This window comes from Medicago truncatula, chromosome 8 (genome assembly GCF_003473485.1).
Source record: "Medicago truncatula cultivar Jemalong A17 chromosome 8, MtrunA17r5.0-ANR, whole genome shotgun sequence".
NCBI lineage: Eukaryota > Viridiplantae > Streptophyta > Magnoliopsida > Fabales > Fabaceae > Medicago > Medicago truncatula.
In genome coordinates this window covers 45420855-45492943 of record NC_053049.1, presented here as the reverse complement: position 1 = coordinate 45492943, position 72089 = coordinate 45420855, and the positions used below count along the sequence as shown (strand labels likewise).

Sequence of the window (72089 nt, the reverse complement as noted above, 5' to 3'; positions counted from 1 at the left end):
GTCAGAAAAACAATTTTCTTTCTGAAATAAGAGGAAGGGCGTATAGTTGGGGACTTAGACCATCCACAATACTCCCTCCGTCCTAAATTATAAGCAAAAAAAAAAAAACTTATTTTCTTTGTCCCAAATTATAAGCAAAAAAGACCAACTTTTAGGAGCTTCTATGGTGCAGTCAGGAAACTGACTTTTTTGAAAAAATTAATTTTGATCTTAATGTTTAATTCATTTTTAAATTGTTGATTACTGGTTAATGATCAATAGTAATTCATCTAGTAATTTTTGCATTGTGGAATGTTACACTTAAAACAAGGTATGATAAAATTATATCAAGTTTAGTCTTGTTAATCTGATGAATTGATGATACTATGAGGTCTGAACTTTTGATGTCACTATACAAATAGTGGGGTGTTACTCACTACATTTTTATGCTAGTGTTAACTTCACCAAAAAAGTCATTTTCATAACTTCACCATAGAATTTTCCCAACTTTTATCATATTTAATTATGTTTTTTCAAAAAATTATCTTTTCCAAAGGAAAATTAAATGCAAAGTGCATTTAATTTGCTCACTTTTTCATTTTCTCTATAATCAACTACCAATGAAAATTGTTTTTACATCTTCCTATAAAACTTATTTCAAAGATAACACAAAAAACTATGTTACAAACTACTATGTTTTAGTTTTCTTAATAAATGTGCTTTTTTTTTGTTGCTTATAATATGGGACGGATGGAGTAGAGTTTCTCATTTTGGATATTTAAGTGTGTATACATTATTTATTTTATAATTTTTTTTTGATAAAAATAAACGATATTCATTCATTCAAATTGATAGAGTACATCAATACAATACAAATTCATTTACGCTAAAAAAAAAAGAGGATGAATCTATGAACAAACTCACAACATCCATGTTAATAGCATAAAACGGCAGGGTACCTATGCCTACAAATATGACTAATATGACTATATTCAACTCTCCAGAATCCTCATGTCTCTGGATCTGCGACGTTGACGACACCAAAGTCATTGACATTGATCGGATCTGCACTTGCTCAAAGCTAATCTTTCAACCTGAATCAAATAAACACCGCACTAAAACGGGAAATAAAAAACACACCGCACAAAGACGGGAAATCAAAACAAACAGAGTCGTTTAGAGACGACCAAATCACAAAAACAAACGAAAGAAAACAGAAAATATGTGAAATCACTTATTCAATTACGGTAGAAGGAAAAACAAATCGGAGGGGTGATTTTTGGGTCAAAATTGACCATAAATCACCCCTTCGACAAGAAGAAGAAGAAGAAGAAAGGGGTGACGGCTAGGGTTTGAGAAGGAGAGAAGGAGAGAAGAGAGAGTATTTTATAATTTTTTTTTAATGTTATTACTTAATATATAAGCACTCAATGTATCCAAACAAAATTATTAAATGGGTTTCATCACTAAATCTATAACATTATATATTTTAACAAAAAGTGAACCGAGACGATGCTTCCATAACCACAATTCTCTATTAGTATTCAACTTCTCCCTCCAGAATATGGTGTCTATTTAGCATGTTGCTGTATAAATGAAACACCCACAATTTTAGATGCCTTGAGAGCATGCGACAATTGCAATATAAAAAAGGGCTCGGATGAAATAGAGAGAAATTTCTTTTAAAAATGAAAATTTTAGTTCTTCATTATTTTGCTAATTGAGGTTAAATTCTATTTTTTGTCCCGTAAACTTAGTTCAATTATTAGAAACAATGCATAATATATAAAGGAGTTAGAGTTCGAACCTCAGACACCCCACTTTAAACAAGGTGTTTCGGCTACTATGGTACCGTTTGGCCAGGCTTTTTTTCGGTCTAAAAGCTACTTTAAAACAAAGTTAAAATAAAGCTCTTTAAGAAAAAGGCCAAAGCTGTTTGGTTTCTTTATTTTTTTTTAGTACTAAAGTTATTTTTGAGTTAAAAGCTGTTTGGCAAAATATTATACAAAACTTTGAATTTATTATTTTTTGGTGGTGTCTGGGGTTCGAACCCGGGACCTTGCATATATTTATGCATTGTCTATAAATAAAAAAACTTTGAATTCATTATGAATTAACATAATAAATAAAAAAATGTCTAAAATATTTTTTGGAGGGAAAAAATGTTTAAAATATAAAAGATATATTTTTACCAATACTATATTTACTCAATGACGTTTATTTTGTGTAACATGAATACAAATTTGTACAGTATCTTTTCCAATTATACTCTATAACAAATTTTGTTATAAGAATACCATATTTTTAGTGTTGGTCAAAAAGATAAGAATTTATATTATATAATATTATATTTGTTACATTGTTGGTGTCATTGAAAAAGATATGTTTAGTTTTTTTAATAAGAAAAAGATATGCATAGTTTCTTACAATACAAATGTGTAAATTATATATAAGTATAATTTTTTTAGGCAACTACACTTGTATTTTTAATTAAAATCAAAATTTTATAAAAATAATTATACGCATTACACAACACTAACAAAAATTATACGCATTAGCATAACAAAACAAAAAAACAGAAAGAAGAACATAAAGTATTACTCTAAACGCTAACGTGTGTGTATTTCCGTGGTTGAAGAAAGGGAATAAAAATATTCGGTGTCATTCATTGACAGCGTGAATACAAATATTTACGAGGTTGTGATGATCAAAAGATATTGAAATTAATATATAAGTGATAAAAAGATAATAAAATTCCTTAAAAAAATAGATAATAAACTTAAATGGAACCTCATTAAAAAATTAAATGAACCGGTTAAAAAAAAAAGGAAGAAAAAAACATATTGAAAAAATAAAACAAAAGGTTGCCGGCGGGAGTTGAAGAGATGTGCATGTGAAATAAATTGGGGAGAAATAGTTTTTTGAAGTAGCATTCAACAACTTTTGGTTAAAGCTCATTCCATTCAATTTTATGCATTCTAAAAAAAGTACTTTTTTTCGAAGGTACTTTATTGATATTGTGTTTGACCTAGCTTCTCCTTAAAAACTTAGAAAAGCTGGAAAAAAAAAGCCGGATCAAACGGTACCTATATATTCTTCTTCCAAACTATCAAGTCCCTTTATCATAATTGTGTGGTAGACGATATAATTATAAGCTGTGCTAGGTCCGCAAGACACAATCGTATAGAGACATTTCATCTATGGCTTATATCCATGATGGTTGTGGAGGCAGTACCCTTTTTATTTTCACCGCTAATCACTTGCTAGAAATGAAATGGGTAGGGCCAAATAACTCCATTGCTCCTCCTTTAAGCCATGCAATCATTTATCCTTTTCTATTCCTTCCGAAGGTCTCTTTATAAAATCATTGAAAAACATTACTACTTACAAAATTCTAGATTGCGATTCATTTAAGCAATATGTCACTTTCCCCCGTTTCCCATCAATTTGGTGGTTCATTCGATCATCCATCACCTCCTCTCTCTTTCACCACCCCCGGTAACACTCAATAACAGCAATAGTGATATAATACAAAACGTTTCAAATGCAACGCATTTCACACAGATATTATTACTAGGGTTTCAAATCGGCAAAATAGGACAATCTAGATTTTAATTTGAAATTTTATATTAATTAAAAATCAAAAGTTGTTGTAAGATTTGAACCGTCTAATTTTAATTGAACGGTTGTGAGATGCTACAGCCTACATGCACCTAATCCAAATTTGTGTTAATTATCCAATCATTTTCATGATAAACCATCTTCAAATTCATATATATGTACATCAAATCTCGATGTTGATGTCTCCGTGGAGAGAATCTATAAAATAAAAACAGTAGTAGATAGATTGAGATACTGAGAGTATGGAAGTTCATTTGTTTTAAAGAGCCAATGTCTTTGTAATAGCAACATGATCTTCTTAATTGAGTACTAAAACACGATATCATATTCATATGCCGCTTTTGGCAAAGCCGACAGTGTATAATATCATTTCTAAATTAATTTACTGCTTTGGTGACCCCACCAGCTGCCTTTTTCTCTTAAATATGAGGTAGATTAGTCACTTTAATTCCCGAAAAGAAAAGAAGTCGTCCTTTTAATCCATGAATGTAGATAAATTGCAAAATAGTCCCTGAATGTAGACTCTGTTAATCAATTTAGTCCATGAATGCAGACTTTATTTGTTACTTTTGTCTCTGAATGTAGACTTTGTTAGTCACTTTAGTCTCTGAAATTGACTAATTCCCCTAAATATTTTTGGTTACCCTTTTCTCTTAAATAAAACGACGTATTATTTTTTCTTTTATTTCATGTGTAAGAAATTATTTTTTATAAATAAGTTACTAATCCCTTCAAAAAATAAGTAAGGTACTAATGAAGTGGCTCCTCCTACGTATCCTAGAAATGGTTTTGGACTTTTGGTAATATTATTAGGTAGTGTAGATATATTATTTTTAGTTCAAATAGCATTAGGGTAAGTTATGTTAAGGGACAAGCTAGCAATGTTGCTCATATGTTAGAACATCTTATTTTTATGTTAGCTACTCGTTTTTTTTATTACACACTACCATGTATCTTGAATTTGGTTATTTGGTTATGAATGAAATGATATGAGTTGTTGTCAAAAAAAAATATTAGTCGGTTATGTCCTTTTTTTTAAATTATTTTGAAATCTAGAACATTCTTCACAAATTTCTTCAAATATGTCTGTTGAACCACTTTTGTTTGAAATAGATTCCCAACTTGTTATTTTGACATTCAAGTATCATGACATTGTTCCTTGGCAATTATAAGATCAAGTGGTTGAATTGTGCGGAGTTAACCAAAAAATAAACTGTATCATCTCTCATATTTACAAGGGGAAGAAAATTGATATGCATATAAAATTGTTTCTCTTGGCATGGAGAATCATGGTATTGTGTGGCGAGACAATATCCCCTCTAGTGTTATGAATTTATTTATCGATAATCTCTGGAAATGACAGTCAACCGGAGTCTGGAACCAGCAAATACTTAGGAGAGATGAAGCCCTATCTTCTCTCTTTAACTAGAGAGGTAGGTAAACCTGAGTTTAGAGCCACCTCGATTCGGAACACCCATTGAATCCTAAACTGACTTCGGAATAGGTTCAAGAGCTTCTCGATCGAAAACCTTTCCTATCTAGTGTCAGTTGATCCTTCAACGTCTGCGCCAACTAAATTGGAACATTTAGGACATTTTTGAAAAATGAAGAATGCTAACAAATATTTTTATGACATTTTTAAGGAACTAAACAAAATAATTTTTATCGAGAAAGTGGTATATTAACTACTTTGACAAGTATTTGTGTTATGTTTTCAAGAAATTTTGTTTTATGATTTCTTTAAACAATTTTCGTATGGCATTTGTTAACATGATCTTTAAAAAAATAACTTTGAAAAAGTAGGAAAATCACTTTTCACCTTTTAAGAAATAAACGTGATAGAAGTGTGGGTTTGTAGTTTTTTTTTTTTTTGAAGGAAGAAGTGTGGGTTTGTAGTTATAAGTGATACGTGATTAAATTGGACCTACAATTTCCAAGTAAACTTTTATATATGCATTTAATTATCAAAAGGTTAAAATATGTTTTTGGTCCTCGCAAATATGGTGAGTTTGGGTTTTGGTTTCTGGTAAAATAAAATTTTGAAATGCATCCCTGCAAAAAATTTTGTTTTTTGAAATAGTTATTGGGCCTACTTTCTTGATGATTTGTTTCATTTTTGAATATGTGGCAGATGTTGATTGTGTAAAGTTGGACATGTGGCGTTGACTTGGCGATTGTGTCATTTAACATATTTAAAAAACATTTAAAAAATGAAAATAATATTTATCTAAAATAAAAAAAACCAATTAATTTTAAATCTCTATCTTTAAAAGGGAAAAGTTCATCATCAACCTCTATCTTCTTCGAGCATTAATTCCTTCAAAAAACAAAAAATCTTCATCCATTAATCACAAGACATTCATCACCGAATTCATCTCAAATCCATTGTCAAATACAAGATATTATGGTTGTGTTTGGTAAAAAAAAACTATAAGCTAGCTGATAGCTGAAAAGCTAGCTTATAGCTGATGGCTTATAGCTGAAAAGTTAGCGGATTAAAATTAAAAGTGTTTGGTAAAATTAGCTGTTGAAGTGACTATAAATATAAAATGACATAAAAGGACATGCTTGTTTAATTTTTTTTAATATCATATATATAATTTTTATTACTTAACACATTTATTTTTAAATATTTAAATTATTTTCATCTCCAAAATAATAAATGTATTTATGAATTCAATCGAATTTTTTTATTTAACAATTTTTATTTTATTTTTATGAATTTTATTTAACTAAACTTGCTTCACTATTATAAATTTTATATAAAATTATATATTATATGAATTATGAGCAAAGTAAAAAAAAAAACAAAAAAGTGGACAAGAAAATTTAAAAAGCCATACATGGCAAACATGGTTAGTTTAAGAAGATGGTGGGTAGTTTTTTTTTTATTATTATAATAAAATAAAATAAAATTAAGAAAAGGTTAAAATGGAAAGAAAGTATAAAAAGCTACAAGCTATAAGCTAAAAAGCTACTTGGATTAGTTTCTTAAAAAACGCTATAAGCCAATGAGAAAAGCTTGTTACCAAACACATCTCATTTTATCAAAACAAGCTTATAAGCTAGTCCAACAAGCTATATGCTAACTTTTTTGGATGTGTTTGGTAAAAAGAAGCTATAAGCTAGCTGGTAGCTGATGGCTGATAGCGGATAGCTGAAAATTTAGCTTATTAAAATAAAAAGTGTTTGGTAAAATTAGTTGTTCAAGTGGCTGATAAATATAAAATGATGTAAAAGAACAATCTTTTTTTATAAATCATATATACAATTTTTATTAATTATTGTATTTCTTTTTAAATGTTTAAATTTATTTCAAAATATTATCATCTCCCAAATGATAAATGTATTTATAAATTCAATTGACATTTTTTATTTAACAAAACTTTCTTTTAATGAATTTTACTCAACTAAACTTTCTTCACACTTTATTGTAAATTTTTTATAAAATTATTTATTATTGAATTAAGAGTATGTAAAAAAGAAAGTGAACAAAAAAATTTGAAAAAGATTGTGGGTAGTTTTAATTTAAACGTGGGCAATTGAATAAGAATGTGGATAAGTTTTTTTAAATTAAATTAAATTAAACTATATTAATAAAAAGTTAAAATTGGAAGAAAATATAAAAAACTACCAGCTATAAGCTCAAAAACTATTTGAAATAGTTTTTTAAAAAAACACTATAAGCTCATGAGAAAAGTTTGTTACCAAACACATCACGTTTTCATCCAACAAACTTATAAGCTAATCCAAGGAGCTATAAGCTAGTTTTTTTGTTACCAAACGTTTTTACCAAACAATTCTATAAAAATGCTTATATGCTAATTTGCTGTGGAAGTTACAATTAAAGAAGATTCAACAAATTGTTTTGGAAACACTAACAGCAGCGCGTGAAAAAGAAAATTCCCAAAATCCATCTTCATCAAAAGGAAGTGAAATAAAATCTCCTCCACCTTATACACATTAACAGCAGCTTGAACACCATTATGTAAAAACTCAGATCTGCGGTAGTCATAACAACGTCGTCAGAGTCCAAAACAATAGTCATGGTATCCACAACAAATCAGTAAAATCAGTATAGTTCATCCAAACAATATTTAATCTTCTTAAATCAAATGATATCAGCAAACTCATATGATATCAGTAAACAAATCAAATAGTCAAGCGTCATCATCACCAAGTTCATCCCAAATTCATTATCACCCTGGTTCTTACTCCCTCATCGCCACCGTCACCACCACCCGCCGGCGACCTCACCACAGCCCTAATCCCCAAATTCAAATCCGATTGAAACCCAGAAATGAAGAAAACGCAGATCTACAAGAGACTCGGTGAGAGAAAACGCAGATCCGAGTCCAAACATGGCGAGATCGGATTAAAGAAGGAGAAACGGAAAAAAATGGGTTGAAGAGGAAGAAAGGGAAAAAATAAAACGTTTTTAATAGTGAAGCAGGAATCCTCTAAAAAAATAGTGAAGCAGGAAATGCTGGTCAAGAAGGATCTGATAATGTTGGAGGAATGGGTTGAAGAAGAAGAAGAAAAGAAAAAAAAAATGACGTTTTGCAAAAGATAAGGAAAAAAAAATGAAGTTCTAGTAAAAGAAGTGCAGGAACATTGTTCCCCTTCTCTTTATAGTTTTGAATTGAATTGAATTTAATTAAAATATAGTTTATTTAATTAAAATAAGGTTATCTATTTTTAAAAACTGAAAATGATTTTTCAAAATTAAAAAATAGTTTCTTACGTGACCACTAATGCACAGTCAGCGTACGCCACGTCGGCATTAGGATGATAGATGGACGTTTTAATGGGCCTAAGGACTATTTTAAAAAATAAATTTTTTTGCAGGAAATGATTTCAAAATTTTATTTTACCAGGAACCAAAATTCAAACTCGCTATATTTATAAGGACCAAAAACATATTTTAGCTTTATCAAAATTATAAATTATCAATGCAGCCCCAATTCCACTTTAAGTCACTAGTTGTCTGCTCTAGTGGTCCACTGGTTCGGGCAATATGAGTGCTGGTTTTATTAGAGTTGAAATTGTTGCATAGTGGTAACATCAACAATGATGATTGGTTTTGTAGTGTGAGTACATACAGAAGAGATCAAATTACATCTAAAGAATTGCATTAACAGTTACATTCAATAAATTTTCAGTTTAACGATTGATGTTGTATTAGCTCAAAATTTGATTTTCATGTTTTATTTAACCCATCTTTTTACCTTTTGACTTTCTAAGTTCTAACCAAACATGTTCAAATAAAGTATATCCAAAGGCCTTGCATTGGAGTATGCATGAAGAGAATTCAAAAAATACACTAATTGGGGGAGGTTTTAAAGAATTTTATCGAATTTTGAAGAAAGAAAAAATTAAACTCTTACTTTTATTTTTTTAAGGCTTAATGATGTGTTTCGTCCTTATAATTAGGCGTCATTTAAAAATTAGTCCCTGTAATCACTAATCCTGACAATTTACCCTAGCATTATTTAATCATTTAAAATTTCGTCCTTTGACCAACTTAATCACCGTCACGTCATCAAATTAGCAAAATGACATGAGAATGGACAAAAATACCTCGTCATCCATTCGTGAAATGACATTTTTACCCCTGTCTTCATCTTCTTCACATAATAAAGACGAGGGTATATTTGTCCATTCTCATGTCATTTTGTTAATTTGATAACTTGGTAGTGATTAAGTTGCTCAAATGACGAAATTTTAAATGATTAAACAATGCAAGGGTAAATTGTTAGGATTAGCGATTACAGAAACTAATTTTTAAATGACGCCTAATTGTAAGGACGAAACATATCATTAAACTTTTTTTAAAGAAGCTGTTACTTAATTTTACAAAACCATCAAAATAATATATATCCGTATTTTCGTTGCATTCCTTTGTAAAACACTACCAAAAACGGGAGAGTTTGTAACATGTTTCGGTTTTCTACCCTGCCCTCTAAAATCCTCTCATTCTTTTTCCATCGAACTCCCAAGCAAAGCATGTGAAGAGCTTTGACCCTTATATAAATCAAATTAGTTTGTTTCAATCTGATTTCTAGAAACCGATCTAGACATAAGAACAAAAATTTCATTTGGATGGTCATTGTGATACTTAAATACTCTAAATTCAATTATATAAAATAAATTATTTATATATGTTGAACTCGGAGGGAGTAGTTCAAATATGAATGTGACAGGTTTGTGGTACGTAGGGAAGGGCTTTTCTCTCTCGATTTGCTTTGATGTATGGGCGTGTGTTGGTGTTTGGCGGACTGTGTTTAGCCACTCGGGTGTCATTGGTGGTTGTTTGTTTGGGGTTCGGTGCAGCTTATACATGACATTTGTATTTTATTTTTTTCGTTTTTCCTGTCCGTCTTATGCTGGGAACCGTTTTTATAATATATGATGTTTCAAAATCAAACAACAAAAAGAACAGGAAAAAAATTGATATATAAAAGTAGCAAGGGTCTACACAAAAACAATAGAAGCCAAGAGGAGAGGGTGGTTACCCCTTAAGCAAACATACCAAAACCATTTCAAAAACCTAACTTTTTTGCTCTACAATATCAAAGACCATGCAAAGATTTATTTGGAGAAATACATTTGTTTATGAGATCCCAAATATACCAAATAACTGAGTGCCAAAAAAAGACACATTTTTCTACGTTACCCTTCGAATAATCCTCCCGGTCGTTCTCAGGAACAGATCCATATACTCATGTTGTCATAATAAGGATGCTGAATAATTGCAGACAGAGAGAAGGAGATCAGGTGCATGATATTCTCTCTCTCTCTCTCTCTCGATCTCTCCTTTTCTTTTCTGTCCCTCTTCTTTTTTTAATTAACTCTGAACTTTAGTGGTAAGTGAAGATTCTTTTCAAATGGTATATCTTTTAGATATATAGATGTTGTATTAGAGCACCTTCAATCTGATCATTTCTCTTGATTATTTTGTAGGTCTTATTGCGACACATCATCTTGAAGTAACTTATTTATTTTTAACTTCAATAGTAAATTCTAAAAAACTATATTGAGTCCCACAACTTTATCTCACATATTAATATTACATTCATATTTAATTTTATTACGACTTAAAATATTAATTTAATTATATTGAATTAAAATCAATACAAAAAAAAATAATGTAAAAAAAAAAAATCAATACCAAAAAAAAAAAATAGAACACAATAATTAAATATACAAAAATATATTTTTTTTTGAGGGAAGGTAAATACAAAAATGATACATATACACCTTTAATTTTCATACACTCATTTAACACTGTTTCATCAATACCTCTTTTTTCTTATCATATATCTAACCTATCACATCTCTAACATCATTATGTATCTCTATTTCTTTATCTCTCAAAGGGCTGTATAATAGATATTGGATCTCCATAATACCACCCACCATGATGTACGTAGAAAATGGTAGTGGATATACTAGTAATGAATACTAGCTATATTAGCTAGCTAGGTAGAGTTTTAGTTGATGAAGTGTCATTTTAGGGTTAGATGAAGGACTGGGTCCCTAACATATATGGACCCCATGATGATCAGGTTCTGAAATATATGTCGCCAACTAGGGCATGTAAAAGTCCCTCACTTTTATTTAAATAAAGGAAGGAAGAGAATAGAGAGAGAGACTTAACAACTATTGCACTTGCACATTAATTTGATATCCTCCAGGCAACTTTGGAATATACAAGAAGGCGACATAGCTATAGAAAGCATAAGCATGGGTCAGCATTCTTGCTGCAATCAACAGAAGGTTAAGAGAGGTCTTTGGTCCCCTGAAGAAGATGAAAAACTCATCACTTACATTACCACTCATGGCTATGGCTGTTGGAGTGAAGTTCCTGACAAAGCTGGTCAGTCTTCAAATCTTCTTTTTCATTCATAAACTAAATTAATTCTTATTTTAAAATTAGCAGATTCTCTTTCCACCTTGCTGATGATGATTAATAGTAGTAGATACATAATAGAACTGCAACTGCAACAATTATATTATATAAATTAAATTATGTGCTTTAATTAACCAACAGTTCCAAGTATTGTATTCATGATCATCATCTGAATTAATTTGATCTTGCCTTTGAAACAACCAGGGCTTCAAAGGTGTGGTAAGAGTTGTCGATTAAGATGGATAAATTATTTGAGACCTGATATTAGAAGAGGAAGGTTTACACCTGATGAGGAGAAGTTAATTATTAGCCTTCACAGTGTTGTTGGCAACAGGTATGATTTGTGGTTAATTTATTCAATATTACACTACCTCCTATTATATATGATTTTGATTTGTAATCACGATCACTTAATCATCAATGATCTTCCTTTATTGATTGCTTCCATTTTCTTTATTGTATTGATCAAACGAGAAATAACAGCTTAGAAAATACATTGAACTTTAATTAGGTCTTCAGGAGTAGTTTCTGTTTTGGCTAACTATATACAAAGCAAACCAAAGCTAGAGCTAGCACTAGCTAGCATATGTTTGGATTCGTGTTGGAATCAAATCTTGCATCACAATGCATGTGGAACGTAAAATTCCTGAAGCTACCAATATGAAGCTTCTGTGACTTCCTAATAATAAACCTGAACCAAACATATATGATTAATGTGATTATATAATAGGTTATATAGAAATCGGTGTAGTGGGTTAAATTAAGGCTATATATGAAGGAGCTATGAAAGTTCCAACTTCCAAACTTCTGTTTTAGATAGTAATTAAGCAAGCAGGCACTTGAATTTCTTTCAGTTGAAATCTTTGTTAAATTTGTGTTCCTAGCCTCACCTTCACACACATAAACCTCTTAATTACAAAGAGATTAGGTTTCTATGGCTTGACATAAAGCGTATATATATATATATATATATATATATTTGTACTTTTAATCTTACATTTTCTTTATTTGATTTGGGAATTGAAATGCAGATGGGCTCACATTGCAAGCCACTTACCTGGTAGAACAGACAATGAAATAAAGAATTACTGGAATTCTTGGATCAAAAAGAAAATAAGAAAGCATTCATCAAGCTCTAATTCAACCACCAATAATGTTACACAAAATGTTGTTCATCATTCCCACCTCAATTATAATTATTCTAATATAAAATTAGACCAGTTTGCCAACCAAGAGAATATAACAACAGCAAAACCACCAGAAACAACCTTGTTTTCTCCCACATGCCCTATTTTTATGTTTGAGCCTAGTGATTCACTTCATGGAACAACAACAGAAAGCAGTTGTAATCTGCAAACCGATCAATACTTCCAAGATTCTATAAATGGTTTGAGCTCTGAAACATGGAATCAAGTCCAGTCATCACTACCTCCTCCAATATCAACAACTTTTTCAATGGACACAATGAATTATCTACCACCTTTGATAGAGAATGTGGAAAACATGGATGAGGAAGGAGATCATAGAGGAGTACTAGAATGCTTGCAGGGTCACTGGGTAGAAGAAACACATCAACAGTGTCCTAATAACTTTCTTTTCTGGGACAATATTGTTCAAGGGCATGGACTTGGTGGGGAAGAACAACTGCCACCAAATTCATCAAATATGGGAACAAACAGTACTACACTTTCTCCTTTTCCTTCTTCTTCTTTTAGAGATAACAATTATTGATTGTGAAAACACTGTCCCTACACGTTTTCTCTTTTTCCCCTTCTTTTGACATTTCTAACTAGGAGAAATTTTTTATCATGGTCTATGCCAGGCTTTCTGAAACTTGCAGGGATTCTTCTTTTCCTTTTGAGGATGATCTTTTTCAATTTTCTCTGTCCCTTTTGATTGTTGTTTTGAATGTAAAGATTGTAAAAAAGTGAGTGAATTAAGATACATGTCATGTATAGCCATGCATGCGTGAAGATTATTGGTTGTGTTTCTGACCCTATAGAGGGAAAAAAATAATAAAGGTGATTGCTACTGGTAGGTACCAGAGTTTGATTTTGAAGATACTATATATATAAAGCATTTTCATCAATTGATCCACTATATATTTGAAAGTACGTGTGGTGGACTATGAATGATATTATTATGATGATAATAACGTATGGGTTTATTACATTTCCATGTCTTTTAATTTATAGCTTGTGATATTGAAGATGTATAAAGCATCTTTACTTTGATGCTAATTATGAAATATGAATGATAATAGTGTGTCTCCCTTTAAATTTCCATGTCTTATAAGTACACTACCAACCTGTCTTTGAAAATTGAAAAAGGACCAAAAAAGAAATAAAGAGAGAAAAAGCATTGACTTATCATCACATGGTTGTCCACAAATTACCAAGTCGCATAAACACCAAAAGCAAAACCAAGAAATAAAGAAGGGACATGTGTCAGGTAAACATTATCTAAAGGGAATCTAGGAAGCATACCATCAAAGATTAGTAGTTTACGGTGCCGTTTAATTTGGGAAAGGCTAGTTTTTTTCCACTATGGGAAATGTTTTTTTGATCGTTAGATCAAATGAGGAATACATTTTAATCATACTCTCTCATTGCTAGATTTTTCCACACTTTCTTCTACCATCATTCTCTCCTCCATGGTCACTCACCCACCACCAACACAAGGTCACTGAATTTGTCCAAGCTTTCATGGTAACTCTTCAATTATCCTTGAATTGCAAAAGAGGGTTAAATCACAAACAATAATTAAATTTATTTATTCTCTAAATCTAATAAATTTTCAATTCACTGACATGTAAATCTACAACAACACAAATTAAAAGTTAATTCAAAAAGAAGAAAAAAAACATAATGGCTTACAGTATTTCCTTTTACATTAAGAACACAACTTCAAAAGATCAATTATGAATCATGAACTAAAAATCTCAACAAAAAGAAAGGGCAAAAATTGAATATGGCAAAAATAAAGGGCATTTTTATGTTAGAGAACTTGTGAATTAACAAAGGAGAGAGGGAGAGATTTGGCAGCGGTCTCTCTGATTGTTGTTTTCTATACAGTCAGATTTCTGTTATTGTATTTCACCAGTGGTGATTTTACTGCACTATGATTTGGTAATGGTGGGTCAATTGTAGTCTGAGTTGAAGATAGTGAGGTGGAAGACAACAAAGTTGAAGAAGACAAAGTGTTTTGGTGGTGGTGGAAGATGATGTGGGAAAAATTTGATGTTGAGAGACCATGATAAAATTGTGTACCCTATTTAATCTAATGGTTAAAAACTAACTTTCCCATGGTGGGGAAAAACTAACCTTTCCCAAATTAAACGGCATCGTAGTTTACAGGTTGTTTAATTTTACTAGTAGAGACATTAGACTGTCAAGGTATTTTTGAAGATGATATTGGTGGCTTTCTTAAAAAACTTTTAACTTTTTTTTAGGAAGAATATAAAAATTTATAAGAACTGTGCTTGTATAAGTTGTTCGCTAACGTGTTGCTTAGTCGCTTTGGTACAAGGTTATGGATAATCCTCTAATTTTGTCTAAGTTCTATCCAAATTTAAATTTTCTCCCGCCATTTCTATCATGTTATTAGTGCTACAATAATCTCAACCATTCAGCTCACCTCTCTTTCTCTCTCCTTTGTTTTATTTTTCCTTTGTGAGTCGATCAACCATTGAATTAGGAAAAGGAGGGATGACTGAACAAAAAAAGATAAATAAATATCCAATTCCGTCATAACCATGCAGTTTCATTGAATAGAGGCAATTAGTTGGTGGGATGGTGTACGGAATTTTTTACATGACCAAAACAACTTTATGGGTGCGGTTTTTTTGTTTTTTTTAAAGGAGACATCAAAAAACCTTATGATTCAATAAATTGGGGTTTTTTTTTTTCTTTTTAGGAAGCGATATTGGATCCGAGCTTTTGTGTAAGATCCATAATTTTTTAGATAGAACTAGAGTTTTGTGCTGTTGTGTTGTTGAAGAAAATTATGACATACAATATTTTTAGGAGTGATTAATTTTAATTAGTGGTGAGACAATTTAAAATTAATTATATGAGCGTTAAAAGTATCAGATTTATAAGAGTGTTAATGGAAATTAGAATATTGTATTGTTAGCGACGTGTGCCTTTAACTGAGATTAAACCGAGTCAGATTTATTTTCATATTTTGTCCTTCCTTCCTATTGAAGCTCACGCCCGAGCCCTCACTCTCTCGATTTCATCTCGCTCAATTCCAAACAATTTAACTTGCTATCAAATCAAAACTCTCAAAAAATCCCACTCACCCATACACAATCTGTCACCAATAGAAAGGTATTTCTCTCCCTTTTTCCCTCTTTTTCTCGCGGCAAGAAAAAAATATCATATTTGTGATATTGGTGTTTAAAGAATATAAGCATAGTTTATTACAAATTAAAAGTCACAAATATTTATGCTTATAATTTTAAACAAAATTTCACAAAAAGTATGTTTGAAATTTCTAAGCTTTAGCGCCTTTCAAAAAAAAAAAATTATAAGCTTTATCACAATAAAAATAGAAAACAGACGACACATGACTACATGAGTGCTCTTCTAAATGACAATATTTAATAATAAAAAAACTTGTTAAAACCCATTAAAATAGAAACAACACCATATGAAAAGAAATTGACATTATTAAAATTGTCCATTTTAATCTTATTTGCCAAGAATATATTTGATCATATAGTACATGTCAATATTTATATCTTTTTATGTATTCGATTAAGCACAATAGAAAAAAACGGATATACAGACACTAAGATTTGAAAGGACCCGTCTATCCGCTAACGAATTATAATGAATTTATAACGAATATTTTAAAATTTTCAAATACTTTGTAAATTTATGAAATTTGAAAGGACCTAAAAATGTTAGCAAACATTTTATTTAAGTAGCTTTATGTAAGGGTGTTCAAAACCGAACTAATCCAATAGAAAAACCGCAAACCTAATCAAGTTAAACCGAAATCGCAAAAAATTGCATTTGGTTCAGATGTATTCAATTTTTTTTTAATCAACCGTATGGTTTTGTTTGGTTTGCAGTTTTTTTTAACAACCGAACCAAACCGCAACATGAAAAAAAAAACACTGATTAAACATGTGTCATCAAGACCAATACTCATAGAAACTCAATGGAAGCTTTTATAACATGACATGTTTTTTCTCTTGTTAGGTTTTTTCGCTGCTTTTTATTTTAAAAATGTATTTATGTGTTACTTGAATTTTTAGATAGTGATAAAATCTCAATCTTTTGTATTTCTTTCAAAATAAGATTACTTTTTGTCCACATTATTATTTTGTTATATGTAGCAGGGAACGTTGTTGAATGAAAATGAAATTGTAATGTTGGATAAAATTTTAAACATTGTTGGAAACATGGCTAAAAATATGTTGTGTTTTAGCCTTTTTAACTTGATGTTAATGTTGTAAACAAAACAAATTGTTGCCTCGAAAAAAAACCCGCACCAACCAATCCAACCTAAATCGCATTGGTTTGGTTTAGTTTATATTTTATTTTAAAAATCAACTGAACCAAACCACATTCTTTTTTATCCTGCGATTTGGATGTCTTTTAACCTTAAAACTAAATCAAACTGCATCGTGAACGCTCATAGCTTCATGTCTGTTTAAGTTAGATTTGAACAATATGTTCAAAATTACAGTTAAAAGCTCATAGTTTGTTTTCTTAATGTGCAAATGTACCGTGAATGAATGTAAAAGGTAAAAAATGTAAGTATAATATGAAATGAGATAATAACGATCAAATATAAACATGAAAAAGAAAGAATAAAATGATGTTGAGGAGACAACGAAGAAGATGTCGGTGGTGGAACCGTGGAAGATATAGTAATGAAAAAATTTGTGTGAATATGAAAAAGTCTTCAAGGGTTTTGAGATTTTTTTTTTTTGGTAGTCAGGCTTTGAATCCTAGACCTTGTATATTTATGTATTATCCATATAACTGAACTAAACTCATAAGGACAAAAGGTTTTGAGATTGTTGAGCGAATATGATTTTTTTTTTTTTAAATTAAAATGTTTCACAAAATCCACAGCACATGATAATTTATCAAAGTTTGTATATTTTTAATTCAAATATAATTTTTATAAGGTGTAAAATATTTCAATTAAATACCATCATATAATGTTGTCCTCTTAAAAAGGTATTTTTTTTAGGGGAAAAGGTCTAATTGATTACTACCGTAATTATTAATATTTTATGAAATATTTATTTAATACCACAATATTTCCATGTGGGTGAATCGGGTTTTTTAAATGATGAAAAATGTTAGTAGATTAATTGTTATGTTAGTATACTTTTTCTATTATGTTAGTATACTTTTTCTTTGCTATGACTTGAATATTGAACTTTTAAGCATCAACAATGATAATAAACTAAAATAAGTCTCATGTGTATAAATAATTTATTTATAATTACAATCTTTTTCAATAAAAGTACATATTAAAAGACTCAATGACACCAAACTAAAAACAGTTTCTAACCAAGTTTTATTAATATGCACTTTCATGCGTTCATTTAGAAAGTAATTAAAAAAAAATCGAAGAGAGCAACAATCACTTGAATTTTGAGATGGTGTGAGCAACTTTTATCTATTTTTTTCTTATTTTGATAGTGGAAGATGTCAGTTGTTGAAGAGAAAGAAATCCTAGTATAATTGCTGGTAACTGATAGATACCCATTTTTTTTATGAGAAATGATATTTGTACAATCAGTTTGTGATAACTTTTTGACAACCTTCTCTCTCATACTCATATTATACTCTTATTCTCTCTCTTATTTTTTCTCTCTCCATTGTTTTTGACCAATGAAAAGAGAGAGAAAAGAAGTTATCATAAGAGTTGTCTCAAATGGATGTTCAAATATCACTACTCTTTTTTTATTTAATGGAGATCCTTATTAAGTAAATGATTTCTCATTAAAGATGCTATAACTCATCAACTACTTAAAACTTACAACTCAGATTAGTTGAACTACTAAATTCCCTTAATTGTACAGATCAATCCCTCAAGTCAAATAAGACGACAACAGCTGGATTCGAACTTTTTTTTTTTTAGAGAAAGAAGCTTATAGCATTTCATTAATAATCAGATGTTCAATACAACGAGGTACATAAGAATAGGTAGTGGAGCTAGTTAATAATGTGGCAACCCCCGCTAACGTGTGAGCTACCTCATTCGCTTGTCTCCGGTTAAACTCTACCTTAGAGTTGGTGAAATGCAAATCGAAAAGACTTCTACAAGCGGAAATAATGAACCCGAATTCGGAGACATCCGGACGAGTCTTGTTAAAAGCATCCACTGTAGTTTTAGAGTCCAAGGCAAAATCAACATTATCAAATCTCATATCACTTAACCATTCCAGAGCATAATACAGGCCTAAAGCTTCCCCTACATGAACAGAATGCACAACCTGTAAAGGAATAGCCTTTGCGAGCACGAAGACACCCCCTTCATCGCGGATGCACATACCCAAACCTGTGATATTCAACTCTTTAGAAAAAGCGGCATCGATGTTACACTTAAATCTTCCTTGGTTAGGCCTCTGCCAAGTCAAGACGGACGAACCAAGAACAATACGCACAACTGCTGCATCTGGCAGCGCACTACGCATGTTCGTATCATAATTGGTGTTGTTGTTATTCGCTGCTGCACGAGAAGGACTGCTGCCAATAGCAGCTGCTGTCATGCAGCTGCTGCGGGCTGCAGCTGCCGAACTGATGCTGCTGCTATGTGCTTCCGCAGCAGGCAAATTAGCCATACACCAGTCCTCAACAAGATGAACAGCCCTGTCCACAACCTGCGCCACAGTTTCTGATACGCCTTGCCAAAGTTTCAGATTCCTGGATTTCCACATGCTCCACAAAAGGGCAGCAAAATGTTGGCTCGCGTCGCGTGAAAGGTCCTGCACCAAAAGGAAGATCACGTCTGCTGCACAATTAGAATTAACACAGGCCTGTTGTATCTTCTCCCACATTCCAGCTCTAATCCAAACTTGCACCGCAAAGGGACAGCCAAAGAAAACATGATGCACATCTTCGGGAGGACCATCACAAACAACACAACTCAGAGGACATTGAACTCCTTTATCCTGAAGACGAACACGGGTAGGAAAGCACCCTCTACACATACGCCAAATTAGATTTTTAACCTTAGGAGGAACTTTTAACCGCCAAACACCAGACCAATAACCAGCTCTCCGCAGATGAGTAGTGTCGATTAACTCCTCCACACACAGACGATAAGCACTTCTGACTGAATAAAGACCAGTCCTCTCTGCCTTCCAAATCAAGGCGTCAGCAGTCACTTGCTCAACCAATGAAGTTTGTAAAATAGAGGCAGCCGATGCATCATCAAACACCTGGTGAATGACCTCCGCGTTCCACGTCTTAGAATGATCGTGGATTAAGCTATCAACTCTAAGGTTCCTCAACATATGCGCATTGTCGATGTTACCATCAAGTTTAGTGCCATTACCTAACCACGGTTCATCAAGTATAGAGATGGAACTGCCTGACCCGATACACCAACGGGAACCTCCTCTAACAATAAACCGAGCTTTCAAGATACTGCGCCACGCGTAACTTGGATTATGACCCAAAGAAGCTGTCAGAAAAGTGTTATTAGGAAAATAACGTGCCTTAAAGATGCGGGAAACCAGAGTATGAGGTTCAGTCATGAGCTTCCATGCCTGTTTACCAAGCATAGCCAGATTGAACGCTGTAAGGTCTTTGAAGCCCATACCTCCATTTGTCTTGTGCATCGAGAGCTTCTCCCAAGATAACCAATGAATGCCTCGATTATTAGACCCACCATGACCCCACCAAAAAGCGTTCATCATTTTCTCAATAGTAGTAATGATATTCGGCGGCAGCATAAAGATACTCATAATATAAGACGGAATGGATTGCAAAACGGATTTTATCATAACCTCACGACCCGCTTTAGAGAGGCATTTGCTGCTCCAAGTATTGATTTTCTGCCACACGCGATCTTTAACATAAGAGAAAACAGCTGTGCGATTCCTGCCAATCATCGATGGTAAACCCAAATACTTGCCCGTACCTAACACAGCCCGAACGCCCATAATGTTAGTTATGGAGTGTTTCATGTTTTCAGGCACTTTTCGACTATAGAAAATCTCGGATTTCGGACTATTACAATTTAATTCAAGTGTTCTCCGATACAATATTTGTTTGCTAAAAAATTGTTTTAAAAAATATTTGGAAATGTTAATCCAATATTATTTGAGCCCAAAAATTGACATTGAGCCCATTCTACTTATATAGCCCATTATTATTCTAACCATTCATAAAACGAGAAATGCGTAACCCGAAAACACAACATTCTACTAGGGTTTCAACAGAGTAGCACGCGGCAGAGCTTTCCTCCTTCATTCGCCTCCACTCTACCTTCACCATGGTATGTATCCTTATTATTCTTCATTCAATGTTGTTTTCAATTGATAACATTTTCGTGCTTGTTAATTTGTTCAGATCATATCCGAGAAAAATCGCAAAGAGATCTGCAAGTACCTTTTCCAAGGTATATTTAACAACAAATCATAATCATTTTCATCTTGGTTTATACGTGTATGTGGTAGTTTATAATCTTAATCTTACTTTCGCTGTTTCTGAATTGTTGAATGCAGAGGGTGTATGCTACGCTAAGAAGGATTTCAATTTGGCAAAGCATCCAGAAATCGATGTTCCAAATTTGCAGGTGATTAAGCTTATGCAGAGCTTCAAATCAAGGGAATATGTTAGAGAAACCTTTGCTTGGATGAATTATTACTGGTTTCTCACAAATGATGGAATTGAGTTTCTCAGAACTTACTTGAATCTTCCTTCTGAGATTGTTCCTGCTACTTTGAAGAAACAAGCTAAGCCACCTGGTAGACCTTTTGGTGGTCCACAGGGTGATCGTCCTAGGTATTATCACTTGATTTGTGTTTTTTTTTATATTTTTTTTAGGGTTTTTGATGATTATGTGGATGGTTGTTAACTGGTTGATTTGTGTATAGGGGTCCACCCAGATTTGAAGGGGAGAGAAGATTTGGTGGTGACCGTGATGGGTACCGTGGAGGTCCTCGTGGTGAATTTGGAGGAGACAAGGGAGGTGCTCCTGCTGATTACAGACCCTCATTTGGGGTAAGCTAATTGTTTAACTCAATGTTGCATTTATTTGTGGCTGGTCTTAGTATCTTTGTTTACCGTCTAAATTATTTAATATGATGTTATTAGGTGTAGCTTATAGTTAATGTAATGTCTTGTGAAGCAGGCCATTCCGTTCCAGTTATATGATGCTCAATTGTGTCCTGGTGTCGGTGGGTAGTGTCAATGTTTGTGTCTTGTCCGATGTCCGTATCTGTGCTTAATAGCTAGCTTTAAATGTTATGTATTTCTAGTATGCCCAATTGCCTTTTTTCCGAATACTACAAGATTTCTGTTTTGTCTACTTGTTTAAAATTTCAAGTATGTTGATGAATAAAAGATTTCTGTTCTGTCTACTTGTTAAAAAAAATTCAATTATTGATTGACTTGTATTCACTGTGGAAAGTCATGAAATCTTGTCAGCTTGAAGTTTTGGGGTTCCCTGCAATTTAGGCTTGTTCTATATCAATTCTAAGTTGATTTTGACTGAACAGTATTGTGTACTTGATTACATGATTGTTGAATAAACACAGAGACATACTTTCACCAATGTAGTATTGTAGTTTACTTATTCTGGTGGATAAATACTTGTTGTTTTGATAACTAAGTAGTCGCCGTCATGTTCATAATTATAACTAGGTATTTGCATAGAAGAATTTTGCCAGAAATCTATTCTTGTATACAATTGTACTCACCTTTTTTGGGTATAGTCCCACCTTTTTTTGTTGAAGTTTTTCTGAATCGTCTGAGCTGTCTTGTTGTGCAGGGTCCTGGTGGAAGGCCTGGATTTGGTCGTGGATCTGGTGGTTTTGGGGCTCCTCCAACCAGCTCAGATGCTTAAAGTATAATGATTTCTACTTTAGTCTTCTGTTTAGCTTTTTTGAGCACAATTTTCTTGTAGTCGGAGTTGTTTAATCGACATGTGACACTACTCTAAATTTGTTTATCATTCAATGAAGATTTTGAATTTCTGAGTGTTTTGTTAACTTGCGGCTAATCATCTGGCTCTCAATCTCTCATTTTCTCGTATTCCTGATTTATTTGATCTGATGTGGTGACTGCCGCAGCTCAGATGCTTTACAATTATTCCTATGTGAAATTTAGACAGTAACTTAACTACAATTTTATCAATATCTGACTTATTTTAGTCTTGTATGTAATTAAAAAAAATCATTAATGTGTAAGCCTCGAGAAAAACCCTGGAACTTGCATTGGTCAGGTCAAATATACAATCTGGAAAATGTATGCAATCTCCCAACTTTTGTTCAGGGATAAGCAGTCCAGTATTACAATGTCACTTGTTATATGTTAGTTAACTATTGTGAATGTTTTTGTTTCAAATTTCTATCTATGTCCATTTATAGGAGAAATGAGGCAATGAGTTTGCATGTGCAAAATAAAAACTAAAACTAACATAATTAAATCAATTAACACATGTAAATTAACCACCATTTAAAACAAATACAATTAGTTCCTTCAAAAAAATACAATTATTAACATGTAAATTAACTACCGTTTATAAATTAGTAACATGTAAATTAAACCGTTTATAAATAAATACAAAATAGTAGTAAGACAAGTCATCTGTAATGCAATATGAGGGTACCAAAATACAGCAAGGACCTAATGGATGTTATAGGGACTGATGGAATGTATTTTACGTACTCGAAGGACTAATTAGTAACACGTGAGATGAATCATTTCAGTTTGACTAACGAGAGGAATATGTTAGAGTATAGACTGTTTTTTATGTTCATATAATTTTCTTTTTAAGTTCCAACAATTCCATTTTCGACATGCAAGTCAAGAGATAAGGATGTTGCAATCGTTGCCCATTAAATATGTCACTACAAACTCAAAACATAGACTTCCATTCTGCAGAAAGTAGTCATTCACTATTCTCATCCATCACATGCAGAAAGATTTGCGCTTTCATGTTCACTTTCCACCTTTCAAGTACACAAAAAACAACTTGTTGAGACAAATCCTGTACCATGAGTCGACGAAACCATGCACAGTCACACAAATATAAAAGCATTTCATATGAAAATGAGAGTTGAGTTGATTTGAAAATAGAGAAGAAAAAGAAAATCTCTTCAGAACTTTATATATAATGTGTAACACACACAGTACTTGTTCACAGAAAACCTGTACGAAATTCATGATCATGAGTTTGGAGGATGACTTTATAACTAATATCTTTCATATCATGTTCATTTTATCCATTAGTTTCTTTTTTCTTTTTCATGTCATAAAGTTCAATACGTGTTGAACTTTCAACCATGCCACTTGTTTCATTTCATATGCAATACGTGAATCCAGAATGGAACATGGTTAACTTATAGGTGAAACACCAACCTAAAAAGAGAAAGAAGAGCCTAAAAAGAGAAAGAAGAGTGGTTTCTAGAAATCTTAAGTGTTTGAACCATTATGGAATACAAAGCAAGCATCTCGTGATATATCCCAAAAAAGCAATTAATTTGATATTTTACTTTTAAAAATCACGTTACATTTTTAGCTTTTACAGGTAGAATTATCAATAGCCAAGTATTATGCTCATGATCTGGAAAACTCCATTTCAGGTTTGTTATTAAATTTTTTATTAAATCACACTTATCATACATTTGCTTCTCTTTCACTTTCTTGTCTTGTGTTTTGTTTCTCTCTCTGTATGTGTCAACCTTAGCTTCCAACAATACATTGTTCCAAGAACAAAGGTATCTTCCTATTTTTATGTACTAATTGTACGGCTTTACATTAAAATTTGCTATAAAGTCAATATATAGTATAGTTACTAGAAAGGGAAAATATTATATAGTTAAATAATAAACTGAATGCAGTGAAAAATAATGTTTGCTGTTTAAGCTTAGCTAATGAAAAATCTAACTCTGATTTTTCAATTCAACATTTGTTTTGTATTGGAAAGGTGAAGACCCTTTGTTCAATTTTTAACACCAAACATGGCCACAAAAGAGTCGAGCTCTTCTGCTGCTGCTGCTGCTGCTGCTGCTTCAGCTTCAGGGGACACTAAAATCAAAAGGGTTCTTACTCATGGTGGTAAATATGCACACTACAATGTGTATGGAAACTTGTTTGAGGTGTCTTCTAAGTATGTGCCACCCATTCGCCCTATTGGTAGAGGCGCTTATGGTATCGTTTGGTAAGTGTTCTTGTTTCTTTCTTTCATTAACTTCTGGTCTTGGCTTTTGGTTCAGCTAATTCATAGGACCAAATGAATGCATGAATTTGACGTTTTGTTTATTGTAAATGTTTTTACTGTCACTTGAACAATGGTTTTCTTTTTAGTGCTGCTGTTAATTCTGATACACATGAACAAGTTGCCATCAAGAAGATTGGTAATGCATTTGACAATATAATTGATGCTAAAAGGACTTTGAGAGAAATCAAGCTCCTTCGTCACATGGATCACCCAAATGTAAGTGTTCATCTCTTATTTATTTTCATATTTTACTACTTGCTCATCAAATTCGTATTTTTTTTTTTTTGAAGTTGAAGAAGAGGAAAATTATTATTAATTAACGTGGCAATAGTGGCCATTTTACAACGGTCGGATTTGAACTCCGCCCTTGAGGTTATAAGGTCAAACTCTTACCACTGAGCTGACACCTTATGGACATCAAGTTCGTATGTAAACTCTTAATATCTTTGGTAAATCATTCATGAGTGTATAAGGCTAAATTATATAACCTTGTTCTGGTCTGTGTACGTTTCAAGAGTCTTATCAGATTCTAGCATGAACACCACTTCATATGGTTTACAGTGAATTATGAAATCAGACATGAATTGGTTGTGGATTATCTAACTACATATAAGATACAAAAAAAATCTAACTAATACGTAGCTAAGTATTTATGGACTACAGTCTTTATCTTAACAATAGGTAACTGATGAGTCAGAAACTTTCTAATGTTCTATAGTTCAATTTCAATTTCAGTTTCTTATATTATATACTACATAAACATAAAACAGAATACAAAATAAATGAGCAGGTAACTAAATTTTAGAGTGTTGAGTGAGAAGCTAATTTCCATGCAATACAATTTTTTGCTTTGTTTAAAACTGTCACAGAAAATAAAGATCTTATGATGTATATATGTCAAAGGTAAGGGAAAGTTTTTTTACTTTTGTTCTTACCCATACAACTATCATGGAAGCGAAAAATATTTTCTCTTCATAGATATTTTCTCAATTGCTATTATCCTTCACCAGATCATTGCCATCAAGGATATCATACGACCCCCGAAAAAGGAGGCATTCAATGATGTATACATTGTCTATGAATTGATGGACACTGATCTCCATCATATAATTCATTCTGACCAACCACTTCGTGAAGAACATTGTCAGGTTTGCTTCTAGTGATATTGTTAGACTTTAATTTCATGTCAACTACGATTTTTTCAGAAGAAGTTTTGATTATAGCTTGTTTGGATAAACAACTTAATTAATTGCTTATAGCATAAGCGTTTATCAAATAAATGCTTATGTATAAATCATTTTTATGACAAAAGATAAAATATAGTCAAATTGTTTTCATATAAACTAGAACTTGTTTTCATAAGCTATCTAGGAGAGCTTGCGGAAATAAGCTGAAAACAACTTATAAACAAGTCAAGTCATAAGTTGTTTCCATACGCTCTCCCGGAAAGTCTCACATGCGCTTATGGCGGTAGATAAACTCAAACAAGTCAATTCAATCAGACTCTTTATTTGCTAACATAACATGGTCACACAAACTCCCCTCAAGAAATGTTGAGTTTTGATCTGTGCTTTTCAAATGAGTTGGCAATTAAGCATGAAATTAACATTTCATGAAACTTCTGCAGTACTTCTTATATCAGCTGTTACGTGGGTTGAAATATGTGCACTCAGCTAATGTTTTGCACCGTGATCTTAAGCCAAGTAATTTACTAGTGAACGCAAACTGTGACCTTAAAATTGGCGACTTCGGTTTGGCAAGGACAACATCTGAAACAGATTTCATGACTGAGTATGTTGTCACAAGATGGTACAGAGCCCCAGAATTGCTCCTCAATTGTTCTGAGTACACTTCTGCAATCGATGTTTGGTCTGTTGGTTGCATATTTGGTGAAATTATGACCAGAGAGCCCTTGTTTCCTGGCAAAGACTATGTTCATCAACTAAGGCTTATCACAGAGGTATGGTTTTCATGTTTTCCCTTATAACTCATGTTCATCTGAAGCATTGCTAAGTTTCTAACTGATATATTATTGCATTTGAAGCTATGATAACTCCCTTTGAAATGATATCAGGTTCCATCTTGAATGTTGTTAATGAATGCATATATAAGTTATTATTATAGATTGGTTATAAATTGATGGCCGCAAGTTGTGTGACATTTTGTTTTTCCTTTTGCATAAAAGTTAATAGGTTCACCTGATGATGCGAGCCTTGGATTTCTCCGAAGTGACAATGCTAGAAGATATTTTAGACAGTTTCAACAGTACCGGAAGCAAAAATTCTCGTCCAGGTTCCCAAACATGTTACCTGAGGCACTTGATCTGTTAGAAAAGATGCTTATCTTTGACCCAAACAAACGCATTACAGGTACTTATTATTTTTGTAGAGGAGATTTATAGCCAACACTCTCATTTGCTTCAATATAATCATATTGCCGTCGTATTTTCATTGATTTGCAGTTGATGAGGCACTGTGTCACCCATATCTTTCATCACTTCACAACACCAATGAGGAGCCAGTTTGTCCTAGGCCTTTCTCTTTTGATTTTGATCAACCTACATGCACTGAAGACAATATCAAGGAGATCATTTGGAAGGAATCTGTGAAGTTCAATCCAGATCCACTTTGTCAGTAATCCTTTACTTATTTTGTATGAATGTAACAAGACGAACCTCTATTGCATGTCCATCGTTCAGATGCTTCACTAAGGACAGATATTTTCTTCCTTTGTAATCTAATCTTAAAACCAACTCCGATATGGAAAGAAAATTCTCTTGAAGAATAGGTAAAAGTCGGATGTTACACGCATTTATACAAGTAATAAAAAAGCTGTTGTATTGTTCTGAAGTTTGCTTTAGGAGGACTAGGGTGTCATGACTCAATAGCAAAGCAAATATGATAGCAAATTGTTAGCCTGTCATAGACATGGAGCTTCTTTCATAAATACCTGATAATTATCTTTAAATTTCGTTTTTATGTTTCAATTATGTATTTGGCAACATTTGTTACGCGTGTAACATGCCTTCCTTCACCTATGGTGATCAGTGGCCTTTCTTGCTTCATGGCTAAATTTGTTTAAGTGATATGTTTAGCACTATAGAGTAGGGTTAACAGTAAATTTGTAACATGTCTGCTTGATGAAACTACATGCATTTTGAATGCAGCATTCAATTTTACTTATATATGTATTTTTTCAAGGTTAACACTCAAAATCAATGAATTTCACAAGCAGATGCTTAAACACGTATTCATTGTTGACTTAGAGTGTGCTTGAAACCACATATGCTTTGCACAATCTCGCATCCCAAGGCACGAAAATACATAAGATACAATGTTCAGCTTCTATTCTACCGCACAGCATATTGTTATGAGTGTAAACAAACAGTTACTATTGTTTTCATTGTTGGGGTTTCCCTTTGTTAAAGAGTTTTTATAATTGTCCAATAGGTTAATGACTTAAACACAAAAGTACAAAGTTTACAAACAGTTTTTGAAAGTATTACAATGTTTAGATTGTTCACTTGAACAGAGCCATTTCTTCTGTACTATCAAAAATTCCTTCTATAAGTACACGTTTGAACCTGTACATCATCAATGGGCAAATTGTCTTCTGGGAAGGCGCATGGCCCAATTTTCTCAACTCCTTGGTCTGGCAACAGGCCACATGGCGCAGGAGTCACACCACTTGAAACCCCAGCAATATAGGTGCAATTCCATGGAAGTTTTTTAGCCTTCTTTGCTAATCCAATGGTTACATTAGATATGCAGATTCCAGTAAATGGTGCATTAGATATACCCTCCAACTTTGCTGCCATAGTCACATTTTCAGCAACCATATCGCGATAATTAATATTCTGAACCACAGGAATTGCATTAGGATCATAGTTGTTATCAGCGTGAGAACCATAATCTCCTGTCATCCAAAATGCCCATTTCATGGTTTTCATAGTCATTCTTCTAACATATATGTCCTTGACATATCCTCCTCTTCCAACAGCAGTTTTGATCCTAACTCCTGATTCCGAATTGATCGCCACAATGTCCTCGGCCCTGACGTCTTGAATCCCACCAGACATTTCGCTCCCTAAAGCAATCACAGCACTGGTTGGAGAAATACAAGTGAGTCTTCTTATTACCAGCTGCTTAGTTGGCATTCCATAAGCTATACCATACTCATCCCAACCACTCTTCACGGCCACACAGTCGTCCCCAGACACTATATAACAGTCCTCAATTCGCGTGTTCGTACAAGAGTCTGCGTCAAAACCATGAAAATGTATTCAGTACTAGACTACACATTGTAACATCTTAAAAAAAAAATATATATTAAAATATTTACTAACATACCAGGGTTGATCCCATCTGTATTTGGTGAATTCACAGGAGCAAGAATTGTGATGCCTTGAACAATAATGTTGCTGCATTCAATTTCTTTATGTTAAAATACTTAGAACAATATAGTAGATTGATAATAGACATTGCAAAGAGAAAAAGATGAACCTGCTGTAAACAGGATGGACATTCCAGGATGGAGAATTAACCAAAGTAAGATTGGATATCTGTATATTATCCGAGTACATGATTTCAATCAGGTAAGGCCTAGTATAAGTGAGCTTCCCCTTGTGAAACTTTTGCCACCACAGTTCACCTTGTCCATCTAGTGTGCCATTGTTCCCTATTTGAATTCAATAATCAATAGAAGCAAATATTAGTTGGACTGGTTTATATTTTAATTCCAAAAGCATAACAGGATTGTACAAGCTCGATCTTCAATCAGCGACATCCTAAGACTTATTTAGACTAATTAAATGGGTTCCAAATATTACCTGTTATGACAACATCAGTGAGGTTGGTTCCAAAAATTAGACTGCTATACCTTCCACCCTGAGTGTCCCTCCCTCTACCATAAGACGGCAAGGGATCAATCACCGGCCATTCACTTTCATCCTAACAAAACACAAACATAGTATTGAAATACTTTAATTACATATGGTGAAGAGTTACGTTACATTTTCATATTCATATTGACAGGAAAAAGTTAGTTAAGCTATTATCAAACCTGAGAACCAAGAATGACAGCATCTTTGTGTAGGAATAAAGTGAAATGACTGGTGAGATTGAAGCTACCAGTCAACCATCTTCCTGGTGGAACATATAGTTGAGAACCACCATTTGATGAGTACTGACTCAAATGATCTATGGCTGACTGAAAAGCTTTTGTGTTCAAAGTATTTCCATCGCCGGCCGCTCCAAATTCTGTCACTGAGGCACTGTAAGCTCTGCAGCTCACAGCACAATACTCAAAATAGTAGTCCTCAACCGGTGTTTTGCGGCTCTCAACTATAGACAAGCTTGGCAAAGCAACCAACAAAGGTAGTAATAACAATAACACATCCATAGGAAAGAAAGATGAGAATGAAACAATGCTGTTTTGGTACCTGAGTTTCTTTGGAGAGAGTTGAGCTATTGATATGTGTACTTAGAGATGTGTATTGTGTATATATATTGGTATGTGTGTGTATTGGTAGTGACTATTGTGCATTATTTTTTGCTTTCTTTTTTGCTCTCCTCATTCCACCCACCCAACCACAAATCATATTTCTTATTCTGTCATGTGATAACATTAACAGGAATGTGATAAAGTTGCGGCCTGCAAATTTAGTTCTATCAAGTTTCTTTGCATTTAATTGGCAAAGAATGGATAGAATTTACTGAATCAAAATAATTGCATTTTAGTTGGAATTTGTTAAGTTGGTTTAGTCTAAGCATCTAAGGTCAAAAATGCATTTAAACATTAGATTCTAGTCCTTTTTTATAGCTTAAATTATCTAGGGGGGAAACTTACAATTACTAAAATTAGAACTAGGAAGGTAAAAAAATTAAATGCTTGCATAATTGACTTCCCTAAAGTAATTTCATTATGTGAAAAAATAATACATGTATTAGGTAATTTTGTGGAGGTTGGCATGCTAGTTGTCTAATGTTCATATAAAAAAATTAATGAATTGGCATGTGGAGTTTGAAAATATGCTATGAACTGAACAAAGTCTAAAATGTATCTATGCAAGACCATTTTGCACTTTTCGGTTCCACCTTCTTTTGCCTTCCATTTTCTAGCCATATTTTTTTCTCCTTAATGTGTGGTTCTCTTCCCTAGTCACCCACTTACATTCATGGATAGATATCAATCAAGCATGTACCTTTGAAGTTTATAGTGGTTCACTATCTGTTCTATTTTAAGCTCTAGTAGAGAATAAAGATAGTGGTATGGGCATACTATATTGTATAGTGCATTAATTTGGTGCCTAATCTTCCACTTATACATGCACAACTTGTGTTTTTTACATGATATTAGTGGGCATGACCTCACAATTTGGATTCCACACATTATGTGTGATGTATCAATCCATCTTGGTCATTTGATTTCAAATTAATAATATAAATTAATTAAAAGTGAGTTGATTAAGACGCAACGGGAATCGATTGATTTTAAATTAATGGCTGAGATCAATTAGTAAGTGCAAATACTTGCATTAATTAAAGCAGATAATCTATATCCATTACATGCAAAACCATCCACCATTAGTTCATTAGCATAGTTAGTTATCCTTAATTCCTTAATATTGAATTGAATTAAAGTAAAATGAGCACAAAGATTTTCACTAATGAGTTTTTCATGTGCTATGATTGCATAATTTTTAGTAGTTTCTCGTATCTGATTGATTATGGGTATGGCCAAGAGCACTCTTTGGATGGGTCCACATTGGTCACGGAATTTTGTTTCAACATGTATATGTGACATTGTGACCTACTAAAATACTATTTGCTCTTCTCCCGTGAATATTTGTAAGCATCTAAACAAGACACGAAGACACTCCCTCCCATGATCGATGCCATTGTCGATACTCTTCACGGACCAAACTTCATTTTCTTAAGAGAAAAATTAATCTCAATCATTTTCCATGTAAAATAGACCTGTGCATTCTCGTTATAAATTTCTCTTTTCGTATGATAAAAAAACACATTTAAACTTTTGTTTGCCTATGTTTTGTAAAGGTTTAATTACGCATGTAATTCCAAACAAAAATGGATTAATTTGATTTTAGTTACTGTAATAAAAAAATCTTGCAATTGTCACTTTCTTGTTCTAAAGAGTCTTAACGAAATATCAAATGTTAATCATTTACGATTTGAGTTGCACCCATGTTAGAATTTTTTCATTTAAAAAAGTTGAAGTGGCAAATTTTAGAGACGTGGTATGTGAAGCGACATACTTTATGCTATGAGGATAAATAAATCAAAAAATAGGCCAAAATCTACAAATTCAACCCAAAAACACATTCATGCCTTCAACCTAGAAAAAAGTAAACACAGCAAACTGCATTTCACTTCTGAATTGCGGCATAGAAACATGAAAAAGTCGATGAAAGCCGATCCCAGAACATTTGTTTCGACGTTTCTCGTTCCGGCTTGGAAAATGATATCCTCACCCTTGTCTATCACTTAAAAAACAAGTGGTAGATGTCCTGATTAAAAGTCGCCTCTTTGATTTCTCCTCGTAGTACTCAAGATCCTCAACATCTATCCCTATCTCCTTCCACCTCCTTCATCTCCATCTCCTAAACCCTACACATCTTTGTTAGCAATGTTGTGGACGACAATACATTAAAACTTTGTCACATCGGCTTTTTTCTGTAAAAAGTGAGCGGTTTCTCGAGCAAGAAAAACAAATAAGTTTAGAAGTAATATAAACTAGAAACATAATATGTCCAAAAATATGAGCTAATGAGCTATAAAAAAAATAAAATGAATAAGTGATATAAATAATTGGAAAAATAGATTTTTTAAGTTAACAGGACGCACCAATTTGAATGAGAATGTCTATCTAATATCTCAACACCCCCACCTAAAATAACATGTTAAACGGGTTAACCTGTTGAGCTCAACTTATTTTGCCAATAATAAATAAGTTACCTTGTCAAGTGTTAAAAAAATTAATATCCTTAAAAATACATCAACCCAATATTTTTAATCCTCTGGTTTTTGGAAGAAATGATTTTTGTACTGTCAAATTCAACAAGAAGTAAGTAAAGTTTGACCAATAATTATTTTAATTAAGATTCCAATTCAGGTTCTTCCATATCATTTACCCATTTTTTATTTATTTTGAGAGGATCCATATTGTATAAGAAAAAGTGTTATTAAATCTCTTATCAAGTTCATATCTTTTTTTTTTACAAAGTTTACATCCATTTGAGGAAAAACCGAAAAAGTGTTCTAATTTTTATTTTTTTTTGGAGGGAAATGTCACGTGATTTCTTGTTATTTTCATCCGGCTTTTATTCCGTTGTCTCTTAGTTAATTTAGCTTATTGTCCAGGCTATTCTTTCATTTTGAACTTAATCAACCAAATCAGATGTTGAATTTTTTTATAGAATTTATTATTCCATCCTAATTTGTTTCTCATACGTCCTTCACTTTTTCCATTTTACCCATGTTTGAATTATATAACCAAACATTTTTCTACAATATTTTGGATTATATAATCACAATCCGATAAAAACTATAAAAAAAAAAAAAAAAACACCTTCAAATTATCATGGTTCCACCAATTCTTGTTTCAAAACGATTTAGAAAACATAACCCGAAATAAATATAAACTATTCAGATTATATAATATGAACCGTGTCAAACCCCCCATCAGACCAGCTTCTAAGAGAACTTGTGGTCTATATGTTGACATATTCCATATTATATAATTCAGATGCATAAAATATATGTTCGTATTATATAATCCAAAATGTGTGGACACATAGAACATACATGTTTCACCATAAGGCACACATATTTGCATTTTTAGACCGAATTTGCAACACAAATCAAACCATATTATTGGCGCACATCAAAATTAAAACAAACCATATGATAATCATTAAAAGTCATGGCCATTGTATCCTAATTGTATAAATATTCAAATCAAAATATTCAGCGGTCATGGCCAAATGATACAAATTCAAACGTACTAACATAACAAATCATAAAAAGTCGTAAAAATAAAAAATACACAAATACAACTAGGTAGAAGCATGCCCACCCATATCACCCCTCCTTAGGCGATACATCATCCTACCATGAGCCTCGACAATTATCTGCTTCAAGCCCTGTTAGATTGGACCTCCCCGATCCACTTTATCATTGGTTAGTATTCCAATTGCTATGTCCCTAATGTGGTCTAACGGTGGGCCCATGTATACCTGTTGCATTTTCCTCTCTTCTCAACCTTAAGGGGGTATATAATTCAAACGAGGTAAAACTGAAATAAGAGAGGGTGCGTGAGTGGCTTGGAGGGTGGAAAAAGAAATCATTTTCTTTTTCTTATACTCTATATTTTTTTTAGTGGAAAGCACAAAGACCAAGTCACTTCTTAAACTTTTTTTTTATGTCTTCGACCAAAAAAAATTAATGACTATTACTTTTTTCACTCTATGAGATTCCCGCGAGCCCTATTATTCGGATTCTATAATTCAAACATCATTTCAGATTATGAAATCCGAAACCTCCCTATATTACAACTCAAAATCAGAAAACATTCCCTTTTCTATAGCTTCTATATTTGCTTTAAAACCTCTCTCCAACCACAAAATCCGAAAACTACATATTGGGTGAATCTTTGCAATTTTTTGTTCAAAATCATCACATTTCAAACTTCATCAAACATCAAAATCAAGGTTAGGTCACATTCCCTCTGCATGTAACTGTTTGGGTTCGATTTTTTTTCTTCTTCTGAAACTCTGAAGTTGTTCGGATTATACATCCGAATAAGATTGATGTTGTTCGAGTTTTATAATCTGAAATGTACAAGTGCTAGTTCCTGCCCTATTTTTCTGGAAGTGTCGTGGATTTTTGTTAATTGCCTGTATATTTGATTTTTGCATGTCACAGGTATGGATCACATCAGAAATCAAATACAAGAGATGCATGCTTCTTTAGGCGTGAGTGGATGGACATGAATGAAGCGAAGGGGATAGTGGGTTGAAAACATTATTTCACATTGACAACAAATTTCACATTTTTTTAGTATATGCAAAATAGTAGAAAAAATAGAGAATATTGACAAAATACATTACTTCACATTCACGACAAATTTGCATTTGCAATAACTAAAGATGTTTTTTTTTTCTTTTCATTTTTCACATTAGTAAGTAATTTATAATTTTTTGTTTTTGTTTTTGATATATGTAACAACGTTTATTTTTGTTTTTCCTACCACGTGAAAGTCACTTATTGTTTGCTAACATGACATTGACGATGTGACAATCGAGGTCCACGTGGTACCAAAAATGATGTGGTATGTCACGTCAACATGCAAAATTATCACTTAGATGTAAAGACGATGTGACAATCGAGGTCCACGTGGTATCAAATATGACGTGGCATGTCACGTCAACATGCAAAATTATCACTTAGATGTAAATCTACCACAAATTATATCCGAGACTAAAACAATGAAACTTTTAAATTATAGGAACAAAATCTACCACAAATAATTGGAAGAAGTAAAACCATCAATTGAAACCTAAATTACCCTTGGTATATTTGACTTAAACTCGCTAATGAAAAGTCCAAACCTTGGACTAGGGTCTTAATTTAAGAGCATCCTTTCAGAAAGGACAATACGGTGAGCCGGTTTTGTGGTTTGTGGATTTGTTCTATATCATGCTATATATGCACACCAAATGAACGGTTAATAAAATCAATAACAAATAGTTCAGAAAAGGGACGAAGAAAACCATTACAAAATATCGTTACAGTTCATAATGACAAATGGAGATTGCTTTTGTCTTTAAAAAATCTATGTGCATGAGAATATCAGATTCAACTTTTTTCTTTCTTTCTCATTGTGAAATTGCAACACTTATAGCACTTTGTTTATCTACCAATGTCGACAAATGAATTTGATGGCTCCATAACTTGAAATAAATTGAAAAGGAAATAGTTGAAATTGGTTTAGTGTTAGGATAAGATTGCCAACCAACAAACCCCGTGGGTCTACACGTTTTGGCTTAATAGTTTTTCATTTTTCATAATATATTTCAGCTTTCAGTACGGATTAATAATTCTAAGAGGAATAAACTCTATTTCAGCTTCAGGAAGAAGCTCAAATTGACATCAAATTAATGTCAATTATTTTTTGGATAATTGTCGTATATGATATAATTTACATTGTTTAGACTTGAATGCACGAGGAATTCTACAACACTACAACTACGATACACACAATCAAATACAGTAGTAATAATTTATTTGGTGAAGGAAATGATTTTCAAGTATTATTTCCTTAAAAAAATATATATATTATTTCCTATAATATAAGCCTCTAAATCGGTCGTAACTTTAATGAATTGTTTTTGGACATGCACATGGTCACAGTCAGACTGTGGACATATCAACTATATCCTGAAGATCCAATTTATGTCTTGGCAGGCACACACGAGGTAACCCAATAACATTACAAAATATACAACCCGGGACATGACGCAAGAGCTATGATAACACATGCCATTCAAAAAGGAAAATTGCTCATCACGGTCAATGAATTCTGGATTTTCATTTTCCACGGCAGATAACTGTTGAGGTTTTTCCCGGTAGTTAACTGCAGTTGATTTCAAATAAATTCGGCAGCTAATAGCCGAAGGGACATTTAAGTAATTTACATGTGTTTCTCAACCCTTTGAAATGTGTCAACAACAATTTTCTTCTCTTCTGAAAGAAGAATTTTGCTGTATGGTCCGTTACGTTAGTTGTGTCTAAAGAGGTTGACCACATGCTTTTGATTGAGTTGGTTAGGTTCCCTTTCCTCCAAAATATAGTATCGTACTTCAACTTCGTACATATTATACATAGCTATATACAAACATTTCTTGATCCTTAAGTTCTCTACTGTTTTTGAGTTTATTTATAGTATAAACAAGTTGGTGTGCTCGTGTCGCACTTGATTCTTTGAGCCCCACCAAACTGCAACTGGTAAATGAAATACATACCTACACATAAAATAAAATCAAAAGGACCATGACCATGTCCCATTAAACATTATTGTTCAATATAAAAATTGAAAAAATGTCTTAGTTAAGTTGACATTCTAATCTATATATGCAACAAAGTTGAACATTTAACCTAGTGATTATTTAGTTATTAAAGTAATCACTTTTTTAATTAATACTTGTTTACTTGTAAATCTGCTTTCAGTTTAGCCCACAGGGCTTACACCCGGTATTCAAATTGTATGGTAATCAAGTCATCTATATAAACTCATAGACCTCATGCTCCTGCTAAAGGTATAAACCAAGCATCAATTATTCATTTATTTAGCAAAATGAATACCACTACTGTCCATCATTTTGAATCTTCAGAAATTGCAAACTTGAACTGCAGGTTCAGATGCTCAAGATCAAGACCACTTCCGAAGAGAGGGCAGATAAAATCAAAGATAGTAGCCAATGTTTGTCATTCCATTGTCTCTGTTATTTACAGAGCTTCATCACTTGGCTTGCATTCTTCAACAAAAAACTAACTAGTCATTTTTGAAGCATGGCTGCATGAAGCATATATATTGTATATATCTATCTACTTTCATCTATATATTTTACATTATTCTTGTAACTTTCATCTACTTGTGCTAGCCTACTAGAGCATGAGATCTTTATTGGTTAATCATCAAATACCATGAGACCTAGCTTGATGACAATATTATTTAGTGAGTTACTCTGTGCGCTTCTACCATTGTACTAAGACAAACTTTCATATAACTTTTATTCAACGCATTTTATACTTTCTCTACCTATTTTAACCATCAAACGAGCCTTGAGCCATTGGAATCTACACAAGTATACAAGGAACACAAAATTTCCCATCAACTCAAGAGTGTCCAAGCTAAAAAATAATAATGATGCTAGTTTTCATAAAGCAAATCGCCACAAATGCTTACAAAACGTTTTTACTTAGAAGCATTTGCTTACAAGACGTTATTATAATAGTGTCCTGTCTTGTGAATTGAATTCAACGTAACGTCAAAATAGTCTAGGTTGCTCTAGCAAACAAACCAAATCCACCATCAAAATAAGTTTAGCAGTACTATAAACTCAGCATAATATGTTCAACAAAACGAGCTACAGAAAAAATAATGGAATAAGTAAAATAAATAACCCAAAAAATATATTTTTTAAATTAACCTGATAAGCCAACCTACCCTGCCCTTCATTGCTCCAATATTTCCGTGGGTTAAACGAGGCTGACAAACATGTGTGATTACCCCATCTTTTTTTTCATGTGGTGGCCAGGGTTTGAACCACGAACCTTGCATATTTTTATGCATACCAACTGAACTAAGCTCACGAGGACGTGTGATTACCGCATCTAAAATAATACTAGTAGATTACATTGATTAATCCGTTGAACTCAATTTATAGAGTCACCCGTTATAAAGTTATAAATAAGTCACCTTGTAAAAAGTTTGGAAGTGCGAAAAATTAGTTACTAGAAAACACATTATCAAATTTTTTTTGGTCTTAACCCTCCAATTTCCAAGAGCATGTGCGGCCTTGGGCATAGGTTTGGGGTGTGAACACCTAGGTCCAATGTTTCATACAGGAAGTGTATATAGAAAAACATGTTTATAAGAGGATTTGTATAATAAAATGAAACTATGGGGCCCAAACATGAACATAGTTTTCAGATCTATTGATATTGTTTTATATACACCCCCAATCAAGTGTTTTCATCGCTATTTACTACAAAGTGAGCGAAACAAAAACTTGGGAAATTTAGATCATGAAAATGAAGAAATTGATGACAATTCAAATATTTCTTTTTTTGGTAGTGACCGGGATTTGAACCTCGAACCTTGCATATTTTATGCATTGTCCAAACCAATCGAACTAAGCTCACGAGGACAATTCAAATGTTTCTAATGATGTGTAACATGTATCTAGTGTTGAAAATATTAATGATAATTATGAAAACGAATTCCTCATTTAGATATTTATGATCTAATAAATTGAAAGAATCTTGATAATAAATAAAATGATATTATAGTTTTTTTTGAATAAAATAATATTATAGTTTTTTTAATAAAAAAATATATTATAGTTGAAAAAGGCTAACTTTTTTTGGTAGTGTGAAAAAAGGCTACTAAATAAATGAAAAATATATTTATTTTTTATTATTTAACGTGAATTTTGTAGAGAATCTTATTACAAAAGAAGCGAAGAAGTACCAGATATAAAACAGTAATAGTCCTATAAGTCTTAGCTCAACTCATAAAAATGTTAAAATTGTTAGGCCGGACGTCGTGATCGGGGTTCGAACTCTGATACCGCCGCTTTATGTGTGTGAGCAGGGGCGGATGGTAGTACAAGGGAGGGGTAGCCCTTGCTACCCAAAAAAAAAATATTTTTCTGAGCGAGTAGGTATATTTTTATATTTAGCTACCCCTAATAATATATAATTAGCTACCCCAAGTTTAATTTTAGATGAAATAATTTTTTCTATCTTTATTTAATTTCCGGTCGAACTTCAAATTATTTGATAATGTTGTATAAGAATCGAAAGATTAACACCCAAAAGAGATAAATAATAAATAATAACAATATTTTGTTTATTTAACAAATAAAGTAATACAATTGTAGGTCCACACACTCTCAGCCCACCAGCACCACACACTTTATAGCTATGTTTGTATTGGTTTGATACTTCCCGTCTCAATAACAACAATAAAGAAACATTTTTCAACAATAAAAATGATCAAGACAATAGTCATAGACAAATTAAATGTACAATGAGTTTCTTGCAAATAAACTATTTATTTACATTTGAAAAGACTAAAATTTGTTAATTTTAATCCTTAATTTTTTGTTAGAGATTAAATTCAAGACTAAAAACAGTTTTCTTTTAAAAAAAAAAATTAAAAAACAAAGACAAAAATTGAATAATTTTTTTAACCCTAAATTATAATTTATAGGACTAAAAATATATTTTATTCTTAAATTTAATATGTTTGTTTTAAAAAAAAAAATCTTCTTTATAGTTGGCCCTTGCATAAATTTTTTGCGAGCTTCGCCGCTGTGTGTGAGATTACGATGGCTTTGCCATCTCATCTATCTACCAAGAAAAAAATTAAAACAAAAAAAGGATAAAACTTATACTTTTTTTTATCACTTTTGTATATATATATATTCTTTCTGTTTTTATTTTTTATTTCTATAATTTATTTTTATATCTCCCGTTTTTCTAAGGGTTTGTTTTTCTGCTTTATGTCCCCCATTTTCATCTTGGAAAATGCTATTTCTCTAGAAAAATAGCATCAAGAATTTTTCAAGACATAGTTAGCAAGTTTTAATTGCATGATTTAATTGTTAACTTCCTATTTTTCTACCACACCTCCTTGAATTTTCACAAATAGTGCATTGTGATTGACTGCTCTTTATTCTTGAAGAATTCTTGATGTTATTTTTTTAAAGATATAGCATTGCTCATTTATCTTACTCATCTCAATCAATTAGGAAATATTTTGTTTTTCTTGCATAATTTTTTTTCTCTTTTATTAGAAATGGAAACAAAAGCCGCCCCTACTCCAAATTTAACGGGGAAAAATCGATTTAACTGTATGCGGGGATAATATGAATTTTTAATAGGGGGGTCAGAGTTGAGGGATGCTTATACCCGCCCTCACTTATTGGAATTTACATTAATAAATTTAATAATCTTATTTCCATTTTCTGTAAAATAAATATTAAACTATTTTAGTATATTGTTATTATTTCGAAACATGTTAATCAAAATTATCTTTCTCTTTTGAATATGGTTTATTAGATTTTTTATTACTAATTTAATTATTATTTTTGGTTGCTATGGAAAAAATGAAAAACATGCATTTTTTTTTTGTTGAAAAATACAATTTTTCGCGTGTGGGGGTTGGGCGGGGTCAGGAACCCATTCCCATTGAAGGCGGGGTTGGGTGTTTAATTTTTACCTCCGATAAGGTTTGGGGACGGGGACGGGGGCGAGGGCAGTGATGGTTAGACCTGCCTCGTTGCCATGCCCACTTTTATTTATCCATTCTTAGTATAATTAAAATATTTTAAATTAGTCCCCATAAACTTAGCTCATTTGGTATAGAAATCTCATAATATATGTAAAAGACTGAGTTTGAAACTCGGACACTCCACTTATCTCCTTAAGATGTAAGTTTTTGGCCATATATTATTTTTTTAAAAAAAATTTGCAATTAATTTTTTTGAAAGGTATATACGAATTAATTTCTCTTTTTGCCAAAAATAAAAAAAAAATCTCTTTTTTTTAACTAATGATTCAATTTCTCATATGCCAAATTTCATAATTTTACATTCTAAATAAGATAAATGTATTTACAATTTTTTTAAGGGATATAAAATTTAATTTCTCATATGCTAAATGCAATAATTTTATAAGAAAAAGAAATCTTGCTTTATGCTTATTTTCAATATGATAGCATTTTATTACTTTTCTTTTCTCTCAATAAAATAGAAACTTATTATTTTTGTCTCATACAAAATATTCTCTTATTTATTGTCCTCTCTAATATTTCTAATTCAAAACCATAAACTAATCTACCTCAATTTATTAATTTTTTCTATAAAAAACAATCATGTATTTTATAAACTTATATAGGTAAAACCAAATTTGTTTTTACTTTTAAGTTTTGATGATTTAATTTCAAATATTATTTCTATTTATGGAGATATGACATAAATGAAATCAATTCAAATTTCATTTATTATTCAAACAAAGAGATAAGATAACGTTTTTTTTTTTTTTAAACAAGGAGATACATAACTCTAATAATTTTTTTAATATAATACATGCATTAAGTTTTTTAGTTCAAATTTTGAAAAGAAAACTGTCAGTTAACTATGAATTAAAAAACTTATAATTTAGCCAAAATAAATTAAACATGCTGAAATTAAACAATGCAAATGACAAACGAATAAAAAACTTATAATTTAGCCAAAATAAATTAAACATGCTGAAAGAGTAGTTATTGGAAAAGTGGAATAATAACAAGGGCCCACTCTAATCTTGGTCTCCATTCTCCAACTCTCAGCAGCTCCCATATGATATGATGAGTGATCCAAAATAATTTCATCTTAACAGTGAGCTGTCACTCAACTGAACCTCGGCTGGCGTTGTTAACCATTGTCTCCCCTTCAACACCAAAAACCCTTCCTTCTTTCTATTTCTCACCGCCTTTAATTATCTTACCCTACTACATTCATCTCTTCCAATCATTCTATTTCTATTACTAGATTGCAAGATCTGCTTCCTTCAAATTCTCCTCACCTCTTCAAAGCTTTTAACTTTTAAACCCCGATTTGATTTCTTTCTCTAACTTTACAACATTGTCTTTTTCTTTTCCCTACAAACATGAAAGATTCAGATAAACTAATCTGGACTCCTAAATCTGCCGTCGGCACCCCTCTTTCCAATGGAGGTGTAGTAACAACAACAACAACAACAACTACACAATCCAAAATCTCCCACAAGCTTCTCCTCTTACTCATCCTCTTCGTTTCAATTACCTACGTTGTCTACTCGCTCAAACTCGTTTCCACTTCACGCGCTTGCATAGACACTCCATTCTCCACCGACACACTCTCAACTCTTCCACTCATCAATGCAACCTCAACCACCTCCGCCATCCGCCTCGTTACTCAACAAACCACCACTGACAACAAAACGGTGCTCCGGCACGTTGTTTTCGGAATCGCGGCGTCGGCCAAGCTATGGGAGCAAAGAAAAAACTACATCAAGCTATGGTACAGAGCAAAGGAAATGCGTGGTGTAGTATGGCTAGACAACAAGGTTAAAACCCAAAAGAACGAAAGTCGGCTCCCGCCGGTGAGAATCTCCGGCGACACTTCAAAATTCGCTTATAAAAACAAACAAGGTCACCGTTCCGCAATCCGAATCTCACGAATCGTATCGGAAACACTCCGGCTCGGAATGAAAGATGTACGGTGGTTCGTCATGGGTGACGATGATACCGTCTTCGTCACCGAAAATTTGATTAGGATTCTAAGAAAATACGATCATAATCAATTTTATTACATTGGAAGTTTATCTGAAAGTCATTTGCAGAATATTTTCTTTTCCTATGGTATGGCTTATGGTGGTGGTGGATTTGCTATAAGCTATCCTTTGGCGAAAGCGCTTCACAAAATGCAGGATCGGTGTATTCAACGGTATCCAGGATTGTATGGCTCAGATGATAGAATGCATGCTTGTATGGCTGAACTCGGTGTTCCACTCACTAAAGAAACGGGGTTTCACCAGGTGAGTGATTTAACTCGGTGTTTTTTTGATTTGTGCTGTCAGTGTCTTATCATGAAACGTGGTTCACTTATTATTACACTGTCTGTTTATTTTGTGGACCCGTTTTGGTTCGGTGGGTGTGAAACTGCTTTTCTACTTTGCAATTTCTTTTCTGTTTTTAATAACTGTTTGCTAATAATAATGGTGATCATAATAATTCATTCATTCAAGTGAAAGCTGTTTTTTATGTTTGGTACGTTGCACTCATTGAGTGTAATGTGAGTGAGAGTTTAGTTTTGCTTTACCCCTAACGAATTGCCATATTTAGGCTCTGATTGGCAAAAGTAAGACACACATTTAAACTTATAGCTCGTATGGCTAAAAGAGACTTGTTTGATAACCGTTGTTTTCTCACGAGTTTATAACTTATTTGCATGAGCTTATACTGTTTTTTTTTTATAAGTTAATTCAAGTAGCCTTACAACTTAAAACTTATAGCTTATAATTTTTTATCACATTTATTGCAATCTTAATTGAAAAAAAAAATAATTCAATATTATACATTTTTTACGATATTTCATATTTATTAGCTACTTTTTTTTTTTACAAGTATTTATTAGCTACTTTATATTCTAATTTTACCGAACAATCAACAAAAAGTTTTGCAATCTTAATCCAAGCTATTAGCTCATCGGCCATAAGTTAGTTTATCAGCTACCTGCTTTTTTACCGGGATTTTAGAGTATGCTTCGTTCCAATTTTGAAGAGGACAAAATTGATTTTGAAGGTGGAGAATTAATTCTAACATATTTGGTTGCCTTCGAATAGAATTTATTTTGCCTTTAAAATTGATTCTACTTGAAGTTAGAATTTGTACATTTTGATTCTTTCAAAATCAAACTTCATCATCGCCGAACCAAAAAATACCTTTAATTTTTATTTTTATTTTTTATGATCATAATAGTAGTAGAATTGTTGAAGCTGTAAATTTTCATTTTACCTTACCGGTTTATTTTTGGTCTTCAAGTTTATATTATTTGTGTCGGTGGTGACTTATGGGCACTGTGCATTAAATTTTTGTTCTTCTGATATCGTGGTGGATACTGAACTCTAGCATTTAATTTGTGGACAGTGGAATTTAATCACTGCTATGGTTTGCGGGTATTTTAAGTTTCCTGGTAGTAGTATTTAAATTTAAATTTGATTTAATATTAATAAAATAACATGTTTAGAGTTTAGATTTAGACCATTTACATTTAGTTACACTACCAAAAAAAAAAAAAAAGACCATTTAGTTTAGAAAAGGTTGGTGGCCGAAAACTTGATGCTTCTGCCGTTTTAGTGTTAAAATTTGACTTAATGATTGAAAGAGCTCCATGTGGAATACATGGTTGTTGCCTGGTCCCTAAGATGAAAGTGAGGCAACTAGGCAAATTCATAAGGGCTTTTACCTTTTCTCCTGATTTCTTTGAAGAATAGAAATATTTGCTATAAAATCTCCTTGACCGTGCCTGGGTTATCTCCCAAGGAGATCTTTATGGTTTTTGTGGTGTGCACCTAGCCACACATGTTTACAAATTAAAAAGGAATATTAATTATTATAATTACATTATTCCAATTTTTTAAAAAACAGGAAATGAATTTTGTTTTAAATTTTTAATAATAATAATAATAATATTAAGGTTTTGTCGTTTATTTTAAAAGTATTTTCATTTTCTAAAATTTGTGTTCATTTTAAATTGCTATCAAGAAGATGGAAGATTTTTTGTAGTAAACAATTGTAATATAAAGAAAATGGAAGATAAACTAAGAAGAATGCATATACCAAAAAACAAAAAATGAAAACAGTGTTTTGACATTTTCAATATTTTTTAAATTGCTTGATTTGTTTTTGAAAATTGTAAAAGAAAATGGTGAGAGAAATATTGGATCTTTTTTTTTCGGTTACTATTGGATCTATATTCTCTTATGTTTATTTTTTATAGGAACAACAAAAAATTATTAATTATAATGAAACCAAACACAAGGTGAACATGGTTTAACTTATACGCTTAATCAGACTACACATATAAGCTTGAGCTTGAGCACATAAGATAGGCTCTCAAAGCATCAGACACAATGTTTCAAAACACCCCCACAACCCAAATTCGCTCCACCTGCAAGACTTCACTAGACAGAGCAATAGGATAGCTCCTAAACTCACCTCTACAGATCTGAGAAAACAAAACTAACACAGAAACACCACTAGCTCCAAGGATTTTAAGAACAAATTTGAAGACGACGAGCCGACCCCCCATACACCACCGGTCACGATCTTTATAACCGAGTCTTATGTTTATTAGTTGAAGTAAAAATGAAAATAGGAAACATGTACAGTAAACAGGCCTAAATATTTTTACCATTCTCAAAACTGTATTTTATTTTGATGAATAAATCAGAGTTGCCATGCTAATGCTAGACAAGGAATGCAGTGTTGTGCATTTTATTAACTTAATTTTATACTGAGATCCTCTGGTTTATTGGAACAGTATGATGTGTATGGGAACCTGCTCGGTCTTCTTGCATCGCATCCGGTGACTCCATTAGTGTCACTGCACCACCTTGACGTGGTTGAGCCAATCTTCCCCAATGTGACTCGCGTAGAAGCCCTCCAACGGTTGACAATACCAATGAAGCTTGACTCAGCAGGGCTCATGCAGCAATCCATCTGCTACGACAAATCAAAGCACTGGACTGTTTCTGTTTCATGGGGTTTTGCTGTTCAGATATTCCGTGGCGTGTTTTCACCCCGAGAGATGGAAATGCCTTCAAGAACGTTCTTGAATTGGTACAGAAGAGCAGATTACACTGCATATGCATTCAACACGCGTCCGGTTAGCCGAAATCCATGTCAGAAGCCTTTTGTATTTTACTTCTCAAAGGCAAAATACAATGATACAACAGAACAAACACTGACTGAATATGAAAGGCATCGTGTTCCTCACCCAGAATGCCGGTGGAAGATGGCCAATCCTTCTTCTGTTGACAGAGTGGAGGTATATAAGAAGCCAGATCCACATCTATGGGATAGAGTAAGTTATTGTCATAGTCTTCGTACACTTGCCACCCGATTTTGACTGCTTTTAATTTCAAGTTTTTACTTGAAAATTTTACTGGTTTGGTGGCACTGCTATAATTTGATTTTGGTTTTTGCTTTGGTATATATTTTACAGGCTCCAAGGAGAAACTGTTGCAGAGTTATGAGGTCAAAGAAGAAAGGAACCATGGTGATAGATGTGGGTATGTGTAGGGAAAGTGAGGTAAGTGAAGCATAGTTTCATCATGTCACTGTCAAATGAAATATATTAGGGAGGTGGATCAATCTTATGCATTATCTTCTCTTGAAGCTCCATACCAAAATTCCTTTATTTATTCATTGGGTGGCTCACTCCCACGAAGTGAAATTTTGTAATTCTTTCCCAGGGTTCACTGAAAATAGGTGAGTTGAGGAAAAGTCCATGTACAAAGAAGTTTGTAGTTTTAAACAATTAGATTTATATTAGATGGGACAATAACAGAAGTTTACTTTGTATTATCGTTGAAGAGCCATGCTTATTAATATCATGTGCCAGTCTGCTATTTTTACATTCTTTAATTATGTTTTCAAACGGGAATAGCTCTTCTTATCAATTTGATAATGTTATAATTAATTTGCTTTTTGTATTATGTATTAACCCCAATGCAATGAGAAAAATGAAGATGAAAATCACAAAAATTCTCCTAACTCACAGTAATTAGGGACCGACTCATCAACTTGTCAACTTTTTTTTTTTTTTTTTTTTTTTTTATCAATGGGTTATACATCATTTAAAATGAAGCAACCAAACAGCTCATGTATCTGAATTTGTCTACTAAGCTTGTATTCTTCCACAAATTTATTTGCGGTTAATTTTTATTTTTTAAAGGGTTAATTAAGTTTTTGGTTCGTATAAATATCTGCAGTTTTGTTTTTAGTCTTTATAAAAATAAATCACACTTTTTAATCCCTACAAAATTTTCCGTTAGTGTTTTTAGTCCTTGTTAAATTAAAATTTGTTTAATTATACTTAAACTTTTATATTTTTTAATAATTTTTTACATACTTGTTTAAAATATTATAAAAGGTTCCGCCACAATAAATTAGCTCAAAATTTTATTTTTAGGTCCATATTTTTGTTAGTTTTATCTTGAATTTTTGGCGATTTAAAAATTTTATATTTAATTCATTACATGTTAAAAAATTCAAATTTTTTTATAAAAAATTCAATTTTTTTTATAAAAGAGATTATTATAATGTTCTTAACATGTCTCTTAAAAAATCCTTTAAAAATATAAAAGTTTAATTATAATTAAATAAATTTCAATTTAATAGGGACCAACACATACTTTTAGTCTTTGTAAAATTAAAATTTGCTTAATTGTGCTTAGACTTTTAAATTTGTAACATATTTTTCACATACTTACTTAGAATATTATACAAAGTTCCTCCGTAAAAAAGTAACTTAAAATGTTATTATTAGGTCCAAATTTTCATTAATATAATCTTCAAAATTTGGCTTTTAGAAAAATTCATATTTAATTCATTACATGTTAAAAAACTAAAAAAAATTAATAAAAGAGTGTCTTACGATGTTATGAACATGTATATAAAAAATCTTTCAAAAATTTAGAAGTTTAAGCATAATTAAACAAATTTAATTTAACAGGGACTAAAAACACAAATAGTAAATTTTTTAAGGACTAAAAAATGTGATTTATTTTTATAGGGACTAAAAACAAAACTGCAGATATTTATAGGAACCAAAAACTTAATTAACCATTTTTTAAATAACTGCAACATAGTATTTCTTATAACAATAAAATTGTTAAAAAAATGAAAAAATGTTATTAATTTTTCGTTTGACTATCGAGGCCGTCAACCCGCCATTAAGCCAAGCGGTGTGGAATTTTTGGATTCGATCATCTAAATTGACTCTGCCTATTTCGTCCTATTTTTGACGGGCTTTAAGTGAGGTGGATCTAAATGGAGCGGGTCAATCTGCTTCATCATCCCTAACTAAAAAGTCAAATATAATTTTTAAATTCTTTTAAACAAACCGCCCCTATGTCAGTTGGCTTTTCAGTAATATCCACTATATTTATATGAACTCGTCAATTGATTAGATTGAATCAATGTAGGAAATAAGATACATTAGACACGAATTTAGTTTGTTTTTATCATTAAAACACTATACTTTACCGTAGAATACAAAACTTAAAGTTAACACAATCTATCCTTTAATCTAAATAAGGGTTAAAGAAAAGCTTGACATGACAAACTTTTAAAGTAAGAATCATTAATCGGTTACTTTGACTCTGTTTGGTAAAAATAGCGGATAGCTGATAAGTTAGCTGATAGCTTTTAGCTGATAAGCTAGCTGGTAGCTTTTAGCTTATAAGCTGACTGAAGTGTTTGGTAAAAATAGCGGTTCAACTAGCTGATAAATGTAAAATGACATAAAAGGTATTCTTAATTCATAATAAAAATTATATCATTAATTTAAGTATTTGTAATTTTGTAAACTAATTTTTCTTTAAAAAAATACTTTAAATTTATTAATTTAATATATCCTATGTATTATAAATTAAATTAAATTTTATTCACTAAAATTTTATCTTATATTTATTATCATTTAAGTGTTTCTACTTTATAAAGAAAATAACATTTACCTCAAAAACAAAAAAAAAGGTAGCACTAATAGAGCAATACTAATAACAGAGAATAAAGAAAATAACACTTACCTCAAAAAAAAAAAAAAAAAAGTAACACTAATAGAATAATACTACCTCCGGTCCTATTTATAAGAGAAATTTAGGTCAACAAAAGTGAATGTATTTGAACTGAATTTTTAACTAGATACATCAACTTTAGTTGACCCAAAATTCTCTTATAAATAGGACCGGAGGGAGTAGTATTTTGTTCCATAAAAAAAAAAAAACTAAGGTATATATTTTTTCAAAAAAAAAAAAAGAAGACCAGCTGATATATATACAAAAATTGGAATAAAGGGATAGTAGTCTTTATTACGTAGCTTATTATAAAAATTATAATGGATAAAAATACAATTTAAATGAAATAATAAGGGTAAAATTGGAAGAAAAAGTGAGAAGCTATAAGCTCAAACGCTATTTGGAATAGCTTCTGAAAAATAGCTTATAAGCTCGTGAAATAAGCTATAAGCTCATGGTGAAAAAGTGTTACCAAACAGAGCTTTTTTTGTCAAACGAGTTTATAAGCTATAAGCTAAAAGCTCTTTTTTTGGTTTCCCAAACAGACCCTTTTTCTTATGGATGTAAACTAATTATTATTAACGACTTGAAAAATGAGAAAGCCAACACACAAATGACACGTCATTAATAAGAGTGACAAATCATCAAAATTAATGGGGACTAAAAAAACAAAAACAAAAATGTGTTATAGGGAGACAAAGGCTTTGTTTGGTTTGGGAATGAAAGTGAAAGGAAAGATAGAGATAGGAAAGATTCTGTAAGGAAAGAAAGTAAGTAGAAAATGAAGGGATTGTTATGGTTGTTTGGTATAAGAGAAAGTGAATTAGAAAGTGAAAGGAAAGAAAGATCTATATTTTTTAATTGACATAAATATCCCTGTATAGATATAGTAATGCATACATATATTATCATATAAAATATAAACACGTGTCCACATAATTCAACGGAAAAAAATTGTATGCTTAGTTGTGAGTATGCAATCGTAAGTCTAGTGCTACATAACAAAATAACAAAACAGTTAATTAGAAAAAGATAAAAACACACTTAACTAATAGCAAAAAAGAAAAACAATAAAAGTAAGGGTATTATTGACTTTTCAATCAAAATATTGATGTGCCTCAACCTTTCCGTCCATGTGAGGGGAAAGGATTTTGACATGGATCCCACCAGCTTCTTTCTTTCCATCACCTTTTTAGAAGGTTTCCAAACAATGAAAAGTGTTTCTTTCACTCACCTTTCTTTCCTCAACACTTTCTTTCCATTGAAACAAACATACCCTAAAATATTGATTTTTTCAGTTTTTGAACAAAAAAAAAAGAATATTTCAGTTGGGGTGCATTTAGACAGACATTTCCAATCCACCAATAGAGTCCCTTCCTTCCCATTCTCAATTCACAAAATTGAAAAGAAAAAAAAAAGTAATTAGGGTTTTATTTAGAGTAAATTACACTCTTCTCCCTTTAAAGATGCTTGAATTACACTCCCCTCCCCTCTTATGTTAAAATATACATTCCCCTCCCTTCAAATTTTTTTATACTTCCCTCCATATAAGATGCTTGAATTATAACTTTCTCCCTTAATAATTAAATATGCATTACACTTTAATCTATTTTAACATAAATAAATAAATAAATAATTCATTCTTTCAAAAAGAAAACATAAATAAATATTTTTATGATATTTTCTAATTCCGTACCACCATCAAGAAACATAAATTCGTTTCTTTATAATTTCAATGTCAATGATAATTAAATTTAAATATTTTTCTATTAATTTTATAATTTAGATTATAAAATTAACATTTAAATGGCCATATATTATTGTCCTGAGTAATTTTTCATATTTTAATTTTATTTTGAATTGTTTCGTATTTTGTAATTGGGTTCAAAACTATATGTTAATGAAATTGTGAATAAAAAAATAGCAAAAAATATTTATTCAAATTTTGGTTTTATTAAAGTAGACCGACAATACTATTTTTTTTCGAAATGTGTTAGATTATTATTTTTTTGCTAGATTATTAGAAATAAAAAAAATTATTGAGGGAGTAAAGTGTAGAATCTTAACATAAGAGGGGAGGGGGAATGTAATTCATGCTTCTCTTAGGGGAGGGGATTGAATTTTTTTTTAATATATTTTGAATAAGAGGGGAGGGGAATGTATATTTTAACATAAAAGGGGAGTAGAGTGTAATTCAAATATTTTAAGGAGAGGGGAGTGTAATTTACTCTTTTATCTATCTATCTATCTTGTACGAAAGATGGCGAAGAAGAGAGTGCATCTGCCTGAAGAAGTGATAACCGAAATCCTGCTGAGGTTGCCGGTGAAGTCTGTACTACGTTGCAGGCGTCTGTAAGTCATGGCTCTCTCTAATCTCTGATCCCTATTTGGCATCTTCACATTTTCAACTTGCTGCATCATCCACACATAGAATCATGTCGGTGAAAACTTATCTTTTCAAGAAAGCTTATGCTCATGAAGCTCTAGTTCATGGTATCTACAATAAAAATACATGGTATCTAGTTCAATTGACTTGGAGATTTTCTCATTGAGAGGTAATCAATGGGAACAAATTGAGTTTGATTCTGATTTGCCTTATAAGAATACTGCAAGCTCTAATGGTGGTCCCAGAGTTGGGTCGTTCTTGAATGGTTCTATTCATTGGCTGGTTTATGATGATAAGACTGAAATGGATGTTATTATTGCCTTTGATTTAAAGGAAATGACACTGTCAGAGACTGCTCTCCCAGATGGTTTTTATAGTGATTACTCTACTAGAATTTATGATTTGATGGTATTTGGCAGACTTATTAGTGTATGGAATATGGAGATGCCTACACTTAAGATATGGGTGATGCAAGAATACGCAATACATTCATCTTGGACTAAGACTTTTGATTTTTCTTTTCACCCCGATCCGGAGTTTTCCCCATTATGCTTTACAAATTGTGGCGATATTGTTGGACCAGCCAATGGTGGATTAGTTAAGCTTAATGTCAAAGGACAACTGCTAAAGTATCACTCCTATAGTGACCGTTGCTTTATGAGATCCCAAATGGCGGTGTATACAGAGTCTCTACTTTCACTAAACTTAAGATGACTAGTGATACCAAACTAGAAGAATTTGATTGTGAAATATTGGTATTTATCATTTTACTGATATCTATCTTGTATTATGAACTCTCATTTTGTGGTTCTTTAGTAGTTTTTGACAAATATTTGGTAATTGATTAACATTAACAATGGAATATGCTGTTAAAGAAAAAAAACATTCAGCACTATTCCTTTAGTCCTTAACCACTGAATGATGAATCATACATTGTCATTTTCTCACAGTAACTGAATTTTTAGCTAAAAGATAACACAACAACTTGTTCTTTAACACTGATTTTTGCAGCATCTACAAATAATCAACAATATTATGAATAGATTCTAATCTTGACTGGGTTTGAGGAAAAGATTGACTTAGAACCTGGATCGATTCACGGTTTAAGTTGCTCCGGTGCTGTCCTGTGTTGGGTGCTGCGGTGTACTGCAGTTTCTTTGCTGCCGGTATTCTGTCAGTTTTGCTGTTCTCTGCTGAGTTTTTGGGGGCTCCTTTGCGGGTTCAAACAGCACCTGCTGTTTTTCATGTGCTGCTGTAGCCGTGCAGCTGCTGAGTTGCAATAGCAGGGCCTGCCGTGTTGGAATTTTCTGTTTTGGGTAGGCCTTGTTTTAGGGTGCCTTTTGGGTTCTTTGTTTGGGGCTGAGGGTCTGTTTGTGCCTAGTTTGAGCTATGGCTGTGTAATTCGGTGGCCATTGTACCGGATTACAGGCTCATAACTTGCTATACTGTCACAGTTTTTGGGTTCCTTGTGGAGGAGTCTGTTATTTCGTTTTGGGGTTGGGTGTACTCTCTATATGCGGCATCTTTTGTATCTTTATGTCATCTATACCTTACGTCTTGCGAGGTTGGCGTTTAATAAATTTTGCTGATTCAGGAAAAAAAAAAAAAAAAAAACTTGGATTGATTTATTTGGAAGAGCTTATGAAAACAACTCATAACATGTCAATAAATTGTTTTTCATATTATTTTCATAAACTTTTCAGGATAGCTTATGAAAATATCTTATAGTTTATATGAAAATGAGTTTAATAATTTGTTATATGATAAAAACTTATACTATAGCTTCTTTATTGTTATGTACTCTAGCTTCTTTAATTTTGTGTATTTTCCAATTTTTAAAATTTACTATTTACTAGATCGCCGGTCAGTAGGTCGCACGGATTTTATCAACCGCAATAAACACCAATAAATTAAGTTTTAGGAGAAATTTGTATTACCATTAAACATAGTAGAGTAAACATTTTTTTAAGAATGAGTTGCAAACAACATTAGTTATCATAAACATATTACCATTATATTTACCCTTCGCTCAAACTCCATTTCCAAAACTCTCTTCCCTTAAAAATTAGAGGATTAACAAACAAAAAAAAAAGTGGAGCAGTCTATATGAGCTATTACTAATCTAACAATAAATTTATGTTCAATTTTTTTTAGAGAAACAAAACATGCAATTTGTATTTATAGATAAAAAAAATAGACACGAACACCTAAGGAAAAGCAAGCAACCATGTAATTTGTGTTTAGGGAGAAAACGTGTCAACCCAAACAATCTAGCTAACTAATGATACTTCTCATTTATTATCTCCTTCAACAACCTTCCTAATCCTAATGAACTAAAAGCTCAAATGCATATTGCTACATATATATAACAAGAAAATAGAGCTCATTCGGATTCAATTGCTCCTCAAATTATAGTTAGAAATGAATCAAAATTGGAAGGAAGGTAGTAGTAAAGGAAAAGATGAAGCAAAGAAAACATAAACAAATTCAGAAGGAGAATCAGCAGAGAAAAAAAATGAGAAAGGGGATGAATGAGAAGATAACAAAATTAAAAGTCTTGATCTGATGCTTAATCCTATCCAAAATCTCACTTTTAGAATTACAAGAAATAATATTTGATAATTAGAAGATAGGAGAAAGATTCAAACCGTTTTTAACATCATCATCTCTTATAGTTTATCTTAATTTTGTCTAAAATCACTCTACTTTTTCCTTCAAAAAAGATAGAAAGTCCTTGTCCGTTCAAAATTATACGAGTGTTTAGCATCTTAGCATTTATTTTTTTATGTTGATTTGTTCTTGTGATATATAATTACTTGTAGTATAATTAGAATAAAGGTGATTTGTATTATAAAAATTAATTTTTTTTGGACGAAACTATATAAATGAGATTAATGATACATTATGTTTTAATTACATGATTGAATATTTGAGAGAATCCGGTTCGAAATCATGGCAAGAACAATTTTTAGACCATTATTACTTACCTCTTGATCACAATTTAAATTACTAAGATCTCTTATTTTAAAAAAATTGGTGGGTTATGACAAATTTTATAAAACAAAATGAGAGCCAAAAAATAAATTTATTTTTCTTTTAGATATTCATATGAGTTATGAGACCTGTTATTCTGTGAAGCAGATTAGCAAAGATGCTCCCAATTCTACTTGCCTTGCACAGTACGGTGTGTTGTTTTCTAAAAATATTGTTGATTCACATAACGAATCAAACATCATTGATGATTCAAAAGGCAAATACTAATATTAAACACAGCACGGTGTTTTTTTTTTAAAGAAGATTCTATAAAATAAAGTTAGAATCTATTGCCAACATAAGGGTAAGAATCTTATAGAATTGATACTACCTCCGTTTCTTTTTAATTGTCATATTTTGACATTTTACATATACCAAGACAATTAATAATTGTTACTACTTTTGATTGCAATAAGTTATACTTTTACTATAATGACCTTATTCATTTAATATCTTATTTCATATACTCCCTCCGTTTCAAAATACATGTCCATTTTGGAGAAATTGCAGTAACCAAGGACAAGCTAGTTTGACACAAAAGTTCCTATTATACCCTTGTCTTTGATTTCCTCCATTTTACATTTATTTACCCCATCTCATAATTACTCCCAATACCAATATCAAAATTAATTAAATTCAATCATCCTTCAATACCAATACATACTGACAATACCAATACATATGGTTCATCTAGTAAATCACATTGTTTTTGCTGCGGTTATGTATTGAAAATAGCATGCCAATACAATTTTTTTTTAAACTCAATTGAAAAACTTCCCTCCAAAATTTATACTCTAATCTTAAAATGTTTACCACCAAAGTTAAATTAAAATTTGTTTTTCCCAACATTTTTTCAAAAACACTTATAATTTCACTATATATAAGAGTTAGGTACTCATTTATCAAATTTATATTATTCATGAAGAACAAAATTTTGCTATGGATCTCAATGCTTTTCCATTTGATTTAAATGAAGAACCATTGTTTGATTTAAATGAAGAGCCACTGTTTGATTTAAATCAAGATCTACATGATTTAAATGGTGAGGAAGAAAACTTTGTTACAGGAGAAGAAAGCAACACTCACATAGCTGGTATGTAATCTCATTTTCTTAAATTCTTTTTTGTTAGTATACGTAACTGGTACATCCCGTAATCCGCAGTGATGTCTTTTTCTGTAAATTAGTAGTTTCTTTTTGAGCTACCTGCATGGTGATTATTGAACGATGAAAGTTAGTACAACAAAAAGTAAGAAAAAGTAACACATAACCGTAACATGGCATTATAAACAAATTAGAATTAGCCTGCATACAATTGTCCTCTAATACTCCATATTATATGAATATAAAAAGCCTTTGTGATGCTTTGAGATACTCTACATATATAGTACTCCATGTATATAGAATTAGCCTAAATATAATTGTACTCTAATGCTCCTGTTTATATGATTATATACAGTGTTAGTATGGTATTCATAGATTTCATAGATTTTATGTTATATTTATTTTGTAGAGATTTTTTTGTTATGAGTATTTACCTTTATCATGATTATTATATGTAACTCATGTAAATTTTAAAGCTCATAGATCTCATCATTGCTATCTCCCTCGTATGCTTACTCTCATGATTACTCTTTTGCCTTTCCATTTACAAATAATATTACAATTAAAAACTATAGTTTTTTTTTCGGTGTTCGAATGATTGTTCATTTTCATAATTTCTGCAACACTGTTTAATGGAACAACTTATTCAAATTTTATGCAGAGTTTAATCCCTTTCCTTCTTCCATTATAATTAAACTCAGAGATGTAGGTACCACTCTCAGACATTACATAAAACACTAAGAATGGATTTGATAGTACATAAAATATTAGAAAGGATTTCATAATACATTTTCATATATTTTTTGCAATACAACAAAATATTCTAAATCACTTCCATTGAATTCATGAATTTAAATTGACAAAAGTTTCAGTTAAGATTAGGAAGATAAATTTTCAACATCTTGTTAACCACATTTTCTCCTCCTCCTCCTTTTCCTTCTCCTTCTCCCTCTCCCTCTCCCTCTCCCTCTCCCTCTCCTCCTCCTCCTCCTCCTCCTCCTCCTCCTCCTCCTTCTCCTCCTCCTTCTTCTTCTTCTTCTTCTTCTTCTTCTACTGGATATTCATTCAAATCAAATCCACAATCTGCCTTTGTATTTAAGTCAAAATCCTTTGTTGCTTTTGAAGATGCTTCTCCACAATCTCCATGTTCTTGCAAGGTTATGTTTGTGTCACTTTGTAACCCATCAAAAGAGTCTTCAACCCTTTCATATTGTATGCTGTCAAAAGAGTCTTCAACTCTTTCATTGTGCTGAGATTCAACTTTCACAGACTTTCCTTTGTTTTCCATTTTTTTTTCCAGTAGTTTTAAATATAAAAACTCAATTTTTATAAACAAATTAGAGAGTCCAATTAATTAGGAGTAGTTAGTTACGATGGATTAGAGTGCAGTAGTCATGGGAAAATAATTTCTTGGGAGAGTGCATGAGTAAATCTACTTAAAATTGGGTCAACATTTATTAGTGGAAAATAATTATTGTGGAGAAAATCTAGAATCCAATTAATTGGTAGACAAGGGTAAAATAGACAAAATATATCCTTAAACTATGAAATGGACATGTATTTTGAAACAAAAAATTTCTCTAAAATGGACATGTATTTTGAAACGGAGAGAGTATTTATCTCTCCGCAATAAATAATTAAGGGTAATATTGATAAAACATCATTTAATGTTGCATTGAACTTTAAAAGTGACAGTTAAATAAAAACAAAAGAAATCTTCAAAAAAGATACTTAAAAAAGAACGGAGTGAGTATCTTGTTAAAAGAAAATTAACATATTAATATGCAATCAAATAGTGACTAAGGCTTCCTCCAAAACGAAAAAATAAAATGAAAAAAGAGCTTATTTTCCCACTCTTCTCTGCTAGTTCGGATTTTGAAATCACGTCAAAAACTACTATTGTCCGGATTTATCCATCTGAAAGTACAGAAAACACGTTTTCTATTTATTCGGATTTACTTATCCAGATGCGAGAAAAACAATTTATTTTTTTTTGTTACAATTGATAAATTTGAATAGGTGTCTTTTTTTAAGAAAACCGATAAAAGTAGCTCTCATAATTCAGCTAGATACCCCAACTCATTTGTTTTTTCTACTAGTATGGATATCCAATCGTATGTGCTTGGTAAATGGTACCAAATAAATATATTATGGTCCTATTTGGTTATCTCAAAGAAATTGTTTGAACTAATTGGGAAACTGGCTCACACAAGCCTCGTGTTGTATATTGATCAACCTTTGTTGATAGTTAACTATCCTTGACACCTACAATAGTTAATACCAATCTTGTGATAAATGCAGTATGCAACCTTTATATGCATAAGAGAAATGATATTTGTACAACCACTTTATTACAATTTTATGACAACTTTCTCTCTTATACTCACATTATATTTTTATTCTCTCTCTTCTTTTTTCTCTCTCTATTGTTTTGGACCAATGAGAAGAGAGAAAATAAAAGTTGTCAACAAAGTTGTCACAAATTGTTGTCAATATATCACTACTCTATGCATAACACATGTAACTTAGAAACACCGTTCAACAAGCAGTGCACCAATTATACAACATTTATCGCTCATAATCAACAATAAAACATCATAATTCACAATTCAATAACATTACACCAATTCAACATTACATTATTGGTACACGAATGATTGAAACTCAACAAACTATTCAACATTACAAAAATTGACAATATACTACTACACAACATTACATCAAACAGCTTAAAAATTCATAACATTACATTAAATCTCTCACTTCTTCAAAAAATTAGACTAAATCTCTACTGGAAATTTGGACACTCGTAGTTGTAAAAAATGAGTGTAGAAACCTTAAAAAATATGGCAGAAAAATGAAACAATGTTGACGGGTAAAAAAAAATACCATACTTATTGCTTGAAGTCAAATGAGTGTAGAAACATTTTAGCCATCCATGATTTGAGACCAACATTTTTCAAAAACAAAAAATTCACATTTTTTCAGTTATGAATGAAATAGGGAAGAAAGTTGGTGAGTGAATATCGTAGGTGGAAGAAAGTTGTATGAAATATGTAACATGATTGGAACGGCAGTTAACTGCGCTGCTGTACAACAAACAACAATTAATTACCGTAAACAACGAATGACAGTTAACATGATAAAAGGATAATTTTTGGATGTCTGAGAGAGCAGATAAGGAAGCCTAAAGAGCAATTTTCACACCATAAAAACATTTACGTATTGATTAAACTCAAATTCTAAGGGCTATAAGCTCTCAAATAACAATTTTTATTTATATTTTTATTAGGAATTATTTTCTATTGAAGAATACTTTTCTCACTAAAAAGAAGCTCGCTAAATTGTATAGGGGTGTTTGTTTCAAGGATTCAAAAATTATTTTTAGAAATAACTTACACGAGAATATAACAAGCCATTTTTTTTTATTAGTGGAAGTTATGAAAGGCTATCATATTAAATTGGTGTAATGTTATTGAATTATGAACAATTGTCCTCATTTATTTAAAAATATATTAAATTTTACGAGAATGTACATTTTCACCTTTTCATGAGAAAAATCTTTGCAATTAATGGAAGTTGTGAAAGGCTATCATATTCATGGGAATCTTTAAACCTAAAGAACAATTTGTTCTCAACCTTGTAACAAATACATGTATAATTATTTTCTACCATTGCATTTTTGAGAATGTGGTTTTTAAACTTGAAAAAAAAATTGTCCAAAAAAAAAAAGACTTGAAAGAAAAAACCTAGAGCTTGTTATATAGTTTTTTTTTATTTTTTTTTATCTCTTATCCTTTCATGTATCCGTCAATTACTGACAACTTTCCGACCATTCAAAAAGTAATACATTAACATTTGTGAATTTCATGATGGATATCATTTGTACTAAAATATACAGGAATCATACAGGGACGGATTCAGACATTTGGTGCATGTGGGGGCTAAAATCTAGCTAAGTTGCTAACACTTGCATTTGCTATCGACAAAAGCAAAACCAACTTCAAAAGCTTACAAATCATAGCAAATGTGTTGCACTTATTTGTTTTCACAAGTTTTGCACAAGGTTGTTGACTTATTGGTCTTATTCTAAACATATTATGTTTTATTTATAAGGGGTAATAATTATTTTGGTCCCTGAAGGTGTAAGGAGTAACAATAATAGTCCCTCAATGTATCAAAATTTTAAAATAGTCATTGATTATGCACTTTGCTAGTCAAAATAGTCCCGATAACATTAAAATAATTTGTTAATATTGTCATATTAGTCTTTTAATATACTTAATTATTGTCACTCCAGGGCTATTTTGACTAACAAAGTGCAAAATCATAGAAAGTATTTTCTGACTCTCTTCATGCAGTGCAATTAGTGTCAAAGAAAGAATCGAGGCTTCATCACTATGCAAACCTCAGCTTATTCAGATATATTTGGTTAAGGAGTGGGATATTTCCATTCATCATATTTTTAGAGAGGGAAACTCTTGCGCATATATACTTGCAAAACAAGGTGCTAATCAATCAGAGTCTCTTGTGATGGTGCATCAACCATTATCATGTCTATCCTTAGCCTTACTAGCTGATGCTACAGGAGTGTCCTTTATTAGGACGTAGTTTTTTTTTTCTTGTTTTTTTTTTCTCATGTAACCAATAAAAAAAGTGCAAAATCATAGACTATTTTAAAATTTTAATACTTTGAAAGACTATTGTGATTACTCGTTACACATTCATATACCAAAATAACTATTACCGTATTTATAATAAAAAAATAGGGAAATCGGATGTGGGGATTTATCCTCCCATAGTCTGTTAGTGGATCTGTCCCTCGAATCATATACGATTAGGTTATCTCTCGACCTCCTCCAAGATCTTCAGATAAGGTTACTATAGGAAAATTGTGTATTTATGGCAAACCTTTTCTCAAGGCCACAACACGCATGAAAAAATGACAATATTGAGCGGTATACCTCTTTGAAACGTTCCCATCTAAGCATTTATGAGGTGCATATCCCTGATAAGTTATTTTTACCATTGGATTTTATTAGGGGGTAACCCGTAGAAAAATAGGGCAGGAAAATAAATTTAATACTTCCCAAAAAAGAAATATTTTAAATTTTGGGAGTAATCGGAAAACCAGTTGTGTTTTTCTTATAGTGGAACTTTCTTTCTTTCAAGAGTCTCATCATGATTATATAACCCTTAGTAAATCATTTGTGTGTTGGTATTCTATTAGTGTGCGATGGGTCGAGAATGAGCATATAAGATTTCATATAAAAAAACCCAGCTTAAATAGTAATACATATTTTTGGAGGCCAATTATATGATGCATAAATGAGATACGAAGGTCTTACATTATGCACAAACTATTTATCATTGGATCATTAAAATAATTAGATATGATGTGATGCGCCTTATTAATTCAATGGTAAAAAAGATATTTGTATATGATGTAAGATCTTCTTACTTATGCATATTAGACAAAACCATATATGAAAATAAATACTTGTATATTACATTTTCTTATGAGGCTGACTCCAATTTCAATACTCCGTTCACATATATTTTGTCTTCTGAACTACATATACAATTGTGTTTGAATAAATAAATAAATAATTATCTTTAACTAGATAAGACGAGGGAATGCAGTTAATTCTCAACATTTTCTATATTGTTCGCCGTGGAAGAGATTTATGACTGGTTTCTAAGTTATAGAATTATATATACTCTCACGTCCCATTTCTTTATGCGCAATTAATGTGTATTTGGTTCATGACTTAGGATGCTTAACTACTATAGAATTGACTCTTTTAAATGGATGGGAAATACCTTTAAACAAGTTGTTTCTATTCTTCCCCGTTATAGCAATTATTGAAAGTTGTTTCAACATAAAAAGAGAAACAATATCATTTGAGTGTTTTTTTTTTTGTGTGGAATGAATTTCATTTTTTTTTTGTCTTTTATTAAAGTTAACAACAAATCATGGTATACAATATATCAAACTACCATGCTTAAATAAATTAAATAACGAGTAAAACTAATAAGAGCAAAAATGCACTATATATATATATGATGTATATATTGTAGCAATACATACACGAGGCAATGAAGGGCTGTTGATAAACCTTTATAAACACAAGTTGCATTGCATTCATTAAAGAGCATGCAATCTCATCCTTAAAATTAACCCTAGTAGTGCCTCCAATACTAATTGAAAAGCCAATTTAATTTTTTAGAAAGGCACCGGCGAACCAATTATAAAAATGACATATCATAAAGCAAACAATTCTTATTGGCACAAGAACTTGTCTTTATGAGGTGAATAAGGGACCACAATCTCCAAATTATCTTTGATATTTTCTCTCTTTTTTGTTTTTAGCATCCAACCAAAATTGCTCAACCAAATGATTTATTGTTCTTCTTGAAATATTCTTTTCATTTTCTTCAATAAACTACAAATATCTTAAATATTCCTCTAAAATGGAATTTTGATTTCCTCTTGTGCTAGCTGTTAGCTCAGTGGTCAATCAACAGTTTCATAAAAAAAGAAGGTACGTTCTAGCTAGTAAAATAAATATTAAATTTTAGAAAATTAAGTACCATATAAAAATTTCGAATGATCGTGTAAAATAAGTACCATAGAATACTAATTTTGATCTGAATCCTTAAACCTACAAGTTAAAACCCTTTGAACGTTTCAGCGTCGACAACTTACCAACTAAATTAAACTGTCTAATTACGAATTTAATCGTGTAATGTAGCTAGAAAAGAAAATCACTTAATAGAGATAATGTCTAAAATAATTTTATAAAGAGCGTCATCTCTGATTTTATATGAATGAATTAGATTTGTGTGAAATTTAATAAGGTATTAGTCTATTAGATTTAACCAAAGGGACACTCATTATTCATACTTATACACCAAACTCAATAATGTTAAAGATGAGGGCGGTATTATAAATTTAAAAATTGCACCCTTCATCTTACAAAGAGATTTTTTTTTAAGGCTCGTCTTACATGAAGATATTATATTTAATTTAATTTCAAAGTGAGAAATAGAGGCATGATAAAAAACATATTGAAGCAATATATTATCTAAGTGTAACTTCTCAATGGAAGCAACATCATGTATATATTAATATACCAATACCAATATACTGAGCTAGCTAGTTAAGATTTAAAAGTATCAATCTGTCTAATTTAATTCATTAATTTCACTAGTCTCAGTTCCCCTATTAATATAAATGGTTATACCATGACCTAAAATGTGATATCTGAATACGCACCTTCATGATTCAATATTTTTGACTGAAGCTTCAATCAAATTAATAACATTAATTCAACAACCTTTGCCATGTATTATGCCAAGTCATGTAGCAATTGTGTCCCCATGAGATTCCTGTATGGCATAATATTTGTTCCTTCACCATCCAAAAGAGAGTACTGAACCGGTTCTTCAATTTGGTCCCTGGTATAGAACATTGGACTCTGTGATGTTGGTGGGAAAGCCAAACTAACTCCATTTCCACCATGTTGTTGTAACCCTAACGTCAATGACACTCCACCACTGCTGCCACCTTGGTGGAAACTCTCACCACTTGTGTAAGCAGCAACCATGTCAGAAGAAGAATGATGCGTATTATAAGATGAAAAATCAATATCAACCGAGCCAAACGCATCCGCGGCTAATTGATGATGATTCAAATTCTTATTATTAGCATCATTTTTATGATCATTGTTGATGATAGACGAGACACATTCAGAATCGATTCGAAGGAGTCGTGGCTTTTGATCCTCGTGAGGTTGAGTTTGAGATTGGTTTTGAAGTACATTAAGATTATCCTCTTCATGATTAATATTGTTTCCTCCGTCCGAGGTTGTCGTGTTTCTTTGTTGCTCTTTCTCTTCTTCCAAATACATTTCTTCCACCATTGGCTTCCATAGTCTCACTCTTGCATTAATAAACCAATTTGATACCTGCTTTTCAATTAATTAATAATTAAATAACATGTGTCACCTTAAAAACTTTCAATTAATAAATTTACAATAATAACATATTATATGTCTATATTAAGACTTACTCTTTACAAATATTAATATCAAATTTTTGGGTGACGGATCTGAGAAGACCATCTAATATATATGACTATTTAATTAAATATGAAATTGAAAGAGTTTGTCCAATGAAGGGAAATATATTAATATTTTTATTATTAATATAATAGAAAATCAACATGCCTGGCTTCTTGAGAGACCGGTTTGGCGGGCCAAAATATGCTTATCAACGTCGCTTGGGTACCTATAAAAAATTATACAAAAAAAAAAAAAAAAAATTAATATATGACCTTGTGTGGCACGTATGAATTAAATAGTAATTAGAAAATAAAACTAACTATATTAGAGATAAGAAGAAATGGCCCTACAAAGGAAGAATTATTTAAGTCCACATAAAAATAAAAAGAAGTAGTTGAGAAAGAGACGCAAAAATAAAAGTAAGAGAAGATGATGTAGAAATGATTGAAAATAATATGACAATACTATACACAACAACATACATATGAAAAGATGGAATCTGAATGGTGATGCACAGAAACTAACAAAAAAAAATGCGTAGGATATAATTTTTTATATTTGTTGAAGCACATTAATGTAAAAGATTCTTGATATGAGAAAACTTACGATACCATAACACAACTGCCAATAGTTGTTTTTATTTTTTGAAATGGAGACAACATTGATTCTTTAGAAAAATGTATTTTGTACCTTACTTCTATTAGAACTACTTACTTGAACATAGAAAGAAATAAATAAAATATGAATGAAATGAAGAAAAAAAAAGAATTACGGATGAAGAAAGTGTTCAAAAAGCCAAGCCCTGAGAATTGAAACAGAACGTTCAGGAAGACCACGTTGAGGTCTCCAAGGATGTGTTTCCATCATGTTGATTTGTTGAAATGCTCTTTGTTGTCTCAAAACTCTGTCAAGTATTTTAAGCCTAGGTGTTTCACCCTTTGTTGTTCCAGGTGCAACAGGGTCTTTTTCTCCCATTGCTTTTCTTGTTGTTTGAATTTGTTCTAAAATTCCATCTTTCAAACACCTAAAATGTCTTGACATAGCTTTTAAAGCCAAAGCTGAATATACTTTCGCAGCTCCATTTCCAGCTACAGCTTCAAATGATGAAACCACACTCCTCATTTGATTACAATAGTGTTTGTACCTTCTATCAACCTTATACACAAAAGTAAAAAAACAATATTTAAATAAATAATTTTCATGAGTTTGAAAGTTACTTCCACCATAGAAATAAAAATGAAACCTAACAATTTTTATTGGTAAGAAAAGCAAAAAGGTAACATTAAAAAGTTTCAATTGTCACGGGGTGAAGGCATTTATGATAAGACTTCACTAGCTGCTTAATTAGTTCAAGAATCAAAATCCAAATTAAGACACCAATCTCAACCAAAAGTTAAGAGCCTTGATTATGACTTGAACTTAATAGTCTTTGATTAATGAAATGAAATAATAAAATAATTTAAATTTGAAACATATAAATAGTAGTACTATAATATGTAATAATATACCTCTTCTAGCATGGAAAGGAGCTTAGTTTTTCTCTTCTGCAATTCAACAAACTCTACAGAGGTTAAAGATTGTTTGATTGAAGAACTGCTACCACCATTGTTGTTATCATCTTCCCAACTTTGCTTGTTGTTGAACTTTTGAGATTTTTGCTTTTGTAAAACTAAATCATTTTGCTTAGTACTTTCTAAACTACAAAACTCATTGAGAAGTTCTTGTGCTGGAAGTAAGAACTTAGAGTTTTTGAGAAGAAAATGACCTTGATACCCTTGATCTTGCAAATGATGATTAGTAGTATGTCTTAGTTCAAAAGATTGTAAACCAATAGAGGAAGGGTTTGTTGAACTAAGAGAGAGTGAAAGTCCTTGACTTGGTCTTTCATTACCTTCACAAGGGAAAACACATCTTAAAGATGAATCATCAACTTGTTGCCACTGATGATGTGAAGATGAATCATGATGAACCATGTTGTTTAGATTCTGATCACTACTTGTTGTATCAGAAACAGTGAAATCTTGATGATGATAGAAATTATCATTCATGGTTTTTGAAGAAGAGGAAGGACCAACATGTTGTTGACTTAGTTTTCCTGAGAAATTTGTTTTCCACATGACAGAGTTTGTTGTGTCAGTACTATGTTGTTGAAGATGTTGTTTGGAAAAACCTATCATCTCCATCCCTGTTGTGAGATTGAACATCTCTGGATCGGACACAAAACCTTGGATTTGTGTTTGAATCGTTGGGTTGTAACAAAATCCACCACTTGATGTTTTGTCATCTTCATGACAAAGTTGTCTAGCCATGAATAAAAATTTTCAAACTTCAATATATCTAGCTATAGTTTCAAATATAAATTAAGTGAATTAATTTATATTATGAGGGGAGCATGAGTGTGGAAGAAAGATGAGATATAGTTGCTCAGAAATAGAAGATGAGATAGCTAGCTAGAGAGGGTATTGATGATGACCTCCATGCTATCATATACTCTTTTTTTTTTCTTTATATTTCTCTCTCTCTCTCTCTCTTTCTTAACAACTGATGAGTCAATGGACCAAGATTTATAAATACAACCAAATTAGTCTTCATATTCCCACCAAAAATATTAATTAATATCAAGGAAATTTCCTCAATTATTTCTTACCTAGTATTAGAAAAATCTTATAATCAATAAATGTTCAAAACAGATAATTCTTCTTATATTATTTCAATCTATTGTAAACAATATTTAACTCATTGTTTTATTTTATTTATTTAGGGGATTTTACTCATTGTTTTTCTTATATAACTGTATTATTTTTTGAAAATTGAAGTAAATTATGTTGCATAATATATTTATATATCTTTTATTCAGTCAAGAAAATAAAAAAGACTAACCTTCTCTACAAATTAAATTACATATATATATATGATGAAGCAGGACCAGCAACAAGTAATGATGTCCTCTGCCTCATACATAAACTATGAGCCGCCACTTGAATTGTTGTATCACATGTATGAGGAATTAATTATGGTTCTTTACAGTTTATTTCTAGACCATGAAGATTTATTGCAGCTCATAGAAAAAAATGATGATTTAATGCAGTTCAATTTTTGCATTTTTGGTCTATATTAGTTGAAACTTTTAAATACACAAATGAACTCATATAAAGAATATATTAATTTAAAGCATTAGATTTAAGATCTACTCTAATTTTACATAAACTAGTAAATATAATTTTGATAAATCACAACGGATCGTTGTGATTCTAATATACTCATCATGATACCAAACGTAAATATAATTTATAAATAAAAAAAAAATTATATATTGCTTAAAATATTATCGAATAGATTATGGTTCACAAACTCTTCATCTTTTTATGGAATAAATTCTCCTTTTAACATCACAAATATTATTTTGAGCAACAATAATGGTGCCACATTTAAATTTAAATTGGAGTCTAAAATTGTCACGGTTACCTTGGAGTATTTAATTAATCTGCATGGAAGTTAAATTAAAGAAATAAGAATAGGAATAAGGAGATCTTTGTAGGGAACGGATCCCTAGATTGAAGTCATTCCTAAGTAAAGTCTTTTACAGGCTTTTTCAGATGAGAAAAAGGCTCTGTTTGGGATGAGTTAGGTGGGTCCTCCTCCTTCTGTTTTCTCTGTTGTCTTTCTGAGCCATAAGCTACCAGTTATTCTCTTCCAATCTGTTTCCACTCACGAGAGATATATTGAATGAAGTTGCTCTAATATTATTACACTATCATCCACATAGGACTATATATATTTTCTCTTCTCAAATATTCCTCCATTATTATTTTGTATTCTTATTAATTATACATACATCAATTAGTGAGTATTAACTAACCGTCATATCGTTTGTTAATATATATACGTACATGTAAAAAAAACTAAATAATAAGGTATAGTGATGGACAAAAGTTGATAAAAATTTATGTTCTCATATCTTATATTTTAGTACTATTAGATTAGATATATAGTTGAGAGAAAACGATAATTATAGTTAAAATAACTGAGTAAAATTACCTTAGTGAATGAAGTAGAGAACCAATAAGACATACAAAACAAATTGATTTTTTTTACCGATATACATAGTTGTTTAGTGTGTGTAAAACGTTCCTAAAATAAGGAGTGAAGATGAGATGAGAAATAGAGATGAGGTGGTCCTATCTTTGCACATCTAATTCTTATTAATTGGTGTAATAAAGTACTCCACCCACATATCCTCCCCAAACCATTTTGCATGGGAGGGACCGCATCTTTTTCTTTCTTCATTTTCATTTATCGTCAAATATGCCTCTCCACGCGGATGACTTTTGCGATACTTATAAACAATTAGTGCAAAACCAAATTTAAGACCAAAAACAAAACAACAAAAGCGTGTCATGACAAATTTAATAGCACTTCTAATTTGAGAGTTTAATCTTTTGGTTACAGTTAACACAAAGTTTAATGGTATACCTTCAGAAAAAGTTTTATGTGTTTCCAACTATATATGTTTCAATGCTTGTGATTTATATATGGACTAACACTGAACTTACTATAACGCAGTTGAGATGGAATCATTATCTAAATTAGCTTTATCCCGGCGTTCCGAAAACTAGATGAGTATTTAAGGGAAGGGGATTTTCTCCGGTGTGTTTCTCTCAAGTTTTCTGCAGTGTGGGAATCTACACCATTAAATTTATTATATCTCATAATTTTTAGGAAAATGCTTGATGTTACGAGACACAGTCTTGCACGAATTTATACGAATAGTAACTATTCATTTTATTTTCAAAACCCAACAAGCTAGATTAAATTTCTATAAAGAATATAGGAGTAACTACCATCTGCCAACATTTCTCAGTTTTTTTATGCTTCATTTCTCTCTCTCACGTTCTCATGTATATACCTTCGTATGCAATGATGATATCAAATATGAAGCGATGTGAGGTTGGCGGTGATCAATAGTGCTATATGGTAAACATCATATGCAATGATAGTTATATAAGATTCTATTGTGAGCATATTTAATCCGTTTAAAATAATTAAAATGAGCCAGATATGGTGATTTTATAAGGCAAACAAGCTGTCCTGCATTTTGTGCGAAGAAAAGTCTCGTACCATATAGCACTACTGTAATTTCTAATTTGTCACATTTAGATTTTCAAGTATTTATTTTTATTTAAAAACTAATATTTAACTGAACTCTTCAGTCGCGGCAAATGATCAATTCCCATATTTGAGTGCTACATTCTACCTAGGGTGTACATGGGTTGGATTAACTAGAAAATCCGGTCAAACCTACCCATAAAACCTAAAAAAAAATGGGTTGGGGCGGTAATTGGGTGGGTATGGTTTCTAAAAATGAAAACCCCATAAAAATAAATCGATTTTGGGTAAAATTAGACTCAGACTCAATAAATCCACTTACTCAATAAGGTCAATATTTTTTATCTTTATTTTCATAGGGTAGAAGAAAAATACTAAAGGTTATGATCATAAACCAAGTTATATTTCTAAGAGAAATGATATTTTTACAACCAATTTGTGACAACTTTTGTACAACTTTCTCTCTCATACTCACATGATGGTCTTATCTTCTCTCTTCCATTTTCTCTCTCCATTGTTTTTGACCAATAAGAAGAGAGAAAAACAAGTTGTCACTAAAGTTGTCATGGAATGGATGTACAAATATCATTGTTATATTTCTAAACATACACATTGTATCCTATATAATGAAAATCAAAACATGCTAATGTTACAGATCAAGATGTTGCAATTTTTGGTTAATTTAATACTAATGCAATTTAATGTTATGCAGCTTTAGTTTGTTGCAAGTATTTTATGTTGGAGTTTATTATTTGATATTATAATTTATTATTCTATGATGCATAAAATTATAATAAAAATAAGTTAACCAATTATGTTTAAGAGAATTAAAAAGTTGAGTAATATTTAAGATAAATTATGAGTACTGTTGTTTAGTCATTTAATATTAAAAAATAAAAAAATAAGTTGGGTAATCCATTACCCAATCATACTCAACCCAAAAATTAGCGAATTTGGTCAAACCCATCCAATAATATAATGGGTGGTTAAGAGATTTATCTATAAAATTAGTCCATAAACCAATTTTTAAGAGATTTGAAGGATTAACTTGATAGATTAGTAGTAGTATAAGGATTATTTAGTATATTTCTATAGTTTATTCATCAAACTGGAGAGAATGTGATAGTTTTGAAACCAAATTGATGGTTTATTATATTTGAAAGAATAAGTTGAGAGGATAGGTGCAGAAAATGAAAGTTAGTATAGGTTGAAATGAAGTGTGTGAAAAAGGGTAGTAATGGTGTTGTAAGTAGGAGGAACAGCTTTCTCCGCCGCTTGCCAAATTTCCCTTTGCTCTACTCTTCTCACCCTTACATACAGGCCTATAAATACAACAATGATGTCACTACCTCTCTCACCCCACTGATTCTTTTTGGCCTTTGTGCACTACGCACTCTTCTCATGCATGATGCAACAAATCACTATACACCTTCATCACTTTATATATCCATGTACTAGTACGTTTAGGCAGACTCCCAACATTTATGACAGCATAATAGTTTTTATTACAACTTGTTTATGTACTAGCAAAAATCATTTATTTTTATTTACAATAAACACAAATCCTTTATAATGATAATATATTATGGCACCACATCTTCATATATAAAAAGTACCTAAGAAGGGAGCATTATTGTATATGAGCATGAGCTCCTCTCTCTAGTTATATATGTACTATGAAATAATCAAAACTAAAGGTCAAAGACTGATCAAATCAAATCAAAACAGAATCAAATGAAAAACTCAATGATGTATATTAAATTATTATGACATATTATAGTTATATTGGACATAGTAAAAAAATGAACTTTCCTATTTTCAGTAAATTTTAATGGAAAATTATTATGTGTTTTTCTATTATAAAATTGATTTTTTACAAATCTCTAGTTTTGGACCATTTTGAAATGTGATATTGGATAAATGTCTATTTTTTTTTCTTCTGTTGCTATTAATTTAGTTAGACATGTACAAGTTTCAAGAAGCAAAGTAATAACAATAAGGTGCGGCCATGGGATATATAGAGGGGTCAAGTCAATTGGAGACTCCACAAATGGCGGGGGATTTATCTGGCGCGAGTTAGAACACAGTTGAACTCTGAGACATGATTTCATTTGAGTCACATTTTTGAACAGGTTTCATGTTAGAACAACGTGCCACACAACCAGGCTATGATAGGGTGGTCCACTTTCATATTTCTTTATGTGTATAAAAATAACTTTATTTACTCGTACAATAGTAGTATATTTGTGGTTATTGGTTAGGACCATCCTAATCCTACTATGCTAGCTAGGGTTACTGCTCGTTATGCTGAAGTAGGTAAAGCATGCAAGAGCCAAACAGAAAAGAAGCAGCTTTCATTAATTACAGGATCAATGTCTGAGATTCAGTTCAGAGACGATCGGAAGAAGGACGGAAGGAGTGATGCAAAACCATTTTTCTTTTGTAAGTTTTCATTAACGGACACTTCCAAGACACCGGTTAAAGAAACAAAAAAGATAAGTTTTATATCGTAGACAATATTTTCTACATTTTTTAATACTTGATTACACAAGTTTTAAGAAATTCTTACTATATTTGTCTAGTTAACTAATGTTTGAAACATTAGTTACCATTTACCTTAAGATAAATGTTAACAATGGCAGGGCACTTAATAAGAAGTTTAAAGTATAAATTTTATATGGAGATTTGTATATTCAACATATTGAAACATCAAAAAATAATTTTTTTTTACATTAAAATTACCAATTATTTTTATTTTTAAATCCTTATTAACATGACACTATAATTAAAAATATTATATCTCAATCTTTGGTAAAAAAAAAAAAAAAACAATAAATTTAATGGGAAAAAAACACATTTTTTTTACCCTGAAAAAAACTACTTTTCATATGGAAACAAAAATAAATTTTATTTTAGAAAGACAATTTTTTTTTTGCAACACAATTTCTTTTATTTTTGTCGAGACACACTTTCTTAATAATGTGTAATGTTTCCATTAGCTAAACTAAAAATTGAAATCATGCATATCATTAGAACTACATTTTACCTTATTTGTTTTAATTAAGCTCGTTTTTTAATTGTAGTATTTTTTTACAATTAAGAAAAAACTGTACACTGAAATTTGCATAGATTAGTTTTTTTATTTTATCTACTCACTTTTTGAGATTTGTCATAAACAAACTTGGAGTGTGTTAAGTTTGAAACGGATGCCATTGAAATTGGCAGCAAACAATTATTCAAAATGCAGTGTCATATTAAACATGTTTTCATATATGGAACTTTGAGCTTTGAAGAAGCTGTCACCAAAATGATTTATGAAGAA

At 31.5% G+C, this 72089-nt stretch overlaps 6 protein-coding genes across 7 annotated transcripts; 4 read left to right on the top strand and 2 right to left on the bottom strand.

Annotated features, from left to right (window-relative positions):
• The first annotated feature begins 11210 nt into the window (after positions 1-11210).
• On the top strand, positions 11211-13580 carry LOC25502098 (transcription repressor MYB6). The gene is made up of 4 exons (XM_039828560.1): positions 11211-11479; positions 11717-11846; positions 12544-13190; positions 13335-13580. The coding sequence occupies exons 1-4, from the start codon at positions 11347-11349 to the stop codon at positions 13406-13408; spliced, it is 984 nt and encodes a 327-aa protein (XP_039684494.1). The 5' UTR covers positions 11211-11346; the 3' UTR covers positions 13409-13580.
• A 7275-nt stretch (positions 13581-20855) lies between these two features.
• LOC25502097 (40S ribosomal protein S10-1) lies at positions 20856-22706 on the top strand. Its single transcript, XM_013591640.3, has 5 exons — positions 20856-20989; positions 21064-21112; positions 21219-21498; positions 21591-21717; positions 22487-22706. Exons 1-5 carry the CDS (start codon positions 20987-20989, stop codon positions 22559-22561), a joined length of 534 nt encoding a protein of 177 aa, XP_013447094.1. The 5' UTR covers positions 20856-20986; the 3' UTR covers positions 22562-22706.
• A 1440-nt stretch (positions 22707-24146) lies between these two features.
• LOC25502096 (mitogen-activated protein kinase homolog MMK2) lies at positions 24147-28004 on the top strand. Of its 2 annotated transcripts, none has more exons than XM_039829440.1 (7): positions 24147-24302; positions 24647-24880; positions 25027-25156; positions 25951-26088; positions 26568-26900; positions 27126-27309; positions 27402-28004. In XM_039829440.1, the coding sequence occupies exons 2-7, from the start codon at positions 24681-24683 to the stop codon at positions 27575-27577; spliced, it is 1161 nt and encodes a 386-aa protein (XP_039685374.1). In that variant the 5' UTR covers positions 24147-24302; positions 24647-24680; the 3' UTR covers positions 27578-28004. The 2 variants fall into 2 exon arrangements, with proteins under 2 accessions (XP_039685374.1, XP_013447093.1); XM_013591639.3 differs by having other exon boundaries at positions 24296-24437.
• A 300-nt stretch (positions 28005-28304) lies between these two features.
• On the bottom strand, positions 28305-31206 carry LOC25502095 (probable polygalacturonase). The gene is made up of 5 exons (XM_013591638.3): positions 30002-31206; positions 29769-29889; positions 29443-29617; positions 29290-29360; positions 28305-29197 (listed from the first exon to the last, which is right to left on the bottom strand). Exons 1-5 carry the CDS (start codon positions 30338-30340, stop codon positions 28491-28493), a joined length of 1413 nt encoding a protein of 470 aa, XP_013447092.1. The 5' UTR covers positions 30341-31206; the 3' UTR covers positions 28305-28490.
• A 10852-nt stretch (positions 31207-42058) lies between these two features.
• LOC25502094 (uncharacterized) lies at positions 42059-46934 on the top strand. The gene is made up of 3 exons (XM_013591637.3): positions 42059-43308; positions 45816-46358; positions 46500-46934. Exons 1-3 carry the CDS (start codon positions 42400-42402, stop codon positions 46599-46601), a joined length of 1554 nt encoding a protein of 517 aa, XP_013447091.1. The 5' UTR covers positions 42059-42399; the 3' UTR covers positions 46602-46934.
• Positions 46935-62652: 15718 nt separating this feature from the next.
• LOC25502090 (homeobox protein BEL1 homolog) lies at positions 62653-66209 on the bottom strand. Its single transcript, XM_013591633.3, has 4 exons — positions 65170-66209; positions 64434-64816; positions 63827-63887; positions 62653-63565 (listed from the first exon to the last, which is right to left on the bottom strand). Exons 1-4 carry the CDS (start codon positions 65968-65970, stop codon positions 62948-62950), a joined length of 1863 nt encoding a protein of 620 aa, XP_013447087.1. The 5' UTR covers positions 65971-66209; the 3' UTR covers positions 62653-62947.
• Between the last annotated feature and the right edge of the window lie 5880 nt (positions 66210-72089).

Coding starts and splice junctions, on each gene's coding strand:
- LOC25502096 (XM_039829440.1), top strand. CDS start 24,681: ATGGCCACAAAAGAGTCGAGCTCTTCTGCTGCTGCTGCTGCTGCTGCT. Junction 25,157..25,950: donor GTCACATGGATCACCCAAAT/GTAAGTGTTCAT, acceptor ATCCTTCACCAG/ATCATTGCCATCAAGGATAT. Junction 27,310..27,401: donor CCCAAACAAACGCATTACAG/GTACTTATTATT, acceptor ATTGATTTGCAG/TTGATGAGGCACTGTGTCAC.
- LOC25502094 (XM_013591637.3), top strand. CDS start 42,400: ATGAAAGATTCAGATAAACTAATCTGGACTCCTAAATCTGCCGTCGGC. Junction 43,309..45,815: donor AAGAAACGGGGTTTCACCAG/GTGAGTGATTTA, acceptor TTATTGGAACAG/TATGATGTGTATGGGAACCT. Junction 46,359..46,499: donor ATCCACATCTATGGGATAGA/GTAAGTTATTGT, acceptor TATATTTTACAG/GCTCCAAGGAGAAACTGTTG.
- LOC25502098 (XM_039828560.1), top strand. CDS start 11,347: ATGGGTCAGCATTCTTGCTGCAATCAACAGAAGGTTAAGAGAGGTCTT. Junction 11,480..11,716: donor TGAAGTTCCTGACAAAGCTG/GTCAGTCTTCAA, acceptor TGAAACAACCAG/GGCTTCAAAGGTGTGGTAAG. Junction 13,191..13,334: donor ATCAAATATGGGAACAAACA/GTACTACACTTT, acceptor GGTCTATGCCAG/GCTTTCTGAAACTTGCAGGG.
- LOC25502095 (XM_013591638.3), bottom strand. CDS start 30,340: ATGGATGTGTTATTGTTATTACTACCTTTGTTGGTTGCTTTGCCAAGC. Junction 29,618..29,768: donor CACTGATGTTGTCATAACAG/GTAATATTTGGA, acceptor GAATTCAAATAG/GGAACAATGGCACACTAGAT. Junction 29,198..29,289: donor TACAGATGGGATCAACCCTG/GTATGTTAGTAA, acceptor GTTTTGACGCAG/ACTCTTGTACGAACACGCGA.
- LOC25502097 (XM_013591640.3), top strand. Junction 21,113..21,218: donor CTGCAAGTACCTTTTCCAAG/GTATATTTAACA, acceptor TGTTGAATGCAG/AGGGTGTATGCTACGCTAAG. Junction 21,499..21,590: donor CCACAGGGTGATCGTCCTAG/GTATTATCACTT, acceptor ATTTGTGTATAG/GGGTCCACCCAGATTTGAAG.
- LOC25502090 (XM_013591633.3), bottom strand. CDS start 65,970: ATGGCTAGACAACTTTGTCATGAAGATGACAAAACATCAAGTGGTGGA. Junction 63,888..64,433: donor TTTGAACACTTTCTTCATCC/GTAATTCTTTTT, acceptor AATTTTTTATAG/GTACCCAAGCGACGTTGATA. Junction 63,566..63,826: donor CCGGTCTCTCAAGAAGCCAG/GCATGTTGATTT, acceptor ATTGAAAAGCAG/GTATCAAATTGGTTTATTAA.